Source organism: Petromyzon marinus, chromosome 29 (genome assembly GCF_048934315.1).
Source record: "Petromyzon marinus isolate PM22_M1 ecotype Great Lakes invasive population chromosome 29, UKy_Petmar_22M1.pri1.0, whole genome shotgun sequence".
In the NCBI taxonomy this organism is placed as follows: domain Eukaryota; kingdom Metazoa; phylum Chordata; class Hyperoartia; order Petromyzontiformes; family Petromyzontidae; genus Petromyzon; species Petromyzon marinus.
In genome coordinates this window covers 3,815,802-3,878,593 of record NC_133695.1, presented here as the reverse complement: position 1 = coordinate 3,878,593, position 62,792 = coordinate 3,815,802, and the positions used below count along the sequence as shown (strand labels likewise).

The window sequence follows — 62,792 nt, the reverse complement described above, 5'->3', positions numbered from 1 at the left end:
CATCCCATCAGTCGCGCAGCATTCTTGTAGTACACTTTGTTGTGTATTACACTTCAGTGCATATAATCGCCCCTTAAATTCCACGGTGTTATTGACGAATGTATATATTTTTTTGTTCATTGCGTGTGTGCGCCACTTTCCATGAATTTGTACAAACTTCCCTGGTCATTCGCTCGTTCGCTGACAATTCCCTATAATTGCATCGCACAGCAATCATTAAGTGTTATTGCGAAGTGTTAATAACGTAAATTCCTCATTTATCGTCGCAATTTTAAATTGCATTACAAATGCACGTTGCATTACTCTTACCATCCTCTTATGTTCGAATGTGTTATTAGTAGCAATTCTAACAATTATAGAGCCTTTTCTAGATTTGAAGCTTTCGTGACTGCAAGGATCCATACTCTTTGGTTCTATTCGGTAAAGTCACGTAGGTAAAAATAAAATAACAAAAAATCACGACGTTTCGGCCACAACACAAGTGGCCTTCATCAGGTGCTGGACTGTCCAGAGGACAGCATTGGAGTGAAGACAGCAAGCCCAGGTCGCGTCCTTTAAGCTGTGTGGGAGGAAACAAAAAAAAACGCCTTGACAAAGGAATTATCATAAAATAATGTACTGGACCGGCACGGTGGCGGGGGGGGGAGTTTACATAATGTTGGTGTGAATGGTACAGTATATTTATTCAAGTAGTGGTATCCCAAACTTTCACAGCAGCTTATTTCCCTTCACACCAACATTATGTAAACTCCCCCCCCCACCGTGCCGGTCCAGTACATTATTTTATGATAATTCCTTTGTCAAGGCGTTTTTTTTGTTTCCTCCCACACAGCTTAAAGGACGCGACCTGGGCTTGCTGTCTTCACTCCAACGCTGTCCTCTGGACAGTCCAGCACCTGATGAAGGCCACTTGTGTTGTGGCCGAAACGTCGTGATTTTTTGTTATTTTATTTTTACCTACGTGACTTTACCGAATAGAACCAAAGAGTAATTATAGAGCCCTTTGTCAATCCACCGCTGGATGAAGGCCCCCCCCCCCCTCCACGACTTGAGTCATCGTGGAGTTATTTGGCCATACTTTACCACGCCGGTCAGCACTGTAAAAGCAGGGAGCATAGACATAGTGCAATTAATTTTGGTCTGCTGCAACCACGTAGCTCCCTCCACAGCTCAAGCTATTACGTATGATGGTTGTCGATCCAAGCACTTGCCCATCTCAACCCCGCTTAGATTCCGAGATCTAGCTTGGAGTAGAAGAATCACAGACTTCCTGTCTGACAGGAAGCAGTGCGTTAAGATGGGAACACAAGTCTCCGACTCCAGGTCCATCAGCACCAGAACTCCTCAGGGCTGCGTCCTTTTCCCACTGCTCTTCTCCCTGTACACCAACAGCTGCATCTCCAATCATTTGTCCGTCAAACTTTTGAAGTTTGCGGACGACACCACCCTCATTGGGCTGATCTTTGGTGGGGATGAGTCTGACTATCGGTGGGAAGCTGACAACCTGGTGACCTGGTGTAGCCAGAACTTAAGAGCTACATTCTCTAAAGACAGTTGAGATGGTTGTGGACTTCAGGAAGAATACAGCCCCACTCACACCCATCAACGTGCGACTCCCCAGTCAAAACTGTAGAGTCCTTCCGCTTCCTGGGCACTATTCTCTCCCGGGACCTCAAGTGGGAACTGAACATCAGCTCCCTCACCAAGAGAGCTCAACAGAGGATGTACTTCCTACGGCAGCTGAAGAAATTCAACCTGCCAAAGACAATGATGGTGCACTTCTATACAGCAATCATTGAATCCATCCTCACCTCCTCCATAACCGTCTGGTACGCTGCTGCCACTGCCAAGGACAAGAGCAGACTGCAGCATATCATTCACACTGCTGAGGTGATTGCCTGCAATCTACCATCCCTCGAGGACCTGCACACCACGAGGAACATGAGGCGAGCGAGGAAGATTGTGGCCGATTCCTCCCACCCTGGACATTCTCTGTTCCAGCTACTCCCCTCCGGCAGAAGGCTGCGGTCCATCAGGACCAAAACCTCACACCACAAAAAGTTTCTTCCCATCCGCTGCTGGCCAAGGGCTTACATTGACTTTAACATTTTATCTACAAAATGACACCTTGCCATATTTACACTGTTACCCTATTTGTATTTTTATATTGTATCTTATATTCAATATTTATTCAAAATTTTACATACTTTAGTCCCTTAGTGTTAGACTTTGTACCTTTAGTATAGTAAGACTTGTATACCACTTATTTCAGATTCCTATATGTTGAATGTATGCACCTTCCTGCCAAAGTCAATTCCTTGTCTGTGCGAACTTTCATGGTGAATAAAACCCTTTCTGATTCGGATTCTGAAGAACGTATACTCACAGGACTCGAGGTTTCCTGTAACCACAGGGTTTGTTTCAAACTTTTCGTTAAGCCAGCATTCACTGACTTTACTCAGGTTTCTGTTCATTTCATTCAAAAGTCCCAAGGCCAAAGAGCCCAAACGAAATCTTAAATTACATTGTTACTTACCTCTCTGCTGTGAATAATGTCCATTTCCCAACACGTCACCGATATATATCCACATAAGTTTCCTTTTATCGGAACGACTTGGGCAATGCATGACGTTAATATTGAACCGTGTAAATTGTGCCCGCAACACTTGTGGAACGGAGAAATAAATTTCACAGAAATATGACTAAAACTATTCGTTTATTTCATTTTAAAATACAGATGACAACTAAAACGTACATGTCACAAAATTATCTTTCTTAAAGGTGATAGTGCGTGGAAGAGCTCTTGTCAAATTAAAACCAAGGAAACTTACAAGGTACAATACACGAAGTTAGGATTGTAACAGCCTGTTATTGCTCCCTAACAAGACCAAATAAACAACCCAACTAAATTTATATTGTGTGTGGCATTTACATACTAGTCACTATAACTAGCAGTCACACCCTAGTCACACCACAACACATGGCTGCTCTCAAGACAGTTCATCGAGATATAATTTTGGGAGAAAATATTCAACGAGTGAAAAGAACCCCATTGTAAATGGTGCGCGATGAAGCGAATATGAGAATGGCACCATAATTATCAAAATTGCGCAGCCTTGAAAATAAATTGCACTCAAATGAAAACAAACGCGTTTACTCCCTTTACCAATTACACTCACAGATATTGTAATCAGCTACAAATGTTTTGAAACCTTACTGCAGACACAGTACAGTATGGTTAAATTTTAAAGGTGCTTAGTATTCGTAAGGGAAAACAAATCAAACCCTACTTAACGCATGCATCGTATCGAATGCTAACATTGAGGTCAAGTGAAAAGCAGAATCCTGGATTTCCACTCGGCATCTTGCACATCGAACCTTAATTTTCATCCCAATTGGTTAACGTTAACTTAGTTGTAAAAATGTTTTGGCATATGAAAGATCCGAGCTCGGAAACGAGGCTTTACCGTTTCTCACGACTGCACTGTTTGTGAGACAGAACCGACATTCCGCTCTTTGCTTTCTGTACTGGGCAGTGGCAGATGCCGCTATTAGGGCGAGCACTGTCCCAGGTTGTGCGTGTCAGCGTTGGACAGCCCTTGACCACCCCCCTTTTCCACTGGCACATCTGAGCTGCGCCACCGCGGGGGAACCCCCTCACCCATACACACCGACCGGTTTTCCACCTGCTACTTTCCAAACCGAAGCCAGTACACAAAAAAAAACGTGATACGGTGAACTCGTAACACACCTGAATTTGGATCGAGGCCAAGGAGGGCCTCAGCGGACAGGGGGTTAATTATTTTCGTCATACGTTGCGTCTAGACGGTACACTTCAACGCTTAACCCCGACGACACGCGTGCAATTCAGTGAGTGTGACGTCGGCGGCATGGCTCCAGTTCTGCGCTAGAAAAACTTGGCGCCTCTCCCGAGCTGCTCCGGGCTGGCTCGGCACGGGTGTGGCTCGGTTGTACAGTGGAAAGAGAAGCATTAGAGAAGCAGGCAGACGTGCGGGTTTCATATTGCCGCACCCTGGAAGCCGGTTCGTGATCCTCGTGAATTCTCGATGTTTAAAAGAACCATTATTATTCGTGGAAGCAATGGGTTGCCACTATGCCACTACTAAAGCAAGCATGGAAACGTTAAAAATACCACCTTGAAGTTCACCATAATATATATTTGAGCAGAATAACAATAAACTCAACCAGGCATCTATGAAAAAATACTCAATCTAAATAAAAGCATTACTTCTGCGTATTATTTTGTAAAAATGTTTCCATTTGCGTATTGATCCAAATGGTGATAATTAAAATGACAGCACATACACTCAACCTACCCTGGTGTGTTTAAAAAAGAATGTTTTTCTCTCCCCCATTTATCTATTAAATTGTTATTGTTTTTATATAAGTTAACCATTATATTTTCTGGAGAAAAAAATAAGCCGGTATTCATGAGCCCCTCTGGACTTGTCGGCACACCCGATCCATTCATGTCCTAAGAGGACGTCTGTTACCACAAGACAAAGCCGTGCAAGACAGTACACGGACGCAACACAAAATAAAAAAAAAACTCGGCCAGATAATCTGGTCTGCTTGGTTTTGAGTCACAGGCTCGTCCTCTGTCAATTGCCATACAAGCTCTTTGAAACGATACAACAAAAACGTGGAAATAATACAGGAAAATACAATTCATAGCTGCACAAACAAGGGGAAATGTAGAGATTCCAACATTTACATTTGCAGCATTGCTGCCTCTGTCGGTTTGTACAAGCCTGGCTGTCAAATCCCTGACCAAGTTCTGACACCCATCACAATTGTGGCAAAGGGACAAAAGGAACGGATTGTAGGGGGTTGTACGTATGTGTGTCCATGTCCGGGTGAGTAACATGCTCACATGTTTGTGCAAAGAGACAAATTGCTCGATGGACCCATCTCTGAAAGTTTACATAAGGCATTGTACTGGAGGGATCGTCGGTTGAAATGTTGAACTGTGATGTTTTTACTTTCATTTTTTTTTATCTCCGTCTCTCTAGTCTTGACGGCGGAAAGTGACTGTTGCCAACTTGTTCCGCCTGTGTCACACAGGGGGGGGGGGGAAATCACACACCAACACCCATGGCGGGAATCACCGCCAATGTTTTTATGAGTGACCCAAGCGACTGACAAAAACACAGAGAGGGGGCAAGGCGAGAGACACTTAAGTGGACATTGGTGGGGGGTCAAAAGGAAAGGTTTGGATGGGGAGGTATATTGGGCTGGTGGTGGGGGGTAGCAGAGACGTTATGGGGGTAGAGGAGGTGAAAGGTCTGCTCAGGACAGCTGGTCGAGGGCCTTGAGCAGCTCCTCACCCTGCAGGAGCGTGCGGCTGTCCTGCACCGGAGCGTTCACCTCGCAGTCGTAGCTGTTGAGCATCGGCAGCGTGATGTCCTCCAGAGTCGGGCCCAGCAGCCGGCTGACGAGGTCTGTGGATTGAACCACGGCGTAGGGAGAAACTTCAAAACGCACGCACGCATAATATGCACAGCCTCCATGCAGCTACGGATACATTTTCAATGCTTGGTCAAATTTGCTGCTTTTTATACATTTGGTCTCTATCCTTAATATTGCCCCAATTGTGCTCTGAGTGATGTCGCGAGGCCAATAATCAATTCGTAACGGCCCAATGAAGCAGATATAACAACCCCCCGTGTAAATAAATTAAACTCTGCTGCAGGGTGGGGGACAAAGTGCTGCCCCTCTCACGTGTAGATCAAAAGTAGCTCTGTGGTACCAGCTTTCACGGGCCGTGAAAACTGTAATGCAGCACAAGAGTTAATAATTAATAATTGGTTCTTCGACTATTTTTTTATTTGTTGTCCTTCCCCCCCCCCCACACCTCCGATTGATTAGCGCGGTTGGCTACGCACGTTGCAAAAAAAGTTCAACATACATACACACATACGTGACGCCAATTAACAGCACAATTCTACCTACACAATTTGGGGGAATTTTTTCTTTAATATAAGATTACATTAACGGCTTACCTGACGTTAGCGCCTCCGCTTCCACGTCTTGCGATGCCTTGCTCCGTTTCGACGGCAATTCCGCTAGGAATTGCGTCTTGTTGGCACCTTCCTGTTTGTTAATGACGACCTGGGGGCATCCGCAGAGGACAAGGAGATCGATAAGAGTGGCGGCAAGCGTTCATCTTCATCCGACGTGCGGTTAAAAGGTGCCGACCTCCTCAAGCGATGGTGCAATTAAGCTGAGGGGGTGCAATGTGGCTACGTCCTTCAAGATGCGAGCCTGTGAATGTGTTTGATAAAATGCGTTTGTAACATTGAATTAAACAGTACGTTCTTGCTCAGAATTTAATGTTTTGGTGTGGCTTTAATTAGCCAGAGATTATGAAACGATCATCGATTCTTCCACTCCTGATACATACATTGCATTATGCCTGTAAAGACATTTATTTCTATTCGTATACATATGAAATATATTGCATATAGTTGGTTCCTGAAAATCTACATTCACAACAAGGATAATTATAACTCTAATCTGGAGAGTAAATTGTGAATATTCAGACTCTTGGGAAGAGGTGATAGCAGGGGGGGGGGGGTCACAAATCGTTTCAGGACTTGATTCTTTTGTCTCATCTGTACCAGAGATTTTTTCCTGTTTCTAAATTTTAGTTTTCTACTAATGTCTGTTGAACTTATTTTCGCACCGTACGTAGCCGGACGTGTTAATCGGAGGTGCGTTTTTTCTTGCTTCATTGAGTTTAAATTTAAAACAAGCACATCATCGTCATATAACTTCTACAAAACCGTTAACGATCCTCACGCACGACAATTTAAGAAGCGTCAATCACGAGCGGAAGAATGCGTTTCAATCAATCGCATCCACATTTGTAGGTGCGGGTGCCGCGCAAGTGTAGCGGGTGGTGCATTGTGGGCAAGTGCCGCCACCTGCTGGAGGAGGGGCCCCGTGGTGCCCGTCTGCCACTTGCGCTTGACGGCGCTCGCAATCGTCGTCAGCGACGCCTTCGCGAGACTCGCGTCGCTGCCGCTGCAACATCGACAATCACCGCGTCAGCATCGTCCGTAATGTATCCACCTCCGGATGAAAGCCTCCCCGCGAAAGCCGTCGCCCATCTGTGTTGCGATCTCACGATGATGCAGCGATCCATCCGGCTTGTGTACACGAGCCGATATCATCGTTCCATCCCCACGGTGGGAGTACTATGTGGGGCATGTTCCGTTTTGGCTCGTCACTGTTGTTAGTCTTGACAGTCACAACCCAATCGCTCTCTAAGCCTGCTGAATTAGAGGTTCCACGACTCCCCCCCCCCACCCCCCCCCCCCCCCCCCCCGACTGCCTCTCTATGAAATAAATGCGTCCACTGTTTGTGTACGGCATCACAAAATGAGGTTGCGTGTAGACACCGTTTATATATATTTTACCGACATTGTTTTGACTTGCGAAGGGACCAAACAAACTCGCATAGACCAATAGATTCACAGTCTCGCACGCGAACACAGACTCGCATAGCGGCTCAAGGACTCACAGATTGACAGACCTATAGCTTCACGTAGTCTCGTTTAGGGACACACACTCACATATCAGGATCTACGACTGACTGCGTCTATAAAATAACATTCCCACGGTTTCTCTACAGAGCCGTGAGATGCAGACACATTTGGACACCCCATACATCCAAACTCTCCCGTATCTAGCAGTGGATAGAGAATAATTCCCGACGATGAAGATCACTGACCATTCCATTGAACCCCCTTTGCATAGGTGGTGGGGGTCACTCACCTGACCACGACGGTGCTGGGCAGGGAGGCGACGGTCTGCGCACGTGGCGCCTGCTGCAGCAGGACAATGGTGGTGGGCGCGCTTACGACGGCGCCGGTCGTGGTGGTGGCGGTGCTGGACCACGGGACGGCCGACACGAGTCCGCCGGGCAGCGTGGTGCCGACCGGCGTCGTACCGCTGATGAGGATGTGCACCGTGGACATGGTGAACGGCGGCGGGGCTGTCGGCGCTAACTTGCTCTGGCTGCTCGTCACGATTAAGTTCGCCTGCTGGGAGGTTGTGGGAGAGGGAAGATGAGGATGTTGTCACCAAGGTGCAAAAGACACCATCTCAGTCTTTAATGGAATTAAGGCCAGGGGTAGGGAACCTACAGCCTGATTTAAAGAGGTAGGCCACACCACGCCTACCTCTTTGAAACGGCCCGCAGACCACATTTTTTCAAATTGTTGTTGATTTTCTCTTCTTTGCTTCTTTCGGTAAAGTCACGTAGAATGAGAATAAAATAATACATTGATAAAATAACACAATAATATTCTCACGATGTTTCGGCCACAACACAAGCGGCCTTCGTCAGGTGAAGGGACGAGACTGTCTGGAGGACAGTGCTGGAGTGAAAAAAGCCACGCTCAGATCACGACCTTTAAGCTGTGTGAGAAGAAACAAAGCGCCTTGACAAAGGAATTAGCATTGAATTTAGCATTGAAATGGCTGAGTGATTAGCTTGTGACTGGTCACAGAAATGGCTATGTTAAAGTTAAAGCATACACATCCGCAAAGGTACCCCTTGACGAAGGAATTAGCATAGAATTTAGCATTGAAATAGCTAAGTTAAAGTATACACATCCGCAGAGGCACCCCTTGACAAAGGAAAGTCACGCTGGCATTGACTCTTAATACCTCTCACACCACGGTTAATGGTATGGTTTACAACATGTAGTATAACAGCGCCTCGCAGCTGTCTCTCTCCCCCTCCTCTGTTCCGACCATGGATGAACTCGTCCGTCTAAACGGGACCCGTAGCTATCCGTGTTGCTAAACTTGAGGGTAAGAATCCACCCATTTTTTCGCCATATAGCATTGTGATATATAACGACTTATTGTTGGTAGCTTAGCTGATTGAATATAGAGTTTATTGATAACATTGAGGTCATTTATATTTTAGTTTTTTATTGGTTCACTATATAGTATTCATTATATATTGTATTGTATACCCAGTTAATGTGAATAGCTCAGATGTGTAGGCCTTGACTTCAACATAGCCATTTCTGTGACCAGTCACAAGCTAATCACTCAGTTATTTCAATGCTAAATTCGCCTAGTTATTTCAATGCTAAATTCTCCTGTTTGATTTGTACTAGGTGCCTCGGTGAATGTATATGCTCCGACTTTAACATAGCTATTTCTGTGACCACTTACAAGCTAATCACTCAGCTATTTCAATGCTAAATTCTATGCTAATTCCTTTGTCAAGGGGTGCCTCTGCGGATGTGTATACTTTAACTTAGCTATTTCAATGCTAAATTCTATGCTAATTCCTTCGTCAAGGGGTACCTTTGCGGATGTGTATGCTTTAACTTTAACATAGCCATTTCTGTGACCAGTCACAAGCTAATCACTCAGCCATTTCAATGCTAAATTCAATGCTAATTCCTTTATCAAGGCGCTTTGTTTCTTCTCACACAGCTTAAAGGTCGTGATCTCAGCGTGGCTTTTTTCACTCCAGCGCTGTCCTCCAGACAGTCTCGTTCCTTCACCTGATGAAGGCCGCTTGTGTTGTGGCCGAAACGTCGTGAGAATATTATTGTGTTATTTTATTTTATCAATTTATTATTTTATTCTCATTCTACGTGACTTGACCGAAAGAACCAAAGAAGATGAATCCTTGCAGTCACGAAAGCTTTAAATCGAAATTTAACCGCCTCTACGGAGAGGGATTCCACACAACCTTAAGATCATTCAACAGACTCTGGGATAAGAAGGCTCAACTAATCGAGTCTCTCACCTTTCTGAAGAGATGCCGCGACTCTAAGGTAATACCAACCGGATTTACACTAACCTCTGCTGTTGCAACTTCTCTCAATGCAAAACGAATTCTAGCTAGAACTAGCTTCGCTCTTATCTCGAAAAAATCAGACTTACATGCACCGAATTCGATCAGTTAGACAAGACACTCTACAAATCACACTTAACATTGACAGCAACAATGTCTACATCGGATTGGGAACATGTAGACAATATGACTACCTCTTCGGCTGCCACTATGTCGACCAAATGTAGGGACAATTTGATTTCCAAATTCAATCACCTCTCCAGCAAAAAATCGGATCCACACACCGAAAAGATAGACGTCAACAAAGTTGTAATTAATCGCAGTAACAGTTCCATTTCTGATGGTCTGAAATCCGTTTTAGCTAAAGGTCTAAACTTTGCTGTCACACCGAGACACTTACCGGTTAATGATATCATTGCCCATGTCGACGTTGCACTCAAGGGCTTGAGTCACATCTCTGCAGACGTAGCAAGATCTGAAATCGCTGCAACCCTCAAAAATGCTAAGTTGCCACCCAGCAACATCAGCAAAGACGAACGTTTTGAATTATCTCAATTAAAAAGGAAAGATGATATTGTCGTCCTCTCAGCCGACAAGGGCAATGCCACTGTCATCATGGACAAAACAGAATATAACAACAAAATTCAAGAACTACTCAACGATGGCAGCTATACAAAAATAAAAAGAGATCCCACCAACAGCCTGGTTACCAAAACGAACAAAATCATCTCTGATTCAACAGCATTACTCTTTGGTTCTATTGGGTAAAGTCACGTAGGTGAAAATAAAAAAAAATATTTTAACCTACGTGACTTTACCCAATAGAACCAAAGAGTATGGATCCTAGCAGTCACGAAAGCTTTAAATCTAGAATCAACAGCATTAATTGATGAGACCAAACAGTTCTCGTTGAAACTCTCTGCTGCCAGACCACCAAGATTATATGGCCTTCCAAAGATACACAAAGAAGATACACCCCTTCATCCCATCGTCTCTATCAACTCCCCCACCTATAAACTGGCACGTTTTCTTGCTGATATACTGCGACCTTTCACTGGAAAAACCACCTCTGCGGTACTAAATTCTACTCACCTGGTATCGACAATCAAAGGCATTTCCCTGTCCCCAGACGACCTGCTTGTCAGTTTTGATGTGGTGTCCTTGTTCACCAAAGTCCCGGTACCTGACACCATCGCTATCATTGAAGACCTGGTTCATCAAGGACTGCACAGTGATGTACCCCCCCTGGTGAGACATTGCTTAACCAACACATACTTCACCTGGAATGGAACTTTCTACAAACAAACAGAGGGCACCCCAATGGGCTCCCCCCTATCTCCGGTTGTAGCCAACGTATTCATCGAAAAATTTGAAACTGACGCCATCCAGACTGCCACTCTACGCCCGACCTTATGGAAGAGGTACGTGGATGACACCTTTGTCATCTGGCCACATGGCCATCCTGCTCTAGACCAATTCCGCGACCACATCAATTCCATACACCCAGCCATCAGATTTACCATGGAGGTCGAAAAAGATGGCAAACTACCATTTTTGGATGTCTTAATTAAAAGGAGACATGATGGTTCAATGAGCCACTCTGTCTACAGGAAAGCTACCCATACAGATGCTTACTTGAAACCGGATTCCCACCACCATCCATCCCTGAAGAACTCCCTCATCAAGACTCTATACCATAGAGCCCAATGCATTTCCGACCAGGAACACATTACCAGTGAACTCAAGCACGTACACCAGGCTCTCAGGGCTAATGGTTACTCCGACTACACAATCCGCAAAGCCATCACTCCAGTCATGAAGAAGGATCCTCTTGTGGAGCCACTCAAAACCATCACCTTACCCTACATTGCAGGGGTCACTAAAAAGATCTCCAAAATCCTGAATAAACACAAAATCCAGGTCCGATTCAACACAGTACATAAAATCCGTGATCTAGTTCCATCTGTAAAAGATGCTGTTCCATACATACAGTACCCGGGCATTTACAAACTAAAGTGCCTCTGTGGTAGTAGCTACATTGGAGAAACCAAACGACATATCTCAGACCGCATCCGCGAACATAAAGCAGACTTGAAACACGGTAGAACGAACTCCTCTGCCGTGGCAGATCACTGTTATAATTCAGTGGGCTCACATGACATTGACTTCTCCAAGACGGAGGTCCTTTGCAAACCAACCGGCTACCATGAGAGATTCGTTCATGAGGCCATTCACATATATAAACACAGAGACAATTTCAACCGAGAAGATGGATTCTGGCTTAGTAACCATTGGAAAGATGTTTTAAACCATTTCCATTCTTAATTAATTGTATTTTACGATGACCTTCAGACCGCAGCTCTTTCGCTGGCATTGACTCTTAATACCTCTCACACCACGGTTAATGGTATGGTTTACAACATGGAGTATAACAGCGCCTCGCAGCTGTCTCTCTCCCCCTCCTCTGTTCCGACCATGGATGAACTCGTCCGTCTGAACGGGACCCGTAGCTATCCGTGTTGCTAAAGTTGAGGGTAAGAATCCACCCATTTTTTCGCCATATAGCATTGTGATATATAATGACTTATTGTTGGTAGCTTAGCTGATTGGAGAATATAGAGTTTATTGATAACATTGAGGTAATTTATATTTTAGTTTTTTATTGGTTCACTATATAGTATTCATTATATATTGTATTGTATACCCAGTTACTGTGAATAGCTCAGATGTGTAGGCCTTGACTTCAACATAGCCATTTCTGTGACCAGTCACAAGCTAATCACTCAGTTATTTCAATGCTAAATTCGCCTAGTTATTTCAATGCTAAATTATCCTGTTTGATTTGTACTAGGTGCCTCGGTGAATGTATATGCTGACTTTAACATAGCTATTTCTGTGACCAGTTAGAAGCTAATCACTCAGCTATTTCAATGCTAAATTCTATGCTAATTCCTTTGTCAAGGGGTGCCTCTGCAGATGTGTATACTTTAACTTAGCTATTTCAATGCTAAATTCTATGCTAATTCCTTTGTCAATGGGTGCCTTTGCAGATGTGTAAGCTTTAACTTTAACATAGCCATTTCTTTGACCAGTCACAAACTAATCACTTAGCCATTTCAATGCTAAATTATATGCTAATTCCTTTATCAAGGCGCTTTGTTTCTTCTCACACAGCTTAAAGGTCGTGATCTGAGCATGGCTTTTTTCACTCCAGCGCTGTCCTCCAGACAGTCTCGTCCCTTCACCTGATGAAGGCCGCTTGTGTTGTGGCCGAAACGTCGTGAGAATATTATTGTGTTATTTTATCAATTTATTATTTTATTCTCATTCTACGTGACTTTACCGAAAGAACCAAAGAAGATGAATCCTTGTAGTCACGAAAGCTTTAAATCGAAATTGTTGTTGATTATTTGTAATGTTGTGGAGCTGACAACAACCATTTTGCTGCACCTGCTATAACATCAGTTTAACGGTGTATGAGACCTATGAACTATGATTGATCGATTCATTCACCCATCGCTGCAAACATCTTAGCCGCACTAAATCGGGTGCCCGAAGGTGCAATCTTTTCGCACACTTGCAAAAGGTTATATTCGCACTATGCAATCATTGACAAAAAAAGTGGTCCACACGTGCGCTGACAAGCCTGTCAACTCACTCACTGCTGGACGACGGCCTTCCCACGCCCGTGCGGAAGCCCTCATCCAGCGACGGGCGAACAAAAATGGGTTCATCGCAAGCACAGCAAAAACAAATGTGAAATTCCGCAAGCGCAACTGCGCACCTGACCCCACGGAGGGTTGGCACCTCAACGCGTGCGCGCGTCACGCCGCGCCCGCATAGCCTCTCACCTCTGCCGGCATCGTGGCCGTGTGCCGGCTCGACGGGGAGGCAGGGCCTTCCGGTGCCGCTAGCGACGGCGACGGGGGCTGCGGGGCGGCGGGGGGCAATGATGTGGGGCCGCAGGCCGGGGTCGGAGCATCCACCATTGACGATGATGATGACCGCTCGCTCTGTGAATGCGTGAGGCATGGGAGGGGAGGGGGGGAGAGGAGGGATGTGGAGCTGAGTGGATTTGCTGATGACTCGTACCAGCGCTGTCAGGATCGGCCTCTGTGGAGGAGGAGGCTCGTGAAGGACGCAACTAGAGAGTTGGAGGCAGTCGCCCTCCAGCAACAGTGGAGGGCGGAGGAGTGACGCTCACAACAACAAGCGGCTAAAACGCAAGTTGGCGCAGAAGGGGGCACCACAGGTGGTGCATCGAGCAGTCATCTCAGTCAGTCAACCCATGGCACCTGGGTCTGTCCTGCGACCTCCTGCCACTTCACATGGCCTCAAAGTGCACCTAGCCTCGCCTTAAATAGAGAGAGGGGGGGCAGAGAGAGAGGTGGGTCTGCTGGAGAAGAGAAATTAGCATGTCAATGAGAGAGCTGTGTGGAAATCCACCCCGCGGCAGCAGGGGGAGAGAAAGACCCAGCATGTATGGTATTTTTTTTTTAGAGAGAGTTGTGTGGAAATCCACCGACACAGAAGCATTGGGTCTCTGTGTGTCTATGCTGTGTGTCTCTCTGTGTTGTCTCTCTGCTTGTGTGTCTGTGTGTGTCTCCGTGTCTGTGTTTTGTCTCTCTCTCAAATTTAGTTCTACCTGAAGACGACTGCTTGTGTTGCAATCGAAACGTCGTATTCTGTTATTGAATGTATTTTCTTTCTATGTGACTTTACCGAAAGAACCAAAGAGTAATTCCTGCAGTCACAAAAGCTTCAAATCACACAACACAATGCCATCCAAAAAACTAATTAGAGAGTACAAAGTTCTAACGGATGACGGACTGGCCGCCCGGCGGAGCTGACCTGGCCGGGCGAGGAGAGGGCGGACCCGTCGGGCGGCAGCGTAAGCGAGTCCTGCAGGCTCAGCGTGCACAGCTGGTAGTCGTCGCCATCCATCGGGATGTACGGTGCCAGCATCTCCAGGTCCATGTCATCCTAGTGGATGGGGTTGGAGGGGAGGGAAGAATGGAGGGAGGGTTCGAGGGAGGACAACCTTGTTTACGCAGGCCTCGTGGGGAATTGTCGCGTGTGTATCGCCACACTCGCACATAAACACACAAGACTTTTTACCCGGCTAACCCACAAGACAGAATTCAATAGAGGCAGTTCAGTTGAATGACAGTTCCTGTACTTATCGATTGCCGTTTACAGTCGCAAAGTCGCTTCCTTGTCACTCTCAATGTATGTTGAACCTCTTTTGAACCGTACGGAGCCAAACGTGCTATTTAATTGCCAGTCAGAACTAATCAAATAAATTCAAGTGATCATTTTTCCACACTAGGGGAAATGCATTTTGCCATGTGACTTGCTGTAGACATGTCCATTGCATGGCTGTCAAACCAATGTATCTTTTAATTCTCAGAGAGGAAAGATTGCCAAAATAAGTGAATAAAATCAATATAATTCCATTCACACGTGGTCATGACGAGACTGTCAACTCGCTACATTTGAGAACCAGATTTAACCACAGCTGGCCGAAACCTGGATCCGAACCCAGGTCCTGGGCGGTGCTGGTTCAGTTTCTCCGACCCTCTCGAGCCACTCAACCACCTCCCGAGCAAAAGAAGAATGTCCCCACGTGTTGCGAGGATCAGTGCGCAGGCGATTCACGTACGTGCTTGAAGCTGCCCTCCTTGATCTCCGAGTCAACGGCAAACAGCTTCTCAATCAGGTCCACCTTCAGGTCACCTCCAACGGCCGAGTAGTAATCACTGGGGCTGTTCGGCTGCACACAGAGGGAGCGGCGTTCCAGCGTTAATGTACGACGCGGTCAGCGAACAAGCGGGTAAAATATCCCAACCCCCTCAACTCACAAAATACCTGCTCGCCCACCTCAACCCCCGCACAAGGATTCATTTCTCACAGAATTAAGAAAGTCGCCGAACTGCGACTGCAACTTCACCGTGTGGGCCCCGTAACTCGGATCATGACTGGCGATCGTTGCCCAAACAACTCACGTTTTTGCAGGCGCTACAAATGGAATCCAACTGTTGACTCCAGAGGCCATCAAATGGCTTTTCCGAAACTCAACAATCCAATGTCTTGCATCACTGCCACGCCACCACACAAACGTAAGCGACCTTGGGATCGTGCTGGGGGGAGTGCCGGGGGGGGCGTGCCGGGGGGGGGCGTGCCGGGGGGGGGGCGTGCCGGGGGGGGGGGCGTGCCGTACCGCCGTGGACGGAGCTGTTGCCGGGGAGCCGGAGGGCGACGAAGGACCGGACGAATGCTGCGGCGCCGTGAGGGACGGGTCGCCCACGGGGCCGGCCTCCGTCACCGCCACCACCGCCGCAGGGAGCTCGGCGAAAGCCTTGGTCGGCGTCGCCGGGGACGGCATGGGTTCGGGCGAGGCGGCCATCATGACGTCATTGTAGAGCGGAATGTCGTCGAACGACGCCAGGCCCGTGCCTGCTCGCGTGACAAGGCGGCAACGACGACGGTGGCGTGGAGATGCGACGCGGTGGCCGATCGCGTGCGGGACGAGAGGGATCGGCAGCGATTGCGACGGAGAGAGAGGAAGCGGGCGTGTGAGAGAGCAAGCGGACAGGCGGGCTTAGGGGGAGGGGCACGAGCGAGTTAGAGAGCGCCGCCTACCAAAGTCGAGGGGCACCACGACGTCGCCGGCCGTGGGTGCCAGCTGTGCCAGCTCGTCGGGCTCGTTCTTGAGCTGCGTGTAGAGCAGCGCCATGTCTTCCTCCTCATCCGTGCCCTCGCTCGCCACTTGTCCCACCGCCGCTTTGTTGGGCTTGAAGAGACGCTCGGTCTGCTCCAGCGAGAAGATGGTGTCGTTCTCCACGATCCCGCTGTGCACGGGTGACAAGCGAGGCTTGGCATCTCGTCGAGCAATTGGGAGCCACGATGGTCGGTTGGGTCAATCGACTAAGAGATTGTAATCAACTACTTTTGTTGTTGTCAATTACTCGGGAACATTTAAAAATGGCAGGGAGTTTCAGCCTTTGTGGGCAACCGGAGCAGAGAAGAAGTGACCTCCAATTTAGTTGGTTTACCTAAGAGGGTGACGGCGGGGACAGCAGCCACACGGCCATCAGCATCCACCATCTCATGGCATGAAAGAGCATCCTCCAACATCAATGCCACGAGTACGTACGCATGTTGAACTTCTTTCGCACCGTATGTAGCCAAGCGCGCTCATTCCGAGGTCGGCCACGCAGTGCCGACTATTTTCCCTCGCATTGTCCGAACCTGAGCACGTAGTTGACGCAGACGACGCACTGCGGCTGGGAGTTGCGGGAGCTGTAGATGACGGTCGCCTGGGTCTCCACCCATGCGTAGCCCCCGCCCTTGGCCAGTATGCGGTACTGCCCCGTCACGGCCTGGCCCTTGGTAAACACTGCGTGGCATCACGGATACAAATAGATCCCCCCCCCCCCCCGTGTAGCCTTTAACAAGCTGCTGGGCAAAGCGCTGTCAGCGCACACTGTGGCAAGGCCAGTAGAGCACACAAGGGGGTGCGCGTGCGCGGTGTGGCCTGTAGCATCACGCCCGGTCGCCTTCGTCTTTCCCCCAGTGCTAAAGCTTACACGATGCACTGACGCGTACTCAACATAAGGGGGAGTCCCAGGGCCTGTTCAGATGCCACTCGCCACTCATGTTAGTCACGTGCCGGGAATCGAACTCGGGTCACCGGGTTCGTGGCGCTCATGGGCGTTGCACTGAAGTGTAACTCTTCCGGGAGGGAACTTTTGTTCGTTCGGTAAAGTCCTGATGACGGCCGCTTGTGTTGCGATCAAAAACGTCGTGATATATGTATTCTTGTTAACTTTATTTTCATTTTTATAATTTTTTCTATCTACGTGACTTTACCGAAAGAACCATAAAATATGAATTCCTGCAGTCACGAAAGTTTTAAGTCAAAAATCATTTGTTTGGCAAATGCCGCAAGAGGAATTTAATGAACAACCCCGACCCTTCGGCTTTATGTCACTCCGATGTCGTGTTGTGTGATTTACTTCTCGGAGAGCATCAAAATAAGCTCAGCTGTGCATTCAGTGCAGCACGCATGCACCATAAATATACAGCACCCAAGGCATTTTAGCATATCTCCAGCTTGTGTTAAAAACTACCCTTCTTACATTTAACACGTGGGTTTTGGAATGTTTGAAAGTTTAATGTGTTGTTATATTTATATTTAATCAGTTTGTTTAGGTTTCATTTACGTTGACTGGCATCGACACTGATTGTTTCAGCGGCTAGCCGGACTTTTCAGCTCACCAGACCAGGGACTTTCCACTTTGCTGGTTCGCGCGTCTCGCCGGGGGAGTTCTGCTCTTCATTAAAAGTAAAACTTGATGCAACAGACTCACAGTTGTGGTGGCTCTTGGTCATGTGGTCCGAGTCCAGGGCGTGGTAGTACTCGTAGACTGAACGGCCAAGCAACTCATCGGGCTGGTAGCCAATCAGCTCTGTGATCCTGTGCGGCACATTCAACCACAATTCAGGCCAATAATACAATATCGTCATCAGCATCCATCATGATCATCCTGTGGCTTGGTATGGCCTTGATCATCATCATCATAGCTTGATGTGGATTGCCAGTCTTTTATAGGCATCGGCAATATAAACATGATCATCATTATCCTGAAATGGACTGGCATTGCTTTCTTCATCAGCATGATCATCATCTTCTTTGGTTCTTTCGGTAAAGTCACGCAGAATGAGAATAAAATAATAAAATAACACAATAAAATTCTCACGACGTTTCGGCCACAATGCAAGCGGCCGTCTTCAGGTAAAAGGTACAGACCTGTCGGGACGACAGACCTGTCGGGACGACAGGTACAGACCTGTCGGGACGACAGACCTGTCGGGACGACAGACCTGTCGGGACGACAGGTACAGACCTGTCGGGACGACAGGTCTGTCGAGACGACAGGTCTGTCGTCTCGACAGGTCTGTACCTTTCTGCGTGACTTTACCGAAAGAAACAAAGAAGATGAATCCTTGCAGTCACGAAAGCTTTAAATCGAAATTTATGATCATCATCCTGATACAGACTGGTATTGCCTTCTTCGTTGTCATCATCAGCTTCATCATCATTATCCGGATCTATTAGAGAGTTCAAATCCTAGTTGGGGGTTCACTCGACCCATCATCCCTAAGGGGTCGATAAAATGATCATCACTTTGTGAAGTCAACAGTGGTTCCTCGATGGAGAGACTTGACCCCACCATGGCAATGTGGAACTTTCACCACTGAGCTCAGGGCTGTGAAGAGGAGATAAGCACCACCTCAATGCTCTTGAACGGGAAAGCACTCTTACGATATATATTTCTGGGAACTCATAGTTCCTCCAAAATACTGAAATCCTCAGAACTTGCAATGACGATGATGGTGGTGATGTAACTCCAATGTAATCTAACGAGATGTTTTATTTATTTATGTATTCATTCCGTACATAATGTGGCAAGATGGAAAACATTTCCAACAAGAATGATTATGATGAAAGACGGTCGTAACAATTATGACGACGATTGTTATGACGATAATGGCAACGATTGTGATTATGGTGATAAAGAGGACGACGATGATGAATGATGACTACAACCATGGATACAATTCTAATTACACTGGTGACGACAACAATGAAGATAATTATGGTTATGACGAGGACAACAAAACAGATGCCAGATGATGACGACAGCTGTAACAGCACTTACGACGGTGACGATGGCTGCAGCTATTCTGACATGGGACAAGAGTGATGGTAACAACGGTCATGACGACAGCAACAACCAAGGATGAAGATGACCGTGGCGACGACAGTCGGCGGGCACAGCGAGCGAGCGACGGCACCGACCGCGGTCAGCTTGACGTGGTCAAGCGCCGCGCATGCACAGATTACGTTGAACTTCTGTTGCATCGTACGTCGCCAACCGTGCTAATCCGAGGTGCTGGGCAAGAGGGCAGCCGCTACCGGTTTCCCGTTACCTCTCGTCGCAGTAGGTGAAGCGCATATCCATGCTGTGGCGGCTCAGGAAGGTCTTGCTGTCGAGCGGCACCTCTATGTTGGACGGGTGCGGGATGGGCTCGCAGGTCATGACGAGGCACACGAGCGGCGGCTCCCGGAAGCCGCCCCCGCCGGCGCTCGCCGCGCTGCCCTCGTACAGCTTCATGTGCCCGCTGCAGTGCAGCACCTGCGCCACGGCCGCAAAGACAAAGATCCCCCATATAGCCTTAGCAGACCTTTGGGACAAGTACTGTTGAGGAGCCCCTATGAAGGCCGGCAATACACACGATGGCAGTGGTGGATGGACAGCACCGCGCCCGGCCGCATTTTAATGCACCCGCAAATGGGCAGGGGTGTACATGCTTGGCATGTATGCATGCGTGTTTAAGTGGTTAGCCCACTGTGCTATGAAACCGGCGGCTCGAGTTCGATTCCCGTTTACAATCAGTATCAGTGCTGGGCCTCCCCTAGGCCAACTCAGCCTTAAATTAGTACCTGGTGCGGTGTGTCATCATCAGCACTGGGGAGACAAAGACGGCCAGGCACAGCGCTGGTTACCGACCCCGTCGTGCTGGCCTTCATAGGGTGCTTGCTAACAGCACTTTCCCCAACAGTCTGTTCAAGGCTATACAGGGGATCTTTGTCTTTGTGTGCAAGTGGTGGTATTGTTTGTCCAATAACCTGGGTTAAATTCCCAGCCATAGTTTCACATGCACACCGGGGGACGAAGAGAACCCGAACCTGAGATTGGCATCGTTTGGGTAAACTTGGTCTAAAGTTAGTCTGTTTCTGTGCTCGGAAACAAAATGTGGCTGGGAATATTTATTGGGGAAAACCTCGCGTAATGATGCTAACATATGATTTGGGGTTATGGTGTCGATCCTATCTCCTGTTTGAGTTCAGGACAAAGCCTTAACAGGCGACGGCTAAAAACACTTAAGTGTGGATTCCTGGTTATTGTGCGTGAATGTGTGCTTATATGCGAGAAACTTGGTAGACTCCTGCCGAATCTTTAACACGCGTGCGACACAAATACGCGCACCGTCGTAGTAACCGGCGACACTTGACAGCTGGGTTGACAAACAGCCGACAGACAGTTGACAAATAGCGTGCACACACACATGCCGGGCTTGCACAAATTGCATCATCACTGACCAGCAGCGATAATGTAATTCAGCTCAGGGAGACTTCTGGGTTGCTTTTTTTTTCTTTTATACGCAGGAAATGACCGTGCGTGGGAGCATATTGCGAACAGTAAAAACACTGCGCGAATTTCTACACGGCCATCACCCTTTACCGACGAATTTAGACTGCGACAGTAGTCTTATTGCAACGTTTGACACGGTATTCGTGATTTATACTTGCGTTCTTTTTTTCCCAGAATATTCTTTTGGTTTTAGTGATCTTCAGCAGCACATGACAGAAGCATATGAAACAACCACACAGCCTAGATATTGGCAAATATCTCATCCTATCACATCTAAAATCTGCCCAGTTAAGGAGTGTTTTTACAACCCATTCAATGGAACTTTGCCAACACACAGGAACGAGATGTTTCACCCCCACCTCCCCCGCCCACCCCCCTCCATTTAGCATTTCAGGCTGTGAGTGCAAGTGCTGTTAGTGAGCATCCATTGATGTCGACATCGCGCATGCGTGGGTGAGTGGTGTGGCTAGCACCAGGCTCGGCAACACTTGTCTTCCCACTGCTGACAATTACTCACCGCACCAGGTACTCATTTGAGACTTGAGTCGACCTGGGGGAGGTGCCGTACCGGCTCCGATATTCACCACCGAACGTTAGCCGTGGACGTGAATTCAACCCAGCTCGGCAGATACATTTCTCCTCGCATTAACCAAACCATGCGAACTCCGCATCTCCCAAAGCTCTTCAGCGGATATCAACACGCAGTAAACTCTGTCTTAATCGTCCATACGACATCATCACCGCACCACCCTAACCGGGTGGGTTAGTTTTACGCATTAAATACACACAGGAAGAAAAAAACCAGGCAACATCAAGAACAGCCGCCATTCGTCACCAAGTGCTGGTAACGTCATCACAGCCGTTGCGCCAGGCTCGGTGCACTTTGAGGACTTGTGAAGTGTCGATGGCTCGTTGACAGGAGGACACGGGACAGACCCAAGAGTTATGTGTTAACTGCCTGAAATGACTCGACATATGCACCGCGTGCTCCCCACTGTGCCAAATACAGACGCACCTAAATAGACACACACACGAAACAATGAAACGCCCACCTTCCACGATGCGGACTTGAGGTTGACGGTGCGCCCGCGATTCGTGAGCGTGCACTTCATCCTCATGAAGAAGTCTCGCTCAGTGCTCCCCTCCTTCGCTTTCTTTCCCGCTGCTGCCGAGCACCGCGCGCACACACACGCGCATGCACGCACACGCAAACACACGGCAGAGCCCGGCGTTACGTTTGCCGTCGCTCGATGGCTGCAGTCAAAAGTCAGTGCTGCACAGAGTTAACCAAACACAAGCATAGCTCCAAAGCACACAGCTACGTGCGTGTTTTTCTTTTCTTCGAGGTGGCTCAATGCTTCACTGCGGGAGCCACCGCTGTGTTAGAGGACTCCTTGGATATGTTCACACCAAAGCTGTGTATTTTCGAGCCAATTTTGATCACTCGGTAGTACACAAGTAGAGCCCTTTCGGTAATCCACTGCTGGATGAGGGCCTTCCCATCCCATACCGTGTCGGTTACGGGTATTATTTGACCACATGTATCTACGTTGGTCAGTGCAGGTTGGCCAAAAGCTAGGTATTGGCCCCATGGCGGGTTCAGATATCGCCGATGTTAGCCGTAGCCGGGAACCGGGTAGCCAGGTTTATGATGCGGCGCATGACCGCACTGGCACATACGAACCACCTGTGGCTTTCCACCACAGGAATTTTCACCAGAGATCAGCACAGGAAAGAGAGACGAGAGCCTCCCCCCCCGTGGTCATTGGAGGATGGGCGCCGTCTGAGTTTTAGCATCGACAGGAAACGAACCAGATGTTCCGCCCACGTGTTCGCCGAAGTGTTGACACAACACAACGTACAGAAACGTGATTTGAAGCTTTCGTGACTGCAGGAATTACTCTTTGGTTCTTTCGGTAAAGTCACGCAGAAAGAAAATAAATTAAATAATAGAATACGACGTTTCGATTGCAACACAAGCAGTCGTCATCAGGTTGAACTAAATTTGAGAGAGAGACAAAACACAGACATGGAGACACACAAGCTAATTTCTCTGCTCCAGCAGCTGCCCCAGCAGACCCACCTCTCTCTCTCTATTTAAGGCCTCGACACAGAGGCATTGGGTCTCTGTGTGTCTATGTTGTGTGTCTATGCGTTGTCTCTCTCTGCTTGTGTGTCTCCGTGTCTGTGTTTTGTCTCTCTCTCAAATTTAGTTCTACCTGATGACGGTTGCTTGTGTTGCAATCGAAACGTCGTATTATATTATTTAATTTATTTTCTTTCTATGTGACTTTACCGAAAGAACCAAACAGTACAGAAACGTATTTGATCACATTCCATTACGATGCTTAGAATTGAATTGTTACGAGGGCATTGTAAATGAGATGTGCGTGCAACTCGTCTGCAAATTATTCTCAGCTGCGCTTCACGAATGTGGCTACGTAATTAAATTTGTGTTTAAAGTTCATTCTTTACCTTTACAGTCTCAGTAAACACAGTTTGATAAGCTATTTTTTTACTTAATGTATTTAATATAACACGACCTTCTAGAACTTTCCACAGCATGCATGTAATTACTACGTGACCTTATGGAATGTCCGGTTAATTGAAGCCGTTCATCGATTCCATGGGGTATTGTGCAATTAATTTAATGAGGGAGTAATTTTGCCAGAACGTTCCATATCACGTTATTCATTATTTTTTTTGCATCTGCAAAAGAAGTGTGCAGCACGCATTTCATTCAATATCACACTAAATGCATATTATCAAGTGAAAGTATACAAATAAATATTCGGCTCACATCTCTGTAACAGTTTAACATAATATTTTACTTGAACCGTTTTTGTACAGTTTAGTTTCTGCCGTCAGACTACATTGTGACCCTAATTTACCATGAATTTCATTTCCATAACGGACGGATAGCTTGTCGTGATGGCACAATTCAATACATTTATAACGAGCGTTAAAACTCTATAATTGACAAATCGCTGCGCTGTTGCATGCCGAATACACGCGAGGACCCGCTGCGGGCTTCAGGCATGTTCTAAAAGCAAGGTTGGGGGTTTTCGTGTTGCCTCATAGGGGATGCCACATCCCTGGCAGACTTCCGAGGGAGGGGCTTTTACCGACGCACCTTGTCTGTATACGAGCATCTCCCGCACCTCCTCTTGGTCACATGGGTGAACAAAGTCGAATATGCTGTGACCCATGAGGTCCACCTACAAGGTGAGAGAACAAATCACAACCAGTGTCATGAGTGATGTCTTTAATCGTCCCCGCGTGGCCATTCGCTCGTGAGCTCATTGCAATCATTCAGTCTCTCATTCAGTCGCTCGGTCGATGGCTCAATCACACAGTTACCAAGTAACCCATTGCTCTTTACTCGGTACATTAATTGCATTTTCAGTTTCCCAATTGCTCCGTAAATCACTTCTACCTTCACTCTCACCAACTCAGACACTTCAGCCCTTTAACTACTCGTCCACTCAATCGTTCACCTATCCATCCATCCAGCCACATACTCCGTTATTAACTCCTTCACTCGCTCACTAACCCGCTGACACCAAAATAAAAGAAAAAGATCCCATGTATCGCCTTCAACAGACTGTTGGGGAAAGTACTGTCAGCAAGCACCTATGAAGCCTAGCATGGCACACGAGAGGGCGAGTGGCCAGAACCACACTCGGCCACCTTTTTTTTCCTTGTGGAGATGTTTACGCACCACACCAGGTACTCATTCAAGGCCGAGTCAACCTAGGGGAGGCCAAGGACCAGTTCAGATAATCGTCACTGGTGTTGGCCGTGAGCAGCAATCGAACCCTAAATCACACACAAACACACACTCGTGTATTAAGCCATGCACTCGTGTATTAAGCCACCCACTCACTCACCCACCCACTCACTCACCCACCCACTCACTCACCCACCCACTCACTCACCCACCCACTCACTCACCCACCCACTCACTGTTCCTACAAGTCACAGCAGCCACCATGATCGCACCTGGGCCAGGCCCACACACTTGTTGACACCATCCGACAGGAACACCATGTCGCCCTCCTCCGTGAGGGCCATGACGAAGCCCTCCAGGGCCTTGCCGAAGAGGCTGTCCATCTCTTCTTGGCAGTCTTCAACCACCGCTCCTGCAAGTCAGCCGGGGCAGAGAGAGGCCACAGTGAGTTTTAAAGCATCGTTTCCACGAGCACTGGGAACCGTTCTTCGTTGGCCCAGGAACAGGCCAGTTATAACTCCCAGGAGCAGTAGCACAGCCCGTATCAATGTTCCCCAAACACCCTGAGCCTTTGTAAGCTTGGCACCTCCCGCTCCTTACAGTGATTTAGCAACTTCCCACAAATCGGAATTGCATTTTGATTCTAAAATAGTTTTTTTTTGCTATTGTTGGTTGACTTCGCAATGTCTCATTCGTGTTGCTGTGCGTGCGAGTCTCCATCTCGTTTGCATGGTCATCTAGCCAGCAGCAGCCTCCCATTTGTTTCGGCCAATTTGGTCAAATTTAAGCACTAATCCCACCACCACCACCACCTATTTATCCATCGTCTGACCCTGCAGCATCAACCGCCACTGCCGCCCGCGACCCCCACCGAACCTATATCCCCCCCCCACCAACTCCCCCCCTCGTTGCCACGGCAACTCCCCCATCACTTCCAGACCGGGATAAGTGCATGAGACAGCGCAAGGAAGGCGGTAAGCAGCTGCATTTTCAGTCACATAATCGCGATCAAAATGATGAAATAAATTGACGGACAAGAGCGGGTTGAGGTGCTTTTGAAAAGATGAACTTGATAACTAAATGGAACACACCAGAAAGAAAAATTTCAATAGGTACGAATGACCCGCTTTGGCAAATGGATCAGAAACACAAAAGAGACAGTGACAAAGAAAACGGTAACGAAATCTGAAAAGTGCACATACAAGCATGGGTAAGTGCATGCTTACAATTTACTTTGAGAGACAGGAGGAGGCACATACGCAAGTTAGAGACGTCACAATATTGACCGCTATAACAAGTGGGGTTGAGCAGGAAACGCCGTTTGAAGGAGTGATGGCCGTTGTTTCCGAGATTAATGTTGGGAGCGGCAGCCAATGGAGGGAAAGCACGTACGTCGTGGAGACGGAGCGACGAAATCGGCCAATGGGTAGGTGGCAGATGTATCGTTACATTGTAGGGCAATGAGCGGGGGGAGGTGTTGATTTGGTCAGGCTTCTATGCAGCAGCGCGTTACTCAGCGCCGATTGTGATGATGATTACGAATTCTCAGGCAGGTGGCGGGTGACACGCGCCCGACAGTTATCATCGCTGACGCGACTGGCACACGCGTGGGGGGGACAGGGTGGGGGACTGTGTGGCATGGGTGCAGTGTTCATGTTCAACCCCCCCCGCCACCCTCATACCGACGTGCGCCAAATTCCCAAACTGCGTGGCGGTGCAGACGGTGGTCCTCCTCATACGCAGGCAAGTAGCCGTTTAAATATAGGACCGTTAATCATGACCTTTCCTTGATGGAGAGGGAGAGTGCTGGGGTGGTGAAAGCAGTGGTAATCATGAGTATGAAAACAATACAGCCCAGAAAGGCGAGGGGGGGGGGCAAAGTGACCCAGAGGTCAGAGTACAGAATCTGGCACCACGAAGATCCTGTATTGGAATCCAGTGCAGCCACCTGTGATTATAAACTGGGTTCTAAAGTCTCGCAAGTTTGTGTGTCAGCCCAGTCACCGCATTCAATCAGGTTGTGCACCTAATTTGGCCAAATTCGAGCTCTGAGAATGAAAAATATTGGCTTTCGTGCCACAAACATTACTCTCAAATGGCACAGCGGGTGGGGAAGTGCTGCTCACTGCTTTGTGTCGAGCAGAGAGGTAACTTGAAGAAGGGATACATGCTTCTGTGGGCCATTCTCTAAAAGGAAGGGCTGCACTGCTGCTCAGCGAGAAAAAAAAAGACGGATAATAATTTATCTCACAATGCAACCACCCGGACAAAACTGCGGGAAAAGGACAACAACATAAACCCCACAAGGGCAGACGCACAGGGCAACGGCAGTGAACTTACAACGGTTTAATGCCACCATGTCATATGTAACTGTCATCTGTAGCTGGGGTGATACGAGAAAGTTCTTAACCAGAGTTTTACTGATTTATTTATTTGGTTGCCTTGTTTAAAGCTCCGCAATCCAAAGTGCAGAGGGCAATGAACATTTACAGCATCTCAGGTGACAGTGCATCACCTCTTAATGTTTGCGCTGATGGGATTCAGGTTCAAATGAGCTGCCCTGAGAAGGCCTCCATATTTAGAAACCTATTTGCACTGGCTTTCCCCGTAAGGAAAGATTTTAAAAGTAATTTTTAATCATTAGCTTTTCCTTTTGTCCAATTGGATTACTGTGCAATTTTTGATTAATAATTATTATTCGTTTTCATCATAGTGTGTTCTTCATTTCATTAGTATTTTGAGTGTAGTGTCATTGATATCGTTATTATCAGCTTTCTATTTCGCCTACATTCTATCGACACTTGTGAGTGTAGTTACAATTTTTTTACATACAGAGCTGAGATATTTCGATAGGAAAGGTGCTGTATAAAATAGAGCTTATTATTAAGGGTTTGAGTTAAAGTTAAGAAATGTTTATTCGTTTAAGTGAGAGAACTTAAGAAGACCAGGATTTGCAAGAATGTCAGTTTCCAGAAAAAATACGCATCAATTAAATCAACGCGCAGACTGAAATTAAGCTCAAGATCCATGCATCCAATTTTGTATTGAAGAATCTATTATTTATCGCTGACGCAAACTATAGGCGATATTTTTCTTTAGATTAATGAAACAAGAGACAGACTGTACGCGACAAAGCGCGTGCCAAGGACAGGGCGATGACAACAGCCGCCAGTTGGCCACTAAGTGGCGGTGATGTCACCAGGGCGCTTGTGCCAGGATAGGCGTGCATGTTGAGGCCACATGAAGTGTGGAAGAAGGCTTGCGACTTGCAAGGGGGTCAGAAGACAGAACCTGGTGTTACAAGTTGACTGAGATGACTGGCAAATGGGACAGTGCAAGCCAGATAACAAACAAAGCAAAGCATCCGATCCTAAAATTCAAATCGTCCCGAGGAATGATCACTATCTATTGTAAATGGGCCGCCTAGTGCGGTTGCCCGCGCTATTTCTGAGCAGACCCTACACCCTGCCTAGGATCCAACGATGCCCAGCTCAGGCTCCACGTGGGCACAGTGGCGCTCAACACTCACTGCTTGCTTGCCATTGCGTCTAAATGGAGCGATTGTAATGAGCGATCTTTCAATGGAATCTTGACCATGAATTGTGGCAATTCATCTAATTTCTTCGGGTTACTCATCATACAAATCTATGCCAGGACGCACGCAATGTAATCCAGCAACGTGGAGGTCGTGTTGGCAAACCACTCCTCGATGGAGTCGTCACTTGAGTGAGAATTTTTACAGCAGCACGCAGATGCAGCCTGGATCCACAATTTGGAGTGGCTCCCATCCAGGATAACCCACAGCTGAATAACCAATTCCATCATTCAGCGGCTGCCCACCCCATTTCTGAACAGATCCTTCCCTGTCCACCATCCGCTGGCGCCCAGGCTCGGGATCCAAGTGGGCACAAGAGGCATTTGCTCGCCATTGCGTATAAAAAGGGGAGCGATTGAAACGCGCGATTCCGTGGACAGCGAGTCATCGCTGTTACCGCGGCTTGCGCGGCGCAGCAGCCACAAGCCGGTCTGTATCTGTGGGCAAGGTGCCGACCACGGTGAATGTGCTCAAACCGCTTTCTTGGTGTCACATATTTATTTATTTTTACTGACATTGACGCCATCAGATCATCTTCTATCGGTCAGCATGAAGCCATGTCTCGCGGTCCTGTGATTCAACAATCCACCAGACAACCGCTTGAATATGAGCGGGAAAAAAAGTAATGGTCGACAAGGAATGAAACGCGTCTGAAAGGAGATGGAGCGATTAAATCAGCTCGAGCAAAGGTGCCCGGTGGATTATTATGTGGTAGGCTCTTGAAAGGTGGTGACGACTTGGGGAGGCCTTCATCCAGCAGTGGATTGACCATGGCTGATGATGATAATGAAGACGTTTATATATATAGACGAATTGCGAATGCACTCCTGGATGAGGGCCTCCCCATGTTGTGCGGGTGGAAGAGTTACAGTGCAGGAATATTGTAAAACAAATATAAAACCCTGACTTAAAGCTTTCGTGACTGCAGGAATTCATATTCTTTGGGTCTTTCGGTAAAGCCACTTAGATATAAAAAAATAATACAATATCACGACGTTTCGATCGCAACACAAGCAATCGTCTTCTTATTTTTTCACCTGAAGACGATTGCTTGTGTTGCGATCAAAACGTCGTGATATTGTATTATTTTTTTCTATCTACGTGGCTTTACCGAAAGACCCAAAGAATAATAATATAAAACCCACTGGAAAGTGAAATGCTGTCTGTCGAGAATACTTTGACATGACTCACTGGCGGGAAAATGACTGCCGGAGCAAAGTAATATATAAATATACATGTTAAATACTGCGAAACCGATCATAGAGGCCAGCAGTGTGCACGCAGCAGAATCACGGTGTCCAAAGCAAACGATTTCCAGAGTACGGAGCGGGGTGCCGAGCGAGGGAACGGACTGCGCGCCTACTCTGTTTTCAAATTTTGCAAGTTAGCCACGCACTCCTCTCATGTCACCGTGACTCTTCGCTACCTCCACAGGCACCGGCAGAAGAAGCAGCACCATCATCATCTTGATCACCACAACCTCCAACACTACACTACCAATTAAAACAGCACCACCAGCAGAAGCACAGGTAGCAGCACCACCACCATGACCACCACCATCATCGCCACCACCTCTCTGCAACCAGCATCACCACTTTCACCACCACCCTCATTCAACCACCACTATTTTCACATTTAAGCACTGGAACGCTCTTCCTTCCTATATTAGGAAGCCACTGGAGCTATGCATCTTTAAAACTAGATTGAAAACTAATTTCTTTAGAACTGCTTTTGTGTTTAGTTTGTTGTGTTTCCCCGCACCTCCGATTAGCACTGTTAGCTACGTACGGTGCGAAAGAAGTTGAACATAGTTTAACACATAGGCTTTCGCGACCAATATTATCCACCATAAAGGTTTTTAAGTTAGATCGCATAAATATACAGGCAAATAGTAAGATTTGTCACGTAAACAAACAACGTTTACAAATGGAGTACGACATTTCGCTGATGATTACAACCAGCTTAATCAGGCGAATTTCCAGAATTGTGAGGAAGTCCTCAACACGCAGACACAATCAACGGCCGGAAGAACGGGGTGGGGGGGGGGGCGGGGTTGGAGGTCACGGCGGCGTCGTCTCTCACCGTTGTGCAACAGTTTGCGCATGCGCAGGTAGCTGATGGCGAGCCGCATGATGGAGGCCTTGTCGAGGTGCGAGGTGACGCTGTGGGGGAGAGGCAGCTCGTTGGCGAGCTCGTAGAACACCTCCGTCTCGTTGCTGCGCCGACATCGCGCAGCGTCGCGAGACTTCTCCTTCCGCCGCTCAGAGTTCACCCTGCTTGGGAGGGATAAGGTCGGCGGTGGCAGGGGGGCGGGTGGGTCGGAAGGTGGAGGAGAAAAAAGGTCGTTTTTAAAATAGAGTCGCGATTATGAGCGTCTGCGACTGGTCACACGTGGCTCTGATCGGATGGGATCTGTCGTGCGTCTGGTGTGGCCCAACCAAAGTAAAGCTCGTTCGGTGCAAGGGGTGCACTCGGCTAAACGTTGTTTTCCTATCACGAGTACCAAGTCAGAAATAAGTTTGCATAACTTGGTTTTAATTTTAAATGAAACTCGAATAACTGACTCAATGTGTTCAATATAGAAACATTAATATTTATTATAATCAAATGAATAACATGCTTTTGTTAAAAAAAAGTTGGGAATGGGGGCGTTAAATGGAAACTGCCCCTTTCCCCACCCCTGGGCCTGCGGGTGCATCTCTGATAAATGTATTGTCACCAGTACCTACACATTTAACACTACAATTTCTGGGTTTCCAATTTTCACATTTGTTCCTATAGAAGTGCCCTACATTCGTCTTAAAAAGTTTGTTTTGGCAAGTACATTTAATGAATAAAAATGCAAACGTCCTTTCAAAAACGTATCCTCCTCTGGAATGGGATAACAAGACGTTTTTATGAATGCGTTGAATAAATACATTTTCACATTCAGACCACTGCTGGTTTAACTCTCCTTTGTCGATCAACGCCGTACAAGACCGGTTTACTGCCGGCTGTCGTGGGGCCACGAGGCATAATTAGCAGAGGATGGTGCAGACAAACCCACTTGTTGTACTTTAATTCCACACCCCGGCACCCATGCATCCCGCACTCTCCAACCAGCTCTGGCCGGTGTGGCGAAACACGCTCAAACAACCCCTGCTACCCACGTGCCACCGCGTGAAGCTGGTGCGGTTTGCAAGAGCACCTTGGTAACGCGCGCGGTGGTGCAGTGTGAACGAGGAGTGCCGTGGGGAGGGGTGGGCGGCCACTGGTCAAGCCTGTGTTTGTCAAAACAATGCGTACTAAATAACTGTGGAAAACTCAACACGTGAATGCCTCCGGGATGAATTCCAAACGACAGTGGTGGCCCGAGTTTCTGACCCTCCAAACAACTACCGCCACACATATTTGCAAGGAAACAAAAAAAAACACCATCGAGAACTGCAAACTCACCCCGCAGCAGCCCGATCCTTATCACTGTGGCCAGAGAACAATATCGAGCACGGAAAACAGATAAAACAGATTGCGCTGTAATGGTGTTTCAGCCTTATTTCAGATTCCATCCTTGCACAGCCAAAAACGATTAGCGATTAGGACACTGGACTTGCAATCCAGTTGACCAGTTCGATTCGATGTCCCGGGGTGTGGCAGTTGAAACAACGCTGCAAGTTTATTACAACTCTCTGCCTCTGTCCACTCACCAACATTAAGGGGTTAACACGCCACAGCTACTTTATCGGCGGGTCTCGTACGCTGAACTTTTCCAAGACGTCCTCTGGAGGGGTTCTCTAAAGCTGCCTCGAGGGGAAGCCCTTCTGCTAGCAGTGGCATGAATAAGTATTGTCAGGGTTGCGACTTTGAGATTTTTTATTAAACAGCAAACAGAGCCTTGAAAAAAACGAGGTTATTAGCACGGTTGGCTATACATATGGTGCGCGAAAGAGGTTCAACATACATACATTATCGAGACACGGAATGCCAATCAGTTGCCTGAATATCGCACAAAATACAACCAAGTACAAATAACAATTCTATGGTTTAACGACGTATACATTTCAATTGATTTAAAAATCGATTCTTACACTCAATATAAATGCGTCAAATCGTGCGTGCGAATCTTATGTCTTCAGATCATTTATGTCGTACGTAATTAGCTTTGTGTGACCCCTGTAGCCACAAGAGGCATGAGCTTTAACCTGACGCTGGCGAGATGTTACCTCGTTCGCCAGGTATACAGGTAGTTGTGGGTTCGATACTGACTGACGCCTGCTGTATATTTGGAGTTTGCGCGTCTCTCTCCCCGTGGTAGTGTGGAGTCTTCTCTGGGTCCTCCGGTTTTTCCCTCCACATTTAGAATCAACGTGTGTTCAGAGTAAGTGGCTGCTATCAATTTCCACACGATAATAAGCCACTTCGTTGACCTGTCATTTGTGATAGCCAGGTCACTTCTACAAGAAATAGCTATATAGCTCAGTTGGCCTTACCTGGTAAAAAAAAAGTTTTATAGTCGAGTAAAAAAATCGATTCTACAGACGAAGCGACTGCAAATCTTGAGAATTCAGCCAATCAATGAAGAGGCCCGAATCATCGCTAGTTAGTTAATGTGCCCCTGCAGCAACAAGGTGCCAACTACAACCCACAATCATGTCAAAAAAGACAATTCTAAAGTTGAATCTTGATCCTAGAATCGGACCAATTCATCAATTAAGAGACGCACGAATTCGTCACGGGCTAAATGATCACCGCGTCTGGGTGGAAACTAGACATGGGAGACCACATAGGCAAGCTTGTGTTTTTGCGCAGTCCTCTGAAATATTTGCACCTTATATATTTATTTAACGCACCCCTCTTTATTTATTATATATGTTATAAACCCTTCCAACCAACCCAGCCAGGGCTGCAGCAGCAACAGCCGGCGAGTGAGCAGCAAGGGGGGGGGGTGTGTCTCGCCACCGCAAGGGGAGATACAAGGTCACGTTGAGGTCGCGCCGTTTACAGTGAAGCCGATCTCGCTTTTTTTTTCTCTCTTTCGCGGCACAGGAAGTGGTGGAAATGTCACAAAGGCCCCTCGTGAGCAACACAAGTGACGCACGCGCTTGTGGTAACAGACACGCACACAATCGTGTGTCTGTGTGCGCGAGGGAGTTGTCGTGCAGTAGGCGGCACGCTGCGCGAGGAACACGGCGACCCGAGTTCCATCCCAGCTAACGGCCAACACCAGTGACGATTATCTGAACCGGTCCTGGGCCTCTCCTCCACCCCTAGGACCGACTCATTCTTAAATTAGCACTGTGCCTGCTGCAATGTGTAAACCATGCCACTGGGGAGACAAAGGCGGCCCGGGTGTGTTTCTGGCCACACCACTTCACCTGCCGTGCCAGCCTTCATAGGTGCCCGCTAACAGCACTTGCCCCAACAGTCTGTTAAGGCTATAAGGGTGATAGTTACTTTGCTGATGCGACTCAGCATGTCGAAACCGGTTCAGAGTTTGTTTGCCTAAATAAAATACTGCTGGGTAACTTTGGTCTGGAAAGCCAATAGGTCGAAGGGCAATATTGTTTCTGACCCGCCCCTACTGGACATCAGTGAAAACGAGCTTTATAGATAATCGGATTCCTTAAGCATTAATATATTGATTCTGCTTATTCATTCAAGGACAGTGAGAGTTCCGATTATTATATATGCCTGTACCCACAATGTGCGGCAAAGCGGTTGGCACACTGCACTTCGAACCCAGGTCATATGGGTTGGATTCCCAGCCATGGCTTATATGAGAGAGTGGTGGTGGTGGAATGTAGAGTGTGTACCTGGTGCAGAGAGAGTTTGTGTGTGTGGTCAGTTTAAGTAGACTAATTACGTTTTGTTAATCCAGGTGAGAACTTGAGAGACCATGATAAACTCATTTGCGAGCATTAACTCGTTTGCGCGTGTATTTAGCTCGCCCACTGCTCTACAATTTTGGTGCCCTGGGTTCAATTCATGACCAGAGGATCATCAAGTGTCATTATCTGTTCCGTTCCTGGGCCTTCACCAAGTCGAATCAGCCTTAAATGAATACCTGCTTTCAGCCACACCATCCCTTCGTGCCGCCTCGCCAGGCCTGAAGTGCTCGCTAACAGTACTTTGCCCAACTGTCTGATAAGAGCTACAGTGAGGGAAAAAAAGTATTTGATCCTCTGCTGATTTGGTACATTTGCCCACTGACAAAGAAATTATCAGTCTATAATTTTAATGGTAGGTTTATTTGAACAGTGGGAGACAGAATAACAACAACAAAATCCAGAAAAACGCATGGCAAAAAATGTTATAAATTGATTTGCATTTTAATGAGGGAAATAAGTATTTGACCCCCTCTTAATCAGAAAGATTTCTGGCTCCCAGGTGTCTTTTATACAGGTAACGAGCTGAGATTAGGAGCACACTCTTAAAGGGAGTGCTCCTAATCTCAGCTTGTTACCTGTATAAAAGACACCTGCCCACAGAAGCAATCAATCAATCAGATTCCAAACTCTCCACAATGGCCAAGATCAAAGAGCTCTCCAAGGATGTCAGGGACAAGATTGTAGACCTACACAAGGCTGGAATGGGCTACAAGACCATTGCCAAGCAGCTTTGTCAGAAGGTGACAACAGTTGGTGCGATTATTCGCAAATGGAAGAAACACAAAAGAACTGTCAATCTTCCGCGGCCTGGGGCTCCATGCAAGATCTCACCTCGTTGAGTTGCAATGATCATGAGAACGGTGCGGAATCAGTCCAGAACTACACGGGAGGATCTTGTCAATGATCTCAAGGCAGCTGGGACCATAGTCACCAAGAAAATAATTGGTAACACACTACGCCGTGAAGGACTGAAATTCTGCGCCCACAAGGTCCCCCTGCTCAAGAAAGCACATATACATGCCCGTCTGAAGTTTGCCAATGAACATCTGAATGATTCAGAGGACAACTGGGTGAAAGTGTTGTGGTCAGATGAGACCAAAATGGAGCTCTTTGGCATCAACTCAACTCGCTGTTTGGAGGAGGAGGAATGCTGCCTATGACCCCAAGAACACCATCCCCACCGTCAAACATGGAGGTGGAAACATACTTTGGGGGTGTTTTTCTGCTAAGGGGACAGGACAACTTCACCGCATCAAAGGGACGATGGACGGGGCCATGTACCGTCAAATCTTGGGTGAGAACCTCCTTCCCTCAGCCAGGGCATTGAAAATGGGTCGTGGATGGGTATTCCAGCATGACAATGATCCAAAACACACGGCCAAGGCAACAAAGGAGTGGCTCAAGAAGAAGCACATTAAGGTCCTGGAGTGGCCTAGCCAGTCTCCAGACCTTAATCCCATAGAAAATCTGTGGAGGGAGCTGAAGGTTCGAGTTTCCAAACGTCAGCCTCGAAACCTTAATGACTTGGAGAAGATCTGCAAAGAGAAGTAGGACAAAATCCCTCCTGAGATGTGCACAAACCTAGTGGACAACTCCAAGACTCGTCTGACCTCTGATCGGCAACAAGGGTTTTTGCCACCAAGTACTAAGTCATGTTTTGCAGAGGGGTCAAATACTTATCTCCCTCATTAAAATGCAAATCAATTTCTAACATTTTCGACATACGTTTTTCTGGATTTTGTTGTTGTTATTCTGTCTCACACCGTTCAAATAAACATACCATTAAAATTATAGACTGATCATTTCTTTGTCAGTGGGCAAACATACAAAATCAGCAGGGGATCAAATACTTTTTTCCCTCACTGTATATGGGGGATATTTATATGTTGTGCTCAGTTGCGAGCGGTGGCTTAGTGTTCAGCGTACTGCACTAGGAACCCAGCCATCGATGTTCCTGGCCCTAGCTAATGTCAGTGGCTTATGATTTTTTAAAGTGATTCTGAGCCCTCACTGAGTTCAAAATGAGCCTTAAATAAGGACCTGGTGCAGTGTGCAACCAGCACGAGAAAGACAAAGGTGGCCGGGCATTGGTTCTGTCCAAACCACACCTCTGTGCACTGTGTCAAGCTTAATAGGAGCTCATTAAGACCGCTTGCCCCAACAACCTCGTAAACGTTACGTTTGTATGAACTTCTTTCGCGCCATACGTAGCCAACCGTGGCTACACGGAGATGCGGGAAAGTAGCCAAACTGCGACACTTGTTATCCGGGGAGGGAATCTCTGCAAATTGACACACGTGCAAGTCTGATCTGCCAGGTAGCCCATGCAGATCAATAAATGGCTGTGTCCGTCAGGGGTCAACCGAGCCAGCACCGCGGAGGTCCTGTGTTTCTACTTTGGCAGCAGCTCACACGAGATTAAATGAAACGAGGTTCTCAAGTGCAGAGCTTGATGGGTCTCAGCCTAGTTCCCTCCCGATGGTATGTTTTTTTCACGGAAAAAAAATATTATTAAGTAAAACAAAAAGGTGATTGTTTTTCATGCTATTATATATTCATGGCACTTGATCAATCAATTACCGGACAAGGGCCTCCACACACAAGTGCCGGTCATATGGGGTTATACGAGGACATTTCACGGCGGTGGTCTGTGTGGATCGGTGCAGGCAGAGAGCAGAGACGTGGGAGAATGGATGTCAGGGCGGTCCTCACTTTGACGACGTTAAGACCGTCGGTGTGATCTTGGCATGGAGCACGGTTTATACGGTGCACTATGGTCTCTGTCACCCATTACGAAGCACACAAAAATAAGTCGGTAAAAATATTGTACCCTGGTTGAATTTTAACCTTACTTACCGGAGTTGCCCTGACAGTGTACACGCAGCACAGCTTCCGCAAGGTGTGCCAGTTTTACACAGCTACACACATGAGTTCACACTGCTGAGCCCCGTCTGCAGTGGTTAGTGCACTAAACTCTGAACCCGGTTGACCCGAGTTCAAATCCCGGCCACAGCCAACATTAGCAGCGGGGGATAACCGAACAAGTTACAGTTCAGACCTCTTCATAAACACGCATTGACCAACGTGGCAATGTGTGGTCAAACAACCCCCAAGAACGACAAGGTGTCGAGTAAGTGTCCATTCTGTCGTGGCTTGACAAAGGGAATGTAAAGAATAGAAATCACGTGAACCAGAACTTGCTCGTACACCTTACATATGAACGAGGGTGTAACCGAGATTTAAAGATACAAGCCCCTGGCAGGCAGATGAGGTAATGGGACATTAAGGCAATGCGCGTGGGTGCAAATGCAGGGCACCCAGCGATACACAACCTTTCCGGCGATTTGACAAATTATGATGATCCCATTCAATAATAAATTTTAGTTTTTTTGTTCTTGTTACGCTTTACAACCAAGATTCGAAGTGTTAATGCGCACTAGTGCTGTCCATCTGCTCTGCCTGTAACAGGTTGGGATGCATTAGTTATCGTAAAGGATGAGCCAAGACGGAACGAAAGCTTTGTGAAAAGATGTGTTTTTCGATTAGGCAGAGTGCCCCCTCCAAAAAAGCGCCCAAACTGATCAAAGGGGGCTGCCAAAAAACAGCGCAAAAAATAACCAGGAGTAAAAAACTATTCGCCCTGCTGGCCAAGGCAATGACGTCAAACGTCACACGTGCCACAGTAACCTTCAGCGTTTGCCTTGATGTTGTTCTCAAGTCACGCCTGTTGTCCGTCTCCAGCATTATTTCTCCCTCGCTTGCTCAGCTGTCATTGCTTCTATTGTCCTAAAGGGATGCACTCACGTGCAACCTGCATGCATCGTAGGCGCTGGTGGTGCTGTAGCGTGTATCGCTAGTGTAAGCATTGATATCAAATGTAATAATAGTTGCATTGCAAGACGCAAGCAAAAAATAGTTATACTTAAAAAAAACGTGTTTGCCTCCCTTCACCCGCGACGCTGTTTGACCCAATAACCACATCTAGAATGTTCTTAACAAAAGCAACCTCATGAGGTCTGATCTTCCATTGTCACTTAACAAGCTCCAATTTTAATGCATGTACAAATGAAAGGTGGGGCGAGCGTTGGCGTAGTGGTACAAGCGCTGCACTATGAACCTGGCGACATAAGTTCAATTCCAGTCGCCGTCCCCCGATCACCGCCCCCTGCCCTCTCCTTCACCAACCCACAGACCAGCTAGGTGCACACAGACCAGCTAGGTGCACACAGACCAGCTAGGTGCACACAGACCAGCTAGGTGCACACAGACCAGCTAGGTGCACACAGACCAGCTAGGTGCACACAGACCAGCTAGGTGCACACAGACCAGCTAGGTGCACACAGACCAGCTAGCTAAGTATGGTCAAACAACCCCCACGATTGTCAAGGTAGCCTTTATCCAGAAGTGGATTGAAAGTGCTGAAAATTAACGACATTTGCTGGAACGGTCCTGCATTGTAAGCTATGTCAAGTGCGTTCAGCGAAGGCGTTCTATAAATACGATTAGGACAACTTTAAATTACATAAACGAGCATGCTGCACATGGAAGAAACCCGCAGTGCCTGGAGAAAACGCACGGCCGCAACGGGGTACGGCAAAGCACAAAACAACCCTATTAATTTCACCAGTCCAAATCGCTCTTAAAAATAATCACAAATCTTCCCCACCCCCCGACACCGCCAACCTGCCCTGTCCATCCGCACAGTCCGTGTGATTGTCCCAAGCGAATGAGCCTTGGCAATAAACCCCAAGCGTGTGTCACTTCCTGCTAAAGATGACATCTCCCTTTTAACCCCAGGCAGGATGCGCTGCATTATTGTGTCTCGCACGCACCTACCAAACAGAGCCACAACTGCCAAGGTTACTGGGCACCCCCCACCCCCACCCCACTTAAACCAGTGTCCCTCGGGCTCGGGGGCTACAATCCGCACACCGCCCCCACACCACACCACGGTATAGTTGTCCACGACTACCGACAAAACGTGAAGGAAACGGGTTTTAATTGAAGCTTCGTGACTTGCGTAGGAGCGGCCAGCGTTGAGCGATAAAGTGAGTGCACCTCCGATTTCCCGCACACCTCCGACTGGCACGGCTGGCTACGTACGTGCAGTGCGAAGGAAGTTCAACATGCGTGCATACAACTAACAAGGCTGGTTTACACCTCAAGCAATAGACACGCGACCCACCACCGCTAATCCCCCCCATTGCCGTGGCACGGCTAACATTAGTGGTGAACGATATCCGAACCGATAGGGGGGACCGACCACCCACCGAACTTCTCCAACGCGCAGCGACCAGCGTGGTGAAACATGATCAAACGAACGCCCACCTAACCATCACCACCCCCCCCATGACTGACATGGTATGGGGAGACCTCCATCCAGCACTAGATTGACAAAGGGCCGTACATTATATATATTTTTATTATTCTTAATCCTCCACAGCAGCGTATAATGAGTTTTTTTTCTGTGATGAATGTGTAACTTTGTTTTGGCGCCATGGCCCTGTGAGCAGTGGCAATGAAACCAGTGCTCTCTCTAACCTTGGCCTCAAAAGACCTTGACAGTGAAAAATATGTATACACACACACAAAAAACAAGGCTAACACCAGTGGTGAGTGATATCTCAACCGGTCCTGACCAGTGGCAATGTATGGTAAAACAACCCCCCTTGACTGCCATGTAGCGGAGAGGACTTCATACATACAGCAGTGGATTGGTAAAGAGCTGTTTATTATATTACACAAATAAAAAGATCCCCCGTGTAGCCTTCGAACTGTTTGGGAAAGTAAGTTCTGTGTGTAAGCACTATTTGAAGCCGGAACGACAGTCGAGGGAGTGGCGTTGCCAGCACCACGCCCGGCTGCCTTCCTCTTCCCAGTGCTGATGTTTACACAGCTACTCAATTTTAAGGCCGAGCCGACCTAGTGCAGCGCCCGCACCAATTCTAATAACTCGCCGCCAATGTTAGGCAAGGTTGGGTATAGAACCAAAATCTCTGGGTTCGTAGCGCAGCGCGCTAAACAATGCACTACCGCTCCCCATGCTACACGCACACACATGGTTAACACCAGCGACAAGAGATAACAGAAACTAGTCCTGGGGCTACACCACTTCACCAACCCGCACTGACCAGCGTGGTGAAGAATGGTCAAACAATCCCATTGACCTGGGGAGGCATTCGTCCAGCGGCGGACTAACATAGTGCTGTGAATTACATTATATCCAGACGCATACACACACAGGGCCGGTCCGGCGCTCACGTTGGCATGGCCAATAAGCCAGCCGTGAGTGGCGTGGTGGCAGTCGTGACCACATTTGACCGCGCAGTCGGGGGTAATGGCACAGGCGTTTAAAATCGCATGGTCACGCCACCGTGGCTCACTGCCACCTTCGTTTCCCCACCTCTAAACCCCTACCCACCCATGCCGTGCCAACAGCTCTGCGCTATCCTCGTGCCAGATGACTGACAGCCGGGTCAGGTTCGCTGGAATTTGCTCAACAGGCAGAAAGAGTCACTTGTCAGAACAGGGGGTGAGTGGAAATATTTTTTGGGGGTGACCTTGCACTCTATCCAATTTGGACATTAATGATCTGCGTAGATTTTTTACAGGTTTTGGCATAGCCACAGTGATTTAGGGATCGACCAAATGAACACGAGCGCTCCAAATCGCATCGGGACCTTGAAAGCCAAGCAGGTTTTAACTTGTTAGTATTTGGACAGGTGACCAAGAAACTCCCACTGAAGACTCGGCGAGACATTCCAGGGTAGAATAACTGAAAGTTCCCAGCACATTGAGCAAAAACGTCGCTAGTATTTCATGCCGAACAACAAGCGGTAACAACTCCAAGCCAAATCCCGAGTGCTAAACTGGCTCAATTATTATTTGAGGCTAACCAAGTCCTAATCAGAAGTGAACAAACCACTCCACCAATGCAGAGAAGAGCGAATGATGAACAATGCAAACGAGGCGGGTTGAGACAAAACAAAGAACAGGAATCACTTCTTTAAATCGTCGAGCCATCCTATGTCATTACGAGAGTCGTCCGCCATTGCCGTGGCGGGAGGGAGCAGCGAATTGTGAAGGGCAATACTTGGCCCGGCCAGTGTGGGGTTTTTGTTGCTACCGATTTATTTTTCGAGAGGGAGACACCACCCCTCTCCAACTGTTGACTGAGGCAGGCGGGTGACAATGGAGAGAGAGGAGTGCGACTTGGCGGGGGACATGTTTGTCCGTGACTTGAAGACAATGCGTGAACAAAAGTCAGATGTAAATATTTGAGTACATCACTGTTGCACTGAATTTCATTATTTATCTAGAGGATTTTACCTTTTTTTGTTTTGGTTTGGCCGACACGTAAATGAAATCATGTCAAGTGCAAAGTTGTGAATGCAAAAAGCCACTGGACGTTATCTTAAAAATATATTTGACCAGGTCCTACCCTTAAAGAGGCATATAGTCTCAAAAGACCATGAGATTATACATCAGTGCATTAATTCATTTAAATAATGCGAAACAAGTGTAGGAGTTCACATGACCAAATAAAAGTTGGCAAATTCAGCACAATACAAATAATGTTGAAATGGAAAAACGAGACTCGTTAATTAAATTATAATGAAATTAATGCCACATTTCATGACACCCATTCGTAGCTGCAGGATGTTGAGCCAAATATGCCACGCGAATTTCAATTCCAGCCACTGTCAAAACGCCAAATGGATAAAGGCCAACTCATGCTGCGTAGGTCAGTTGCTTTTTTGCCAAACTTAACCACGCTGGTCAGTGCGTTTCTTTTCAAACTCGATTTAAAAGTGCATAGCTCCAGTAATTTCCTAATATCGGACGGAAGAGCGTTCCAAAAAATATATAGGAGGGAAAAGCATTGGTGAAGGGGAGAGAGAGAGGCCAAAGACTGGTTCTAATATCACTTGCTAATGCAGTTATAGCCATGACCAGGAATCGAACTTGGGACGTCAGATTCAGAGCACGGGGCGCCAACGCTCCATCCACCACCACGTGCATTAGCAGATCCACATGTCGAATTTTAGCACCAATCAGCCAACACGATGGACCAGCCAACATCATAGACCTCCGCCAGTTTGCGTACCGCCAAGCACTTAAAAAAAAGCATTTTTTGTGTCCACAATGAGAAACATTTTAGGTAACTGGCGATGCCTTCAGGCACCGCTGCAGTGCTGGTATAAAATTACAGTAGCGCCAGCTGCCATCCACTCTCTCTTCTCCATCACCATCACGGCCAGCATCGTTTTCTATTCTCCCACATGTATGAAGTCGCTTGCCATAATAAATTATCAAGCTGGCCACCCGCCACCACTGCCATCACAGTTGGGAGCTTTTTATAAAGTGAACTTGGGAGGGAATGGTCAAGTTGCAATGTAAACAAACCCACTTGACTCCAAATGACCTTGCCAAAGGTCCTTGCTATTTCGAATTATATCGCCATGCACAGCAAATTTGAGTTACGGTGAAAAGCCTCTTTTTCGCGCCAATATTGTGCGACACTATATGAAGATCAAATTAACCGTGCATTTTGCTCCTCTGAAGGCGTGTGCAGGTGCTCAGAGAGGGTGAATTTTTCAGCACTGCCGAGTTACTCAGCCAGCCAATAAAATCATAAAAAAATCAGGTAAATGTGTCCCCACTGTCAGGTTGCTCTCTCTCTCGCTACACTCGAGCATAAATAGTTGAACATATATGTACCCACTTCAGGAGGTACTTATCCCCAAATGACCCCTTATCAGCGATTGGGCCCGGACAAAATGGTGAATGATGGACTGTCGACTGGCCCAAATATGAGCAGAATGAGTTGGTTACAACTTCCAGATAATTCCTCATATACACACATAAGTGTGTAAAGTACTGATAACTGGATACACAATTCACATAACAGGGGGGGAGGGTGGGCCGATAAAAAGAAAAGTTGACGGTGGGAAAGACGAGAGAGGCCATTTTATTTTCTAAGCGGGCGATTTAATTTGTCGCACTTATTCCAAACGGCTTTGTGAGCCACCTACATTCACGGGAGGAGCCATCTGTGCAGGCGGAGAGCGTGAGCCGTTTAAAATGAACGCGCTTGGATGTTTACAGATTAATTTCAGAACCGGGGCAATGCTGAGGCTTACCAATCACGCGCGGATCAGCTCGTAATGCACCTGACTTCTACATATAAAACAATAGGAGTGCTGAGGGTGTGAAAGCGTGGACCCAATGAAACCCAGCGTGAGCTGTGCAAACTCGACAATTCTTTGCCTACTTTAACTGTGTTGGTTTAACGAGCAATAGAAAATAAAATGGTGCAAACCGTAAGGGTGGCACATATTCACGAGATGATGAGAAGTCAGAATTAGATGGATGGGGCACGTGTTGAGAAGAGACAAATAAGATGCAACGAGAAGGACTATGGAAATGGCCAGCAGTGCAGGGCATGAGGAGGAGAGACCGAGGGTGAGATGGAAGAATGTGGTGGAACGTGATGCCGAAGATTGTGGATGCGAGTAGATAAGAGGCAAAGAAGAGAACGGAGAAAGAAGACTGAGACTATATGGAGCAGCTGACCTTATGCAATCATGCGAGTCTGTGGGTCTCTGTGCAAGTCTATGATTTGTAAGTGAATGCATCTCTATTTAAGGATAGCAGAGGTAATTCGAGTATCGCAGAATAGAAGTACATGTACTAGGACAATCATCTGAGCGGCCAACCCCTCTGCAATAATGGGCCATGTGGCTTATGCGAGGAAAAAGGGGCAATCCACCCGCCGACGTGATAATTCGGATGATCGCAATACCGAGGCTCATCACAGGTATGACATGTCGTGGGTTCAATGTTTCCATAAAAATAACTTTCTAATTTTTCGGGCTGGGCGACACTGCGGCAGAAAAGTGTAACGAGAGGCGGCATTAAAAGGGGTCGCGCAAAATGACGGCTGCTTGACAATCTGTCAACGGCATCGATCCGACGTGCAATATCATTTGAAACAAGGTGAAAATTAATAAATTATCCTGACCTTTGTATCCACTTCTACAGCTGCAACGGTCGGATAATTATGCTGCAGTTATCCTCATCACCACCAACCATCTATTCGCTGCTGGATGAAGGCCTCCCCCTTGCTATCATCAGCCACGATCTATCCACTGCTGATGGGAATGGTGTGCAGATGCCTTCATCCAGCAATGAAGGCATCTGCTCTCGCATTGCAAGTCCACCCCCACTTCTGCACACGAGTTGATCGGATCGCTCCACCTCTGCATTTATTGGAAGTGAAATTGTATAGTTTGTAAAGATAAATACCGGTTCTCAAGCTCAAGATACACGCAATGAATGTTGCTTGTAAAAATGTTTTGATTTGTATATTCTCTACCGAGGTTTGATTCGCTGATGCATCAGGGTACGTGCCAACCATTCTACGCCACTGGGTGCCCTAGTAAAACAGCATGGCTCATACATGTAAGATGAAGGCTACACAGTGGTTCAGCGTTAATTACAGAGGCTCATGGAACCGGACTACGACTCTCCGTACGTACGTTCAGTGCAATAGCGTAGCTTGAGTGTGCAGGGGGTGTGGCAATTGCAGGTTACCCCAGGCTAGAGGGTGGAGGTTAAATTGGACATGGTGGGGGAACGGGATAGGGTCCCATTTCATACACCAGGGCCCATGGTCCACCATACGCCACCGGAATTCAGAGCGTACTCGTCACTTCTGAATCCATCCGAAATGTCACCTCATGCCCGGCGTGCCCTTCCTAAACATAACGGACATGTCAACGAGTTTTTATTTTTAGCCTTGCTAAAAAAAGTCTGTTGTTATTATTTTATTACCGCCCTTATCATCATTATTATTACTGTGTTATTATTACATATTCAATGCATTTTTTTTGTCAATCCAATGGTGGATGAGGGCCTCCCCCCATCATGTCCATGCGGATTGTGGGGCGGTAATTTGGACCATACATAACCATGATGGTCGGTGGAGGTTGGTGAAGGTGGGGGAGGATAGTAGGAAAGTGCAACCATGGATTTTTCAGCACTGCCCTCGGGCTGATAATGAAGCTCCACCGCCATTGGGGCTACAATGGTAAAGTATGGTCAAACAACCCCCATGATTGACAGGCACGAGGAAACATTAATCCAGCATTGTTATTGATTATTACCTTATCCATGATGAGGAGGTGTTTGACTTAGGTTGCCTAATATTCGGAACTGCCCAGCTACAGGTTCGCAGCTGGATGTGAAATAAGACCGGCGAATGGCTGTGAGAATTTAAAGCGTTTCTGGCAGGACCCATAGCGTAAGAGATTTGTGTGTCCTCAGGTCAGCGAGGTATCTGTAAATTGATGAGCTTAGTACTTATTTGGACTGAAACCATATACTGCGGTCGGCGTATAGAGAAAGGAAGCCTGTAATTACGTGTCCCCTTCCATGAATTGTCACAATGTAAGGTCGCATTCCATTCAACATTTAATTCCCTTTCAATGCAATTAACGTAGCACATCCAGTGGCTGCAAGGAACGCATGAATGTGTTACGTGCAACAAACATGAGTTAAAACATACTGATCCAAAAACAAGTGATTTGAAGTGCAAGTCGTGAGCATAGGAATAAAAAAAATTGATGAATCAATGCAGAATTAACGCAGCTGGTAAAGTAACACTGATGTCACCACAGTAATTCAAAATGTGAAACAAAGAAGAAATATTTACTTTTACTTCCTTAATGAGGGAATTTTTATTTATTCTAGACGTAATAATATCCGATTACCAACATGCAGTGCGTGTTTGGCTCAAACCAGAGCCATCGCAACACCAAGTGGGGCACTCTGAGGACTGTGGAAAGATGGAGCTTAGAGTGATGCAGAGGGAGACCGATATAGACATAGTGAGACAGATATGGAGCGACAGACACACAGACAAATAGACAGGGGTAACAAGGACAGAGACAGATGGAAACATGGGAAGAGACACAGTGAGCAAGAGAGAAAAATAAACAAACACAAAGGGAGATGAATGAAGGGAGACAGTGAGACAGACATGGAAACAACCAGATATAGATGAGACACACACAGAGGGAGACATTTTTTAAACGTAACAGACAAGAGAGATGGACAGAGACACAGAGAGAAGGACACAGATTCAAAGAGAGTTGTGGTAGGGGAGTCTCTATGGAAGTTGGAGTGTGTTTTAATTGGGCACCAGACCAACTCTGACTCCATCATGGCACAAACTGACCATTAACCAGAATTACACGTGGCTCCAAATTTCAGAGTAAAGCTGCTAAATCCCAACTACATCATGACAAAATCACTTGGCTTAGTCACTCCACATTTTGCACTCGTATGACGACTGGAAAGTTAGCTCTTAAATTAGGTTACACCACAAACTAATTATCCAGGGATATAATGTGATGCAGCCCACCGTTTTTGCTAATTACAGTGTGCATGTATGTATGCAGGAATCCATAAAGCTATCAGCCATTACTAAGGAATGATAATTAGACAGCCAAGGAATGGAACGTCCCGCAATCAGAACGTGTGCAGGTGCTCAGCGAATTGTTAAATGCAGAATAATGACAGGTGGTACCAGGACAATTCGGAATAAACATTGAGCAAAATCATTTTTTTGTAAGAAAAAAAATAACCCCAGCTGCCACCATTGAGATCCTTGGTTCAAACCCAAGTGAGATTCAACTGGGTTCTCAAGTGCAGTGAAGTTTATGATCTCATACCGGTAATCAATGTCTGCGCACAAAAAAAATAACTTTTAATTTGGTCGAGTACTTAAGTTGGCTGCATTTCCAGCTCCAACAATTAAAATGATCAATTGGACGGAGGTATCTCCACTGAGATCTGCTACCGAGGGCTGTTTCTCTAGACACCCAGGATCGCACTCCTCTGAGAGATTTGCATGGATACTTCGTCTCATATGGGACCAATGGAAACTTATCAAGCCATGACAGAAAGAGCAAAATCAACATAGAAATTTACGTTAAAGTACATTCTTGACTTAAAGCTTTCGTGACTGCAGGAATTCATATTCTTTGGGTCTTTCGGTAAAGCCACGTAGATAGAAAAAATAATAATAAAAGATATCACGACGTTTCGATCGCAACACAAGCAATCTACATCAGGTGAAAAAATAAAGAGGGAAAGCTGCTGAGGCAGGAAAAAAATGTTTTCCTGCCTCAGCAGCTCTCCCGCTCTCAGCAGCTCTCCCGCTCTATTTTTTCACCTGATGACGATTGCTTGTGTTGCGATCGAAACGTCGTGATATTTTGTATTTTTATTATTATTTTTCTATCTACGTAACTTTACCGAAAGACCCAAAGAATATGAAAGTACATTGAAAAAAAATAACCATCTAGCGCTAATGACACCACACATACCCTCTGGTTAGCTTCATGTGTATATTGTACAAGTTCATAAAGCCTGTCTTCACCAGGGAAAAGTTTTCAATAAATATAGTAATAGTAATTAACACAACTCCAAAAATGTATTTTTCCGCAAAAAAACTAATTGTTGACTACTTGGTAAAATTTCTTATATTTAAATACCTATTCATCGGAATCCGCTTGATTTAAAGATTCCGTTCTTATCTTTATTCGAAAGAACAAAAATTAATGAACTTAATACTCTAGGAGAGGAAGCTCCTGTCTTTTACCATTTAAGAATTATTCAGATTTCAACATCATAAAATGGTTCTCGCTTAAATTTTATTTGCTCTATCAAACGAAAATAAACCGCAATCTTATATTTTGAACATTTTCTGAATGCCACCAGGCACAAACATGTGTATGGGGCACTTAAAATCTAGATTTGGGGGCTTTAAAATAAAAAAAATCTCGGATTTTCATATTTTCCTATTGTGTCCGAAAAGCTAAATGTCAGCTTTCTATGAAATCTCAGCTTTCTAACTGGTCGGGAGGTACCCTATAGGTTTTTGAGACAGACAGGCAAAGGTCTTATTTATACAGACGATAGATAATTTGCTCCCAAAGTAAAACAGCATCATGACAACTGCATCTGACAGACGTGTGTACCAGAATAATTCGACAAAATCCAAACACTACAGTCATTCAATTATTTACTGCAGCCCATTACATTAATTACCTATTCTGACCAAGTTGAATAGTAACAAGACAATCAATCGTTAACCTATGTTGACTGATAGACAACATTAATGACTGATTTTCATGCCTAATCTACCCTCTCAACGGGCTCTTAATAATCGAAAATAATGCCAAGCTTATTCTCAGGAAACCGCCGAATAAAGACCACTCCGCATGCCGTGTAGATGCCACGGTACCCGATTTAGACATTTCCCAGGTAAGAAGACAATATAAAGGCAAAGATCCCAATATAGAGACACGTACCAAAGTGAACGAGGCCGTCGTGGATTCTCTCTTTCGTTATCACACTCTTGTTTGTTTCGATTTAAAGCTTTCGTGACTGCAGGGATTCATCTTCTTGGTTCTTTCGGTAAAGCCACGGAGAAGGGAAATAATAAAATATAAAACATAATAAAACACTTTATTTTTTATTGTTTTATTTTTATTAATTTTATTATTTCCCTTCTACGTGACTTTACCGAACGAACCAAGAAGATGAATCCCTGCATTCACGAAAGCTTTAAATCGAAAAGTGAACGAGCACTGTTTGCGAGCACCTATTGAAGCCAGCACGGTGCGCGATGGGGTGAAGCCACACAAAAAAAGCCGTCTTTGTTTCCCTAACCGTTGTTTTACACACAATCGAATCAAAGCTTTTGGAGACGCCAGGACTGGCTGAAGCCATCACCACCGGTCACTCATCTCGACCGTGACACGGAATCAAACTCGAGTCAGTCCGGCTTCATAGCGCACTACGGAAACCGCATTACAGCGCCACCGATTCCACCTTTAAACGCACACAGTATATTAACAACAACAAACAGCCGGTTGTGTATCCACTGACGGATGAAGGTTGTCGATCATCGCGTTGTTTGACCACGCAAAATCACGCTGGCCAATGCGGGGATTTGTGACGGTGATGGTGGTGGCCTTCTATCACGATCGATTCAGACATCACTCGCTCACTCTTAACCTTGACCGGGAATCGAACTCAGGCTTGCCGGGATCATATTGTTAGCGTTGCTTGCCACTACTAAACTGTGTACACACACACATACAGGCGAACTGTGGGACTCCGAGCTATGTACGATACACTGCGTGAAAGGGCACAGTCCTGCAACTTCTTTCTCACGCCACTGCCAGCAAAGCAGAAGGATCCCTCCACAACTCGAGGGAAGCGAAGCTCTCGAGACAACTACCCCCGCAAGTCTGGGAGGAGAGTATTTGGCCTACTTTTCCAACGTCCGTCACAGCTGTATTGTGGAGCGGTGCGAGTGACCCACACTTTTATTCCACCACAAGCGACCTGCTCCAATCGATCGGCTGTGCGCGTGCACCATGTACACAGATAACGAAGCAGGTGGGGTGGGAATTTACAACTACATTTGGCTTTTACATCAACTGCCCCGCCTGGAGGTAGACTCGAGCCTGCGGCCTCTCACGTGCCCATCACACCACCACCACCAAACACTGTGACAACAGCAGCAGCAGCACTACAGCGCACTGTACATGTACAAAATGGCGACGCGTTTGTTAGGCAACTCTTGACAGAGACGAGGTGGTGGGGAAGACGGAGACTTTCGATCGTTCCTCTCCCATAACTCTCGATCCCTTCCCCCTCTCCACTACCCCCCCACCACCCCCCTGGACTTTAACACATCGCAGATTCGACCCGCGACCGAGGAGCCGCGTTAAAGCGCACAACTTTTCACGCTAAATGCGTCGGGTCCCTTTCTTTCACATTTCGGGCGAGTGGTGGGAGACGCTGCGGCTGGTAGACCACCAACCCCACTACACCACCGGATGCGCCACGCCGCCAAAGCAACTCTTCAATGAATCGACGTTCAACCTACGCGTGAAAGGGCTGGGTGGTGGTGGTGGGGGGGTAGCCGTTTACGATTGACGTTTGCGCTGCGAGCTCGCAGCTCCCCTCGCCGCAACGAACAAACTCTGCGAGGTGAACCGGCCGGGGTGAGGGGGGTGAGAGGGTGACGGTCTACGGCTCTCGACGAAGCGGCCGGGCTAACCACTTCTCCGCGCCGCCCGTCACTTCCAGTAAGAAAAAAAAGGCCCCGTGGGAGCCGCTTTCCCCACGACTCGTCGGGCCGCGCGTTCACGGCGTTAAAGTTCGACTCTCGCTGCGGCCCCACGCGATTCGCGGGAGGTGGTGGTGGTGGAGGGGGGGGCGCGCCGCCTCTCCAAGCCACCGCGACATCGGCGTCAGCCGGGCCCTCACCTCTTTTTCTCTTTATCCGCCGACATCGCCGCGAAGACGCGAGGCGCACAAAAGGCTGTGGCAGCGGCACGCGCTGGCGAGGCTTTGACGAGTGGCGTGGAGGGGGGGAGGCGGTGGAAGGGCTGCGCGTGCGTAATGACGTCACGGCGTGCGCGGTGACATGCCCTCGGTTTACGATGTGTTGGTTGCGCGTTGACGTCACGCGTAAGGTGTTCGCGTCGTTGCCGACATTACGTTACGCGCGATGACGTCCCGCGCAAGGTGTTCGCGTTGTTCCAGATTTTACGTCGCGCGCGATGACGTCACGCGCAAGGTGTTCGCGTTCACGATTTTACGTCGCGCACGATGACGTCACGCGCAAGGTGTTCGCGTTCACGATTTTACGTCGCGCGCGATGACGTCACGTACAAGGCGTCGCGTTGTTTACGACGGAACCCCTGTGCGTGATGACGTCATAAATAACAAGGGGCCGGGGTGACGTCACGCGTGCGCGGCCTCGTTTATATTTTAATCAAAAGCAGGCGAGGGTAATGACGTCACCCAGAATCTGTTTCAACATTTTCTCTACGTCAGCGACTACTGCTGCAACGCGATAACAATCATGCAGAGAAACATCCCGAACAGCAATCGTAGATCATTAAACGACAACAGCAGCAGCAGCAGCACTCGCTTTCGTCAATAATATTATCTTAAAAATAAGTTATGAACATTTTGCATAGCACATAGGGCTCGTGGATATTGACGGAGTTGGAGAATTAGGTTTGCTCAAAATGTTTTCCTGACGACCGATCTTTGAGTCTGCGTGTCAATATTAGTCAACAAATACTCCAGCAGACATTTGAGTTTATTTTGTCAATTGTGCGTCACTGCTAACGCATCAGCAGCAGCATCGCCAAACAACAACATGGACAATAACAGATCGTGAACGCACGACAATTGTATTGACAAAGGGCTGCAAGTTAAACTAATATTAACAATATTAGTATCGCAATATCATTCACAGATTTGTATCGATCCACTGCTGGAAGAAACCACCTCGCCACGTTTGCGTCCGTCACTGTTGCATTGTTCGCCCGAACAATAGAACGCGGATTTGTATGTGTACGTTGAACTTCTTTCACACCGTACGTATCCGGCCGTGCTCATTGGAGGTGCGGGGGAAGGCCAACAAACCAAACACAAAAAAAGCAGTTCTCAAGAAACGAGTTTCAAATTCTGGATCTAAATGTCCACAGCTCGCAGTGGCGTCCTAATGTGTGGCGGAAGAGAGCGTTCCAGACGGTCGCCGCGCGACGCCTTTGTTCGACGGTGAGCCAAAAGCCGCTGCGAGTGCGACCGGAGTTCTCTCCTTGACGAGGTCAGCGAGGTACCTGTCCGTGGTTCATTTGTACCGAGCACTTTGTGTGTGCGATGAGTGCGACCCTACTATGGATTCGTTACGCAACCGGTAAGGCAATGCAGCTGGGCGAGCCCCGGACAGATTTGCAAAGCAGAGTCGAAATGCGACTGCATCTCAAGCTTATCTTATTTCGACATCTGCATCACAAAGCCCCAGTTTCGGCCCGAGTCGTTGCCTCCAAGCGCTCCCTCGGCTTCCCAGCTTTACCTCCCAGCCCACACCCCGCTCACCACGCTCACCATGCCCCCCCCCTCTCTCCATGCCCCGTGACTACTATATAATCCCTCGTCACAGCCATCTCTGAGACACACGTCCCCACCTGAAGAAGGACGCTTGTGTTGCGCCCGAAACGTCGTGATTTAATTTAGTTTTCATTTATTTTATTTTAGTTATTTTTTTACCCACGTGACTTTACCGAAAAAAAACAAAGAGTATGCATCTCAAGACGTTGCACAGACGACACACGGGGTGTATTTACATTGTACGGAGAGAGGCACTCGGTGCTGAACTTGAACTTGACCAGGGGTCAAGGATCCATCGAGTCCGTGACCTGAACTTCCTTGCTGTGCTGCCACCTCCTGGTCCGATCGTAGATTGACTTGAAAATGTTTTGACTCCCAACACGATACAAAGGATGGTCTCGGAGGAAATGCAAAAGTACCTGCAGCCCTGTCGTGGTGGCTAGCAGACACTGCCGTTGGAATTTATCTGCTGAACATATTAGCTGTCATCAAGCGCGAGAATATAGTCTTTGATGGTGCCAGCCGACTGTTGACTGCCTTCTTAATTTCACTGTGCTGCTCCCTGTCGATCATATAACATTGCCTTCTGAGCAGACTTTCCTGCTCACTCCTGAGTACGGGTGACATCCGTGATGAAACTCCTCGAGTCTCCGTGATCTTGACCTTTGACATAAACATTGGAGGGCTCATTGCCCTGGCGCAATATTTATGACACTGAACATGCAATCCACGGGATCGGAGGTCATGGCGGGGAGGTCTAGTCGGGGAGCATAGACGTTGCAGCATAGTACGGTACAACAATTGGCTTTGCAGTTGCACTGCCGTCTACCACAGTACTCACTTCGCCGTGCTCCGCTCGTCACTGCAGAGCCATTGTCTCTAATGCTGGACATGGCCCATTGCCTGAAACGTCGAGGGAATGTGCCAATTAGGCATGCATAGTGCTCCGTGCACAGATTAAATTAGGGAGAAGCGGGAAGAGGAACACGTGGATTATAGAACATACGCAAGTTGGAGAGGTCGTGCCGCCTGGTACGAGGGTGGGGGGGGGGGGACAGGAGGCGTCACCAGAAGAGAGGGTGGCCGTGGTCGAGACTAACTACAGAGCGGCAGCCAAAGGAGGGAACGGGCTCGAGAGGACATCCGGCGTGGAGAATGGAGCGATGAGATAAGATCGTGCGCACGAGCTACAGATGGAGCGCTCAGATTCAGAATCTGTATTTATACTGGAGGAATCCGATGAGCTATAAAGCTCTTTTTCACAGATGTCCAGTAGGAGCGGGTCACAACGTTACAACAACAAACAGTACAACAAACACGATAGGAGTGCAGAGCATAGGACAGGTAAACGAATCACTTAAAAACACACATACAATTAAAACTGAACTATATATTATCTTACCAGCTAAAGCCCACTAAGCTATCAGCTTATTTTTCAGAAGCGACCTGGCCGCAAATGATAGCGCGACAAAGTGGCTCATCGTCCCGCGGAAATTCATAGCAGCGTTGCGGGACGGTGAGAGACGGACTGCGGCGACTCGGGGAAGCCTTCATCCAGCACGTGTCCCTTTGCGTGCGGTTTGGTGAAGCCTCCATCCAGCACGTGTCCCTTTGCGTGCCGCTCGGTGAAGCCTTCATCCAGCACGTGTCCCTTTGCGTGCCGCTGGGGGAAGCCTTCATGCAGCACGTGTCCCTTTGCGTGCCGCTGGGGGAAGCCTTCGTCCAGCACAAGAGACGCGTGCTGCTTTCGTCTCGAAACCTCTTGCCCCTCCCGCGTGTCTTAAACACGACACTATGGTCCAGTTTCGATCTCCCTGGGTCTCATCAGCAAGCCGGACTTTTAACATGACGCTGCATTGCAGACATCTGGTCACGAGGTGGCGGTGTGCGTGCGTGTTTGAGCACCTGCATGCGTTTGTGGAGTGTAAACGTCAGCACTGGGGAGACAAAGACGGCCGAACGTGGTGCCGGCCGTCGCTAACAGCAACCTCTCCCGTTGAAGGCTACTTGGGGGATCTTTGTGCGGTGTGGGTGTGCCATTAGTCATGCGCGGAGCGGTGGTGCAGTGATTTGCTCCGTGCATGCTTTGAACCGTGGCACGGAAAGCCGAGTTTCAATACCGACCACGGCTAACATCAGTGGCGAGTGATGTATCAACTGGTCCTGCAGTAACATTCACAAATCCCGCACTGAGCAATGTGGTGAAGTATGGTCCGACAAACAACCTATTACAGATCCCGCATGGAGAGAGGGATCCACCTGTAGATTGAAGAAGGGCTGTTCAGTAATGTATTTTGCAGTACTTTTAATTTATATTTAAATGTCAAGTATCAACAACTGGGTTTCCCATAGAACTACATGTAGTCCAATGCACACAAAGTAATGTATTGATAAATAACGAATCGATGAAAAGTCATCCCATTGTGCTATGAAGGGCCATTGCATGAAAAGTCACCCATTAGTTATTTTCCTCCTGCGGGCTGTGTTAATGAGATTTCTTTTCAGTTTCTCTACAAATATAGGATCGATGCCGTCAAATTTCCAAAACAGGCTTGCTTGATTAAACAAAAACTTATGCGAGCACAATGTGTATTCATTAACAGCACGGCGAAGTCATTGATTGGTCGCGATTACTATTGGCCAAGCAAACCCATTGCATACAACATTCACGTCTCACTATCCATGCAACGGATCTTACGCACGCAATTCCATGCATGCGTTCGTCGCCCGCGTCTCATCATGAGTCATGATCTATCCACTGCCGGATGAAGTGGGGGGTGGCGGAGGGGGGGGTGCCTACACCGTCACTACCACAATTCACCCTTCGCACCTGCACACACGAGCCCATTTCAAATCCCGGCTGACACTGTCACCACGCCTTGACCATCGGCCATAAACCCTTCCAGCGACGGTGTCCTATACCCGATTCCCTCTGAACAGTGTGCACGAGGTCTTTAAGCTGGCAGGCCGCTCTCTAATCCACGCGTTTTGATTTGAACTTTGAATTGAACTCTGCAACCGTTCGTTGGCGAGCCGCTCGCGTGTACCGCTAAACCACATTTGCATGACCGAGGACTCAAAACATAGGAAGGCCGCTAAAGTTGGTTGAGTAGCGGCGAGGTGGGGGGCTTGGGTCTGCGTGGCGGGCGGTGGGGTAGGGGGGGGGGGGTGCTTGCGTTGTTGTTCACGGTCCTGCGTAAAGAATTACAAAAATTCCAGCGTCACACGATACCTACGGAATAGTCGGGCTGTGTACTTGCTCTACAGTAATACGTGTGTGTGTCGGATTAGGGTGGTATGTCTGCGTGTGTGTCTGTGTGCGTGGGTGGGTGTAAAAACATTGTCGCTGGAAAGACAAAGGCGGTCGGGCGTGGTGTTGGCCACCCACCCCTTCCTGTACCGTTGCCGCCTTCATAGGTACTCGCTAACAACACTTGCCCCAACAGCATGTCAAGACTGTACGGGGGATCGTTGTCTTTGGGTGGGAGGGCCTCATAGGTGCTCGCTAATAGCACTTGCCCCAATAGTCTGTCAGGTTATACGGGGGATATTTGTTTTTCGTGTCGGGGGTGGGGGTTGGCATGCGTGTGGGGTATTTACGTTGGGAGCGGTGGCGCAGTGGTTAGCTCACTGCGCTACACGTGGACTCCCCCCCATTCCTCGACTCCCCCCCCCACACCTGCGGGTTCCCATGAATTGAGGCGACGGAATGGAGCGGCGGTGTCGCCTTTCAGTCGCCGCGATGACCCATTGATTTTTGTCAACTCAGAGCCGGGCTTTTAAGGGCCCGCGTGGAGTTGAGAGAGTCGGAGGGAACACAGGGGAATTGGATTACGCCGCCACTGAATGCCTCTGTAAGCGATACGATGAGCCGTCGCCTCGACGTACCAAAGCGAGGCAGACGACGCGAGGCCCTGTGTTTGGTGTCATGGACATTGAATTCAATCCACTGCTGGATGAGCGCGGTGCGTTCCGTAACTTCCGTCCCGCGCGGAACGAGGATGAGTCGCTCTGTCCTCTGCTTTCTTTCAAATGCTCTTACGGCCGAACTTCTCCCCCCCCCCCCGCCGCCACCACAATCCTATCATTCACGCGGTGGCTTTTGATCGATGATTGGACGACGAGAGCATTGGTCACGGCGAGCACGTGCAGCGGGACGAAGAACGTGTGTAATATGTCATGTGTCGCGCGCGCCGCGATTTCGTTATGACGTCGGCGCCGTTCATTGGGCGATGAGAGATGCGCAATAACTCATATAACGAAGATAGCATAAACAAACACTCGTCACGTTCGTCAATAACACTGTGGCTTTTAAAATCAAAGGGTATATATAAGACGTGGGTTCGATTCCGACCCTGACGCCTGTTGTACATTTGAAGTTTGCATGTTCTCCCACGTGGTGTCGCGTGGATTTTTTTTCCTCTCCGGGTCCTCCCGTTTTTCTCCCCTTCACATTGAGAATCAACGCGCCTTTGGATTAATTAGCTGCTATAAATTTCCACGCGATAAGCCACTTCGTTGTTGAGCTATCATTTGTGGCCAGGTCGCTTCTGAGAAAGAGTTACATAGCTCAGTGGGCTTTTTCTGGTAAATAAAACCGTTTAAAAAAAAAATACAGTTCTGGGCTTCCCTCTTAACCACCCGGCAGGTGCGGCGAAATGTGACATCCGATGAGCACGATTGGCTACTTACGGTATGAAAGAAGTTCAACATACATACCATATAACCCAACCGGCAACGGATACCCATTGTAATTTATGTGCATTCACCCCCCCCCCCCCCCTCGCGCAAGAAGGGCTCACAAGTAACGTTATCACATTTATCCCTCTATCTAAGGAACGAAACAGGAGACACAAATCTGGCTGTCCGCCTGATGAAGCTGGTTGTAATTACTGGCGAAACGTCGTACTCAGATTGTAAATGTTGTGGATTTGCTCTCCAACACACCGGTGTTGCTGTACTATTAACGCATTTAAACGTTCTGTTTACGTGACAAACCCTTTACTAATTGGCTGTGTCGGGTTGTGGCGGGTTTAACGGCAAATGTATATTTACGCGATCTATCCTCCCAAAAAACGAGATTATGGATAAATGCATGACCACACAACCCCACATCGGCGACACGGCGCGCGTAAGACCGTCATCCAGCAGTGGACTGGCGAGTGAGAGACTGCTGCTGGTAAAATTCCCACTGCACGGCAAGGTGTTGCATATGCGATGTCCCCCATGGAATGAACGTGCGCGCGCGTGACGTGCGGAGTTTGGGGTGACGCTGCATGGGAGCTGCTGAACTCCGAAGCGGAACCAAAAATGAACGTTTCGCGTTCAATCCGACCTGGAATGCGTAGGAATCTTTTCGAGATGAAGACTCCTTTCCAGCCGAGACGAACGCTGAACGGTGTAGAGAGGAGGCTGGAAATCAAATTTAATTTAGCAGTTCACCGTTGCTCGTAACAAATCAACAAACCCTTCGACACATTCGTTCAATAACGATGCTTTAAATGGAAATATATATGTATGTACGATCGACGGCGTTTGTGTTGTTGATGGAACTTATATATTAAGGTGTTGTCGGACAATTAGCCCACGCGTGCGAGGGGGCAACACCTCTATGCCTTGCAAACGGAACAGGTGGAGTCCACACTTGTGCTGTCTCGCATTCTCCAAAGCGCGCCAGAGTATGGCGACTCCGCGACGTCCAGCCACGGGGAGGGAGTTTCCCCAACGTTTCTGTGACCCACCAACCCTCGCTGCTGCCTCCAAAAGTGCAGCATTAGGGGACGCATGCGCAGCAGCCACCACGGCCTGCCTACGATCTGAAGCAGCACAATTTCAACCACCCTGCTACAGAGTAATGTTCGTCGCATGGCAATCAACCCTATACATTTTTTTCTGCATTGATAGAGCTAGGATTTAGCCACATTTTAGTGAAAATACATATTTTATATGGCTGGGTCTGCATTCGGTACGGTTATATGGTCATTGGTGATCGGGCGTGGACCATGGACTCGCTGCACTTGAATCCCCTGTTGAATCACAGGCGGATGAAAGCCGGTTTCGACTCCGCTAGTGACGCATTTGTATTTCCTACTTCCGACGGTGAAATCCGTCGGAGCGGTGGCGCGGTGGTTAGCGCACTGCGCTACGGAACTTGCGCACTTGAGTCCGTAGACTGAGTGCTGCAACTGCAGCCTCTGTGTGTGTGGTGTCAGAGACGCATTTCCAAACCGCGCGTGGCTAACGCCGTGTTCTTCTCGACGAACCGTTAAATAATGCAAATATTATACGTGCTTAATAAAAATTACTACTCCCCCCCCCACCCCTTTGCCTGCCCCCCCTTCCCCCCCAACCTCCTCCCCCCCTCCAGCCCCCTGCATCTCGGATGACCATATGCGCGTGGCAGATGGAAACGCGAAGAACGAAGCGTTTTTTTTCTCCCTTTAAGCAATTAATCGTAAGGCAAGAACGCTTCAAAGAGCGCGAGGTGCACGCTGCTTAATGCAATAACAGCGAACCAGTGGTCCGCCAGCCAACACAGCCCCATGTATCCTCTTACCGCCGAGCCTGCAGCCTCGGCGTGCGTGGGTGCGCGCGCGCGCGTGTGTTGCGTGTGCGTGTGTGTCTGTGTGTCTGCGTGTGTTACAGGGGAGTGGTAGCGTAGCGGTTCGCGCGCTGCCCTACGAACCTGGCGACCCGGGTTCGATTCCCGCTCACGGCGAACACCAGTGACGATTATCTGAACCGGTCCTGGGCCTCCCCTAGGTCGACTCAGCCTCAAATGAGTACCTGGTGCGGTGTGTAAACATCGCCGCTAGGGAGACAAAGGCGGCCGGGCGTGGTGTTGGCCACCCACCCCCTCGTGTGCCGTGTCGGCCTTTATAGGTGCTACTCGCTAACAGCACTTGCCCCTACAGTCTGTTGTGCTGCGTTCTGCTGTAAACCGGAGTTCGATTCCCGCTCACGGCCACCAACAAAATAAGAGTTGTGCAGGGAAAATGGAGGTGGTGGTGCAGGGAGGGAGTTGGGGTTACACACTGCTTCAAGGAAGAATCTTACCCACGTGAAACGTGTTTCTCGTCTTCACTGCACTTTGATGGAGGAGGAGGGAAGGGGAGGAGATTATTCCTTGCGGCAAAACGTCGCGGCGGCTCGACATGGTGATTTATTCGTCCGGGTTGATGCGGATAATTGCGTCAGTAAATCGGGTGTGGATTTTTATTTTATTTTCATTGTTTTGCCTGTTACGTTGTTATTGGTTTTAAACGCAGGTCTCGCTGTAAACAAATACACGTCCCTTTATACTATTTACATTGTGAATTCACATCCTGGTTTGATAGGGAGGAGTTGACTCCGCCCATTATCCACCAGGGGCCGGTAAAATCAGTACCACTTTGTGGGCAAGTCGAATTCGGTTCTTCTGTGGACGGATCCGCTCCCACCATAGGAACTCGGAATTTACATAACTGGCTTATCGCCGGCGGTGAATGCGTTTTAATTCGATATAAGCAACACATTATGGATTCTATTAAATCACAGTTATAACACACACAAATTATATTTGTCGATGCCGCTATCGCGTTGGCAGTGGTGCACAATAACAATTCACAAGAAGGGCCATTGCCCGAAACATCACCTTTTAAATATATATTTTATTTTAAATCGGTGTTACTGACCAATTTTTTTTTGCGTCGACCTTGCAGTCGATTGTTTGCACGCATTCATTTGAAGAATTAAACAAAAGTGAATTTCATATTATACTATAATTATTTTTTAAAAAGTTTTGCGGGCTGGCTGAATCTCTGGCTGGCTAGCGGGACGTCACGTCCGTAAGGGATTAAGAGACGGACGGAGAAAGTGAATTCCAGCTTCGACAAAGAACGGCGAGCGGAGTAAACGTGACCTGTGGGTAAACTGCGAACGCGCCTTCGCCACCGCGAGACTCGCCGTTATTCTTGCTAAGTGCAAATACATTTCGGAAAATCGCTTCCAAATGCCCCTCGCGGAAGGAAGTGCCCGCCACGTGCTGTTTGGCTTTTGTTGTCGGGAGCCGATTTGCTCTCGTCGCGCGAGGCACGGAGATTACGCATCGAGGCTGTTTTTTTAAGTAAAAAAATTCATCACCTTACTTTCCGGTGTGGAGCGGTGGTGCAGTGGTTAGCGCACTGATCCCGGCGACCTGAGTGTCGGCTGACATCAGTTGGCGAGTGATATTTGAACCGGTCCTGACCCTTTTACCACTGCAGCCACTGGAGGCGCTAAATCCACTACGAATGTACGTTGGACTTCTTTCGCACCGTACGTAGCCAACCGTGCTAATCGGAAGAGCGGGGGAAGGACAACAAACTAAACACAAGAAGCAGTTCTAAAGAAATTAGTTTTCAATCTGCGTGATTTGAAAGTGTCTTCCTAATGTGTGTACGTTGAACTTCGTAGCCAACTTTACCAATCGGAGGTGCGGGAACAAACACAACAAGCTAATTCTAAAATAATGAGTTTGAAATCTAGATTTAAAAGTGCATAGCTCCAGTGGCTTCCTAATATCGGAAGGAAGAAAGCGTTCCAGACGGCCGCAGAAGCGCGTACGTAGCCAACCGTCCTAATCGGACTAAATAAACAAATCGAATGGGACCCGAATCGTGACAATGTATCAAACGACGGAGGAGGAGGAGGAAGAGCGATTGGATGGTGGTGTTGTGTGCGATCATTACTCAGAGGTGGTTGGTCCAATTGACGTCTCAACCATTTTATGCAAGACTTCTGGTAAGAAAGTCAGGCTCTCCGATGCGTCTTGGTGCTGCACACCCCCGCGCGCTTGTTGCTTCGAATGATGTCCGACGTTTCGCTCCACCTGCTGTGAGCCCCTTCCGCAAACACATCGCACAGCTTAGCTATACAGCGCCACCGCGACAACCTACAGGCGGTGTAGCTTTCAGGAAGTCGTGAGTAACTACTGCCTGAATTTTCAGCCAGCACGAATAGGGACAAGCATCAGGCAGTCTGTCCATTCATTCACTCAGTCATTTTCAGCTGTCCCCGAAACAGCCCGAAGGCAATGCAGACGATTTCCCGAAATGATATTTTCTTTTATTTTTGGTCGGGAGTCCACATACCTCGAGTGATGACGACAGGGATCGGTGTTGTCTGTGGCTCCGGGTTGAAGAACGCGTTGACAGCTCGAGGAGTCCTCTCAACTTTTATCCTCTCCGCGTCTCATTTTTAAGCCCCCACTCCTCTCTCTCTCTGCCCCCCCCTCCCCACCTCTCTTCTCTCTCATCTCGGGAGAGTCTACAACCTCAGGTAGTGAATTCCTCCTGAGCGGAATGGAGTCTGTAATGAAATCCGACAGAAGTTGGCGTCTCGAGACGGCGCCTCGAGCGAGGATGCGGTCACACTAGGATGCGCTTGTGTGGGTGTATGTACGTTGAACTTCTTTCGCACCGTACGTAGCCGACCGTGCTAATCGGAGGTTCGCGGTTGTGCGGCGGTTAGAGCGCTGAGCCACGAACCTTTCGGCGGCCCGGGTTTGATTTCTGCTCACGGTCAACACCTGTGACGATTATCTGAACCGGTTCTTGGCCTCGCCTAGGTCGACTCAGCCTCAAATGAGTACCTGGTGCGGTGTGTGAAATTTTCGCCACGCGGGAGACAAAAGTTGGCCGGGCGTGGTGCTGGCCACCCACCCCACAGTGTGCCATGGGGGGGGGGGGGGGGTCTCACGAACAGCACTTGCCCCACCAGTCGTTTATAAGGCTATTCGGGGGATCTTTGTCTTTATGTTTGTTTAAAGGTGCCACGGTCACACGTGGCTTTACTTTCTCTCCAGGCTCCTGCATCCACACGAAGGCAGAGAGGGTGGGCAACCGAGTAAGGATTCAAGTTGTGCCTGTAGGTGAAGCACGTGTGTCTGTGTGTCTGCGTGTCTGCTTGTGTTTGTGAGGTTGGCGTGGTGCTGGCCACCCACCCCCTCGTGTTCCGTGCCAGCCTTTATAGATGCTCGCTAACAGCACTTGCCCCAACAGTCTGTGAAGGTTATACGGGGGATCTTTGTATTTGTGTGTGAGGGTGGTGCAAGTGTCTGGGGAGCGGTAGTGTAGCGGTTAGCGTGCTGCGTTACATCCTCGGCCACCCCAGTTCGATTCCCGTTCACGGCCAACATCGGTGGCCATTATCTGAACTGGTCCTTGGTCTCCCCTAGGTCGACTCAAGCTCAAATGCGTACTTGGTGCGGTGTGTTAAAACATCGCCACTGGGGAGACAAAGGCGGCAGGGCGTGGTGCTGGCCACCCACCACTCGTGTACCGTTCCGACCTTCATAGGTGCTAAAAGCCACTTTCCCCAACGGTCTGTTAAGACTATACGGGGGATCTTTGTCTTTGTTTTTGGTGCAAGTGGTTAGCGCACTGTGCCTATGAACCTGGCGCCTTGAGTGGGAGGGTGTGTCGGAGGGGGGGGGGAGCAGCCACTGAGGGTGTCTGTGTGAATTAGAAGCCGGACGAGTGTTGGAATAACGACAAATATATATATATTTTTACAAACA

At 47.9% G+C, this 62,792-nt stretch overlaps 1 protein-coding gene across 4 annotated transcripts; it reads right to left on the bottom strand.

Moving 5' to 3' along the window:
* Positions 1-2,703: 2,703 nt before the first annotated feature.
* On the bottom strand, positions 2,704-50,757 carry HIF1A (hypoxia inducible factor 1 subunit alpha). Of its 4 annotated transcripts, none has more exons than XM_032962940.2 (17): positions 50,615-50,757; positions 30,480-30,673; positions 25,075-25,214; positions 24,206-24,290; positions 22,125-22,237; positions 19,847-20,052; positions 18,223-18,329; positions 17,102-17,249; positions 16,493-16,701; positions 16,071-16,306; positions 15,513-15,623; positions 14,702-14,833; positions 13,702-13,863; positions 7,801-8,069; positions 6,948-7,047; positions 6,024-6,132; positions 2,704-5,462 (listed from the first exon to the last, which is right to left on the bottom strand). In XM_032962940.2, exons 1-17 carry the CDS (start codon positions 50,638-50,640, stop codon positions 5,311-5,313), a joined length of 2,499 nt encoding a protein of 832 aa, XP_032818831.2. In that variant the 5' UTR covers positions 50,641-50,757; the 3' UTR covers positions 2,704-5,310. The 4 variants fall into 4 exon arrangements, with proteins under 4 accessions (XP_032818831.2, XP_075926584.1, XP_075926585.1 ...); XM_076070469.1 differs by having other exon boundaries at positions 7,801-8,066; XM_076070470.1 differs by having other exon boundaries at positions 22,125-22,234.
* Positions 50,758-62,792: the final 12,035 nt, after the last annotated feature.

Bases quoted from the DNA above. Each gene is read 5' to 3' on its own strand.
- HIF1A (XM_032962940.2), bottom strand. From the start codon at position 50,640: ATGTCGGCGGATAAAGAGAAAAAGAG. The intron at 30,674-50,614 runs GTGAGGGCCCGG...ATCCCTCCCAAG, and splicing joins GCGGATAAAGAGAAAAAGAG to CAGGGTGAACTCTGAGCGGC. The intron at 5,463-6,023 runs GTAAGCCGTTAA...TTCAATCCACAG, and splicing joins AGCGGAGGCGCTAACGTCAG to ACCTCGTCAGCCGGCTGCTG.